We start from the raw sequence: 72,089 nt of genomic DNA, 5'->3' as shown, positions 1-72,089 counted from the left end.
AAAGTGAGAGATGGAGGGTAAGACAAAAAAAAAAGAGCGGGGTTGTGGGCTTGTGGTTTCAACGACAGTCAAGGCCAATGTTTCACAAGATAAAGAGGAAGAAGAGGGGGCATAGAGAGAGAGACACACACACAGAGTGAGAAGGGAAGGGAGAAAGAGAAACACAGTCCAGCACGAAGAGGACAGCAGGCCGAACAGTGCATCCATTGTCCATGTGGCCTGGTTAACATTTTAATGAAGGAGCCACATCCACAGTCCTGCCACAAACTGCACACTGGCTCACACAATGATTAACACTCTGCTAATACACTGAGACAATACCGCGGCTTACTGCAGGCTCATTGACATGAGCACATATGGACATACCGTACTGTGGACCCTGCCAATCAAATGCACACAGAGGGACACTCATTCACAGAAACTCACACATGTGCAAGGGTTCATTTGCATGACTAGACAATATGTTTTCCTAGTTCTGGTCATCACGTAAACTCTTCTTCTTATTTGGCTTCATAAGTAACTCATCATACACAATGTAGATGCCATTTATGATGCTTTGATTTCTGGCTAGCCACATATATTGTGTATGAGCCTTTGTTTTTCTGTGGTACGTGCAAATCAGCATTTGCCCTATATTCAAGTTGCAGAGGTCGGTGGCAATGGACCTGAAGCTAGCTGCCAAAAATACTAAAAGAATACAAGCACTTATGTAATAAGAACAATCAGCTAACAATTGCCCATAAACTCAATACAAACCCATGCCATGACTTGCATGAATGCATCAACAGAGCACACTCGGTACTCTTGTGTTTTTTTTAAATAGCTTGAGCTGCTTATTGCGAAATGGCCCAGAGTGATAGATGCTGTCATTTCGTCAAAACCAGTGGTGTTTCATAATGTGTGACCCATAGTGTTTGTATGAGCCATTGGTTTCACATCCTTTCTGAGGATTCAGGGTTTGAGAGGGAATGTTTTAACCCAGGGGCGTCCAACTCCAGGGCTCAAGGGCCGGTGTCCTGCAGGTTTTAGATATCACCCTGAGTCAACACACAAATCAAATCAAAGGCCTCTGGAGAACTTCAAGACATGTTGAGGAGGTAATTTAGCCATTTAAATCAGCTGTGTTGGATCACGGACACATCAAAAACCTGCAGGACACCGGCCCTCGAGGCCTGGAGTTTGAAACCCCTGTTTTAACCCAATCATGATATTTTTTTGTCATTTTTAGTAAGATCTAGCTTGCAAATGTGTGCTTTACTCCATCACTGACCCTTCAGCACTCACTGTTGGACAGATGTCTGCAACACTGCTGGGATCTGACAGAAGATCAGTACTGGGGACAGTGGGATAGGAGTGTGTTGTTTGTGTCGCATTAAAATGGAGGAGAATGTTATTGTTAAAAAAAAGAAAAAGACATTTCCAACAAATGCTAACTAAGCTACACTCCTGGATACACTGTGCCAGTTACATCATATAGTGGAGGTGATCAGGCTAAGTCAAGAAAAAAGCTAAGCATATTTATAATAATAATAATGGATTGTATTTATATAGTGCTTTTCGAAACCCTCAAAGCGCTTTACAATTCCACTATTCATTCATTCTCACATTCACACACTGGTGGAGGCAGCTACAGTTGTAGCCACAGCTGCCCTGGGGCAGACTGACAGAAGCGAGGCTGCCATATCACGCCATCGGCCCCTCTGACTATCACCAGTAGGCGGCAGGTGAGGTGTCTTGCCCAAGGACACAACGACCAAAACTGTCGAAGCCGGGTCTCGAACCGGCAACCTTCCGATTACAAGACGAACTGCCAACTCTTGAGCCACGATCGCCCCAGACGATAAGCTGGTCTATTTTCTACTGAACCAAAGAGTCAGGAAGTCGGGATCAGGAATATCATCGTCACAGCTGAAGCTGTGTGTGGACAAAACCTGCTGACACACGTCTGGTATGACTCTTGTGTAATGCATACACAGATCAGCTACAACATTATGACCACAGACAGGTGAAGTGAATAACACTGATTATGTCTTCGTCATGGCACCTGTTGGTAGGTGGGATATATTAGGGAGCATGTAAACATTTTTTTCCTTAAAACTGATATGCTACGAGCAGAAAAAATGGTTTCAAAACTACAGTTCTTCTGAGGTGTTCCCTGTCTGCAGTGGTCAGCATCTATCAAGTGTTCCAAGGAAGAACAGTAATGATGCTTTTGGCCAGTTTTCTGCTACTCAACATTGGCATGCATGTTGACGTTACTTTGACACGTACCAGCCACCTAAGCATTCCTGCAGACCATATACACCCTTTGATGGAAACAGTATTCCTCAGCCACAGTTGAGCTAGCGCTGGAGTTTGAGGTGTTGACTTGAGCTCCATATTTCCCAGATCTCAATCCAATTGAACATCTGTGGGACAAAGAAGTCCAATCCATGGTGGCTCAACTCACAACTTACAGGACATAAATGATCTGTTACTAATATCTTGGTGCCAGATACCGCAGAACACCTTCAGGGGTCTAGTGGAGTCTTGATGGGTCACTGCTTTTTTTGAATACAAAGAGAAACAACATGATCAGGCAGGTAGTTATAATGTTATGCCTGATTGGTCTATATGTGCATCCAGAAGAGGTGGATGAATTTATAGCTTTTCAGCACCTAATTAGAATCCGAAGGGGTTGAATCAGGTTTCAAACTCTTCTTTTTCTTGCTTTCAGCGGCACCTAGTCTTTGTGATTTTATTGAACTTTCCAGTATACTTCACAAAGATGAAAAATATTACATTTTATTGTTCAAAGACAGACAGTATATTTAGCCATTCAGAAAGAAGAATCTTTCCCCAAAAACCTTCATCCCACACTACATAATAATTAAAAAAAACTCTGGGTTGTTCATTAGTTGCTTCATGACATGGAAACACTTATATAATGACGCAAATGACACAATGATAGTTTTACTGCAAGCAACACGGGGTTGTGGTCAGAAATTTGCATTTCTGAGAACAAGCAGAGATTATCACCTGACTAAATGCATCAGGACTGATGAAAGCCCCTTCAGAGGGGGCAAAGTCATTGCAGCGCCAAAATCTGCTCGACTGTAAGAACATGTGAGATCATGAAAACATTAACCAACAAACTTTTTCTCAGGGGTTTTTGTCATGAATTAAAACCAAGTTGTCCAGCTTTCCTGACCACAATAATATAGATGATTTGAGGAGAGAGCTTTGATTCTGACAGGGTAGAACTAATACAGCCGACTTCAACGTTTCAAACACAATGACAAGTGAACATGAAAAGATTTATGCTCGTCCAAGAAATGCATGATTTAAATTTGTGGGTGAAATGACCCTTCAGATTTGCGGTGAAATAACCATAAAGACTAGCATTGGGCTTGAATCAGCCCACCACCCGTACTGCTCAATGCACAGGAAGGGAAGGATCGGTCGAATGTTCATATGCATAGGAAGGACTGTCCTTTTGAAGGAGCACAAAAGGAGCCTCCATCCTCTTTATTCTCCCCCATCCCCACAGACACACACACAATTACACATTACCCAAGTGATGTAAATCTGGCGGACATATGTTGAAGAGGCTATATAGGGGTTGTTTTCAAACCAGATCCAAATGTTTTTGAGATCAGACTGCAGCAACACGTTCGTATGTGTCAGCAAAAGTTCAAGGTGCCTTATCCTGCCACTGTGTCGAATGCTGTTTCTCCTTGCCTCTCACACTCTTTCCATTAATTCTTTGTGTCCTCGCGACTTTTTAAAAAACTTTTCTTGCAAACCCCCCAAAACACACACACAATAATGTAATGTGTTCTGCAGCTGTCTCTCTGGGGGAGGCAGCGTAAGGGTGATATGATGAAGAGGGTAAAGAAAGGAAAGAAGAAGAAGAAGAGGCGCATGAGGAGGAGAGGGAGGAGGAGAAAGAGGGAGAGTAAATCTTGGGGGTCACTGCCACTGGAGTTGGATTCCTTCACACCAGCTGCTGATAGCTTCTGCCTGGGAACATGTGAGTGTGACAGCCCTTACTAATGCTTCTGTACTGAAATGGTCTTGACCAGGTCCTCGTTCTGACAACAACTTGACAGGAAAATGTGGAGGTGAGGAGAACTGCAGGAATTTCTTTAATCTGAAAGAGATACAGCAGCAGGGGAATGGTGGGACTTTCCAAAGTGTGCACCTCACTGAAGACAAAGAAGCCACTGGACTTAAATACTCTCCTAATTCCTCCAGTTACATCCCTGGAACCAGGGCGCCTTATTAAGAGTTTGCCCCCATTGCATTTAGCCAATCCCCTTCTGCTATGACTAGTTAAATTAATGATTCTCATAGGTCTTTAAAAGCTCATTTTACCACTAGATAACAGAGGCTACAATTTCAAAACAAGGCGGCAAGGAGGGGTACAGAGGTTAGAAGGTGTAACGCAAGCCTGGAGCCAGTAGCAATCCTATTAGTCCCTGAGAATAACAGGGTGCTCTCATGGACATGGGCATTCTGGTTACAGGGCTTTTTTTAAACCTGGGATATCATGTTTATTCAGAACACAGAGGAATCTGTTGGCATACCCATGTAGACAATGATAAGGTATCATGTAGGTGTCTGTGTGTAGTTTTGTTGTAGTTAATCTGCCACTTCAACTCAGTCTCACTACTAGGTCATCACATATTGACACTTTGTATGTCAATATGTGCTGACCTGGGAGAAACATCCAAAGCAGTCTGTGAGAATGCAGTTAAATGCGCTTTGCTGGTGTCATCACTGCTGTGGGACAATGAAGGCTGTATTTCTGACAGAGCAGAGATGCTTTGGTGTCATTGGTATTTGCTGTTGTATCTTTTGGCTGCTCCCTATAGGAGCTGCCACAGTGGAGCATCTGTGTAGATTCATTTTGTGTCCAGCATTCACTTCTTTCACAACAACCCTCTGCATCTCCTCCTTCACTACATCCATGAATCTTCTCTGTGGTCTTCCACTTTTCCTCTGCATTCACTGTCTTATTCACCCACTCTTGTGTCTGTTGCTTTAGATGGATGATCCCAGGTATTTAAACTTATTATCATCACTTATTACTTCCATGTTTACCATTACACCTGTCTCCATCTCCTTCACACACACACATCCTGTCCTGCTTCTACTGACTTTCATTTTGGTGTGTTTTTTTTTTTATTGTTTTGCTTTTTAATTGAAAGAAAACTTGTGGCTCGACTTCTCCACCTCTGAGCTTAAAATCTGTCATTGTTTTTGGAGCAGTCACATCAGCCCCAACAAGAATTCATGTTGCAACACTGTGCAATATAGACACAATAAAAGTTTACCAACTAACCCACTTAGCAATTATTGGTTACAGGACCACTTTCCTCACATTCCTATTGAGTTATGACGATATTCTTTTTGTTTTTTTGATGATCTACTGTAATATGTTTCATTAATGTTTGTAAAGGGAGAAAATCAGCTAAACTTTGAATTAACCAAGTACCAAGTTTTTAGGTAATACACATATGGTATGATAATCTTATAATATACTGCTTATGACAAAATATATAATGATTAGTTGGGACCGACTGGCATTCCCAGAAGTCAGGTTTCCCAAAAAGTTGACTCTGTTCATCTGGATGTAACGTTTTCAGAGGGAGAAACATTTTGTAACTCATCCAAGTGACGTCTTCAGTGTCTATCAGGTATCAGTTTCACCAAAGAAAAAAATGATGATTTTGAATTCATGAATTCATTTAATGTATTTATGGCCTATAAAGGTGCAACTCATCAAATAGTCTATCCATCTATCTATCTAAGGCAGGGGTGTCCAACTTTTGGAACTCCTTTGGAATAAGCTACCTCCACATCCACAGGCAAAAAATACATTAAGGACATTTGAATTTTTGGAAATTTGAATTTTGTGTTTTCCAATTTGTCTCCTTTATGGCCATTTTTCATTTTCTAAAACAGTTATCCAGTGTATTTAAATATAAAGCCGTGTTGTCCTGTACAAACATCCACGTGCAGTGAGTTACAGTGAGAGGAGTTTCAACACCTTGTTGGGAATGTCACTGACTTCTGCAGTATGTTTGGGGATGATAACGGCAGAAACATTACAATCAGCACAGATTCATTTTCACAATAAGCATTTTCAACACATGCAGTCGTGCCTACGAGGTGAGAAGCTTGTGACTTGGCTGTTTCCTGCAGTTATATGTGTCATCCATGGGTGTGGATAAACCATCGCTTAAAGTCTGCCTGTTTTCTGATTCTTCTTCTGTTTTTTTTTTTTTGTTTGTTTGCTTTTTAAAGTCTTCAGGTCTATAATTACTTACGTTTGTGACTTGACTATAGCACAAGCACAAATTTGTACATACCATGGGAAAACAACAGCACCTACACACTCTGTATGTGGCTAACCATAAATTAAACTGAATCACAGCTGGGTACCTGGGAGGTACTTCAACAAGTGTGAGCCACAATGACCAGAATGCAGCAGCAGATAACATAACATTCATAACATTAAATATCTTGAAGATATTCAGCAACATTATGAGCTTAATGTCCTTTAAATGAGTTATGATGTAATACTGAGAAATGTAATCCTGCATTTGAGTCACTCCCACAGCACTGAGTGTACTCAAAGAACAAAATGTTCTAGCAATCCATAAAGCACACGTTTACCCAACATGTACTCTTATCAGCTGTCACAGTCATGTCCATTAGGCTCCATGCCTATATATTTCTACTCATCTGACACTTATTTGCACTACACATTCCCCAACCTTAACCATCATCACTAAATATCTAACCCCAACACTAACCCTAATCTTATTCTTAACCTTCAGACTACCCTTTGAAGGTCTGTCCCACAGTGCTGGGTCCTGCCTAAACATCCCCACTCTCCAATGCAAATACACTCAGACACACACTGCGTGCATATGTGTGTGTGTGTGACACATTTCCTGCCAGGGAATCGTTGATCACCGGCATACATCTTATCTCAAGCACACACAAATGCATGGCTATACACACATACCGCAAGACCAACACAGGCTCACCTGCATGGAGTTTACACTGCACACCCACACACAGTTGAGTTAGCGCTGACAGGTACAGTACACAGAATACCGGTTGGTGCAAGCACACACACACACACATACACACACACAGTGAGAGAGCATGGCTGGAGGTGCCTGGTGTTGTTTTCTGACTCATATTACAGCTCGCTGAAGCAGCTCCTTCTTCTGCGGCAGCGGCTCTCATTCCACTCAAGCCACATGAAGGAGAGCTGGCTTCCCTGTTAAACAGACGCTTTAGTGCAGCACCACCGCTGGGTCCCACCAACCTAGAGAAAGAGCGAAGAGAGGAGAAGGAGAGAAAGAGAGACCCTCCACCCTGCAGCAGTGCAGCCACACCACAGCCATTATGTGCAGATTCAATGGAATCTAATGTGGAGGATGTGGCTGGCTGTATCTCAGATGCTGTTTATGTAACTGTGGGGAGAAGCCGAGTGTGGAATATTGAACGGAGAATAGCGGAGGCCAAGGACAGAATAAAGCCATCCATTCTCCCCTTCTTTTTTTTTTTGTCTGTCTGGGTGAGCGCTCCTCTGCAGGACTTGTTCCAACAGCTTAATGAGCTCTTAACAGAGCCATCGTAGACAAGAAATACAATTAAAACATGGTCGTGTGTTTCAAGCTATGGCAATTACAAACTGATGATCATCTGTATGAACAAAAAGAGGGTTGTTTGGCACAGATTTCAAAAAGCAACAGGTCTATGTGTGTTCCAGGACCATACATGCAACTGTCAGCTTGACTGGGAGTGAATCACAACCACTGCATGCTCTCCTCATGTTTTGTATTAGACTGCCCCCTAGTGCTGGTATCAGGTGGGGCATAGTCTGTCCTGCAGCTTGCTCTCTCTTTGTCTTCGTGCTAACAGGTATTAGCTCTGGGGGAGTCTCAACTTGAGCGAAACTAGCAGATGTGGAGGTGATAATGACTCTCAAAGTCCTCTTGTCCTTGGCTCGGGGAGTTTTCCCAGACCTCATGTGCTCAGTCAGCTGAATTAGAAGAACAACAAGTGCTCTGGGAGTCGGAACATACAGTATGTGTGGATGGCGATGGAAAGATGATGTGAGCCGTTTGATAAATCCCTCACGTCCAGCCGAAGCGATGACCCAGACACCCCCAAGCACACAGATTCCCATTCAGACCGATTTCTTTCGCTCATTGTTCTCCTTCTGTTTTTGCCAACTTGTAATTGTCTCCTGTGTCAGTGCCTGTTTATGCTGTCAAGTCAGTTAATAAGTTTGACAAAGCGAAAGGAGACGCTGGAAACTGTTCAGTTTCTGTTTAACAGCTCCCCTGCACTGTTTATCCGAGCACAATCCCAGGCACTTCATTTTCAAGATGTTCAAACACTGAGAGCGAATTTTCTGGAGCATTGGAAACAGGTGGAGTTATCTCACCACACCACCTTGAGTAATTCCATTTAGTGCGACTGGATACTTTTTTTCCGCTCCCCAACCAGATTCATCTGACAGCTGCAGTTTTGACTCTGCAGAGTCAAAACATTCACATGAAGGAATTCACACGAAGCGCTCATACACCGTCAGGCTAACACTAATAAATATGATGTGGTGCAGGGGCAGCACATTTTCTCAACTGTCCAGTTTGATTTACATTGCTTATATCTTTTACTTGAGTATCTGAACTCCAGGAGAAAATAATCACAGTTGTTAGTTTTCCGAGGTTATGCAATAAACAGGAGCTTTTTTTCATTAGCTAGTTTACCATTTTTGCTATGACTTCTAATCCTGCTTAAATAACAGTTGTCAGTGTAGCTCTCAGAAGAGGCCTAGTGGGTCCTCAGAATAGTACGGCTCCTTTAATTTTTTAATTAAATGGCACATATTGCACATTTTAAGAGAAAGGGTAGGATAAACTCCAGTGCTAAATATATATATTAAAATATTTATTAGTGACTGAACTCTTTTCTCCTGGCTAAACTCTTATAGTTATATATTAATGGTAAATTACATATTTATAATGTTTGCTGAATACAATTTCACCAGAGAGGCAACAGTGCAGAAGTACCTGCAACTTTATGTTGCCACAAGTCATTATATCCATTTAATGCAGGTTCTGGAGGTCAGTTTAGTTAAATTAAATTCAGTTTTTTTATATAGCACCGCAGCAGTTGCCTCAAGGAGCTTTATATTGTAAGGTTAACCCTACAATATTACAGAGAAAACTCCAACAATCAGACCGACCCCTATGAGCAAGCAGTTGGTGACAGTGGGAAGGAAAAACTCCCTTTTTATAAATAGAAACTTCAGGCAGAACCAGGCTCAGGGAGCGGCAGCCATCTGCTGTGACCGTTTGGGTGTGAGGGCAGGAAGACGTGACAAAAGACACAATGTGGAAGAGAGTCAAAGATTAATAATAACTAATGATTAAATGCAGAGTGGTGTATAAACAAATTCAGTCCACCATGGGAAGCCCCAGCAGCCTAGACCTATTACCACATGAGTAAGGGATCACCTGATCCAGCGCTAACTATGAGATCTGTCTCTGAATCCAAACTGGAAGGTGGTTCCACAGCAGAGTGGCCTGATAGCTGAAGGCTCTGCCTCCCACACAGCTTTAAATATCATAGAAACCACAAGTCTGAGAGGAAATTGCTCTGTTTCTGTTTCTCTCTGATGTTTCCTTAATCATCTTTTCTGTCTGTGCTGTTGCAATCGTAGATGCTCAAATTAAACGATGTGGTCAAAGTTATCTGCAAAGAAACCCCTGTAAGCCAAAAGCTTAAATTTCAGATCTAAAAGGTCAGTATCAGGCAATTTTTTTCTACTCTTTCTTTTATGATGTCAGAACAGATTTGCCTAATATGGTCAGCTCATCCACAGAAGTCTCACCCCAAACCTTCTGTTTACAAGAGGAAAGACAATGAGAAGAACGTTGGGTTCCAAGGTGTGGGAAGCTAAAACTGAACTGAGAGACTCCAGTAAGGCCCACAATAAACACTGTGAACTCTGAATCATACCTAACTACTTAAAGAGAGTCCAAGCATGAAAATACAGAGCTTGGAATGTGCATAACAGCATATCTGTTTTAAAGAATAATGTGTTTGTGGTTGAGGAGTAACATTAGCAACACCCTTACGGGTTGCTAAGTTTGTACTTGATTGAAACCTGACATGTTAGCACAGTGTTGTTATAGTAGCTAACATTAGGCCATGTGTGGATGGTTGGTGTTCAGTGTGGGGTAGAGGTGTGTGTTTCTGTAATGTGAAAGCCTACACCCAGTGCCCGTTTTATCTAGTGTCTCACCTCAAGAAAGCTTGGCTCCAATCCAAGACGTCACATTTAACTACAACCCTGTTTTTATAAAGTCTAGTACTTTAAGCACTGTGAAGTTTGTCCTCTGCATTTTTACAGTGGTGAGGAGAAATGTTTCCAGTGAACAATTACTCTAGAAATACATTAAACACTTGATCATTTGTCTAGTGTGGATCTGAAACAGTGCTAACATGGCCTTGTTCCCTGTCAGAGGGAGTCTAAAGCATTTATTTATTAATTACTGATCATATATTGTGTATTTTTTCACAGATGGGACAGAAATCCTATTTTACCCCTTCAAAAACCCAATTAGACCACCTGCTCCTGTGTGTGTGAGGAAACTGGGTTTTTGGTTGATATCTCCTGATTTGCAATACAGCTTCACAAGACTATATGGCACTTTCCAAAAGTCATTCATCTCCCTGAGCAAGGCAGGTTTCAGTGCATGCCTCAGACACACACACACACACACACACACACACACACACACACACACACACACACACACACACACACAAAGACACGTACAAACACCATGTGTTCAAACTGCAAAAGTATGACTCCGTATGAGCTGGCGATACACTTATTAATAGCAGTGAACAAGCCAATCAAGAGACCAAACAGCAGGCTGATTAGTCGTAGACTTGTGCAAATAAACTGCAAAACATCTGCTAGGAAGAGGAAGGTGTGGACAAGAGAGGCTGGGTGAAACAGAGATGAGAGGTAGATGAGTTTAGCTTGAGGTAAGAGTTGTACAAGTTAGCCACACACTGCCCCCTCTGCATCCACGTCAGAGTCCCCGTGGATACAGACACAAAAAGGGAACACACACACGCACAAAAGCAAGAACGCACATGAATTCACATACTTATTTTTATTTCTTTGCACTCATATTTGTCTCTCAAGTGCACCCACTAATAATAATGGTCCCCGCAAAGAAGATCCATCCAGAGTTGAGCAGTGCTGCAGCTCAGCGGTTGTGATGAATGAAGAAAATCAAAGCTGCAAATTTTATCTGGGGCTCCAATGTGTGTGTGTGTGTTTCCCTTCCAGCTGTGCTCCAGCGGGGAGCACAGCTTCACAGCCCAGTCCCCTCTGATACAACCTCTGTGGTTTATATAAGAGTTGGCAGACACAATTGCAGAGAGTGTGAATAAATTACTACGTATTTTAGTATGTGTAGGGGCAGGTATCTGTGTGCGTGCGCGTGTGTGTGTGTGTGTGTGTGTGTGTGTGTGTGTGTGTGTGTGTGTGCAAGTATACCTCCAGCCTGGCACTGCCCCACGGTGAAACACTGCTGTAGAACAGAGGTTATCGGGAGTGAACATGCAGATGTTCATAGCAGAGATGAAAGAGCCTGCATTTACGCAGACAATCACACGCTCACACACACAGATAGACATTAGCATACAGGACAGCATGCATGTGCAGAGTCAAACACATCCCTGCCACGGTGACACACTCACACCAGTGTGAATGGCATTACACTAGCTAAGGAATCTGGCTGCTGGATGTTTCCGCCATTCCTCTGTCAACCATTCATCTCTCTGCTTCGAGGGAGGAGGGGAATGAGGGGCGAGAGAGGTGCACAGAGAGCCAGATTCAGAAAGAGAGAGAGAGAGAGCCCGTGTCTTCATTCAGCCACTGGCGATATGCCAAGAACATTCTGTACTGGTTTGTTTGGAGAGAATACGTTTCTATTCGTCATGAAGCTGACCTTCCTGTCTGCTTCTCTGCCCAGTTACTGTCTGCAGGAATCCCCTCCTGACTGCTAGCTCATCTGTCTATGCTAAAAGTCTTACGGGCTCATACTCTGGAAGAAAAACGTGATGACTGACAACAATAAATACGTCTGCCTTTATAGCTGTATGCATAAATGTTTGAGGACTGCACAGCTTTATAAAACAGTCATTGAGTTCTGCTTCTCCAAATGCCTGAATTAGGCTAGCTAGCCAAAACCCTTACAGATGCCTGGATCTGGCACAAATTCATAGAGTGACTGGTGTCAAAGACAAAAAGTTTCTAAACAAGCTTTTCTCACAGATCAAAACCCAAACTTAGCAAAATCTGCCAACTAAATACAGCCAATGTTGTATTATGTAGCACATTGTCTATATTCATACAGGCAACATTTCCCCGCTCCACCCCAGCTGTCCCATAATTAGCAGCTTGTAGAACTACCTTTAGCAGCAATAACTTGAAGTTATCACTTTCTGTTTGAGTTTTTCAGTCTCTCTTGCTTCAGTTCATTGAAGGTTCAGTTCTTTGGCTTGTAGGCATTCATTTAGGCTCAGCTCTCACAGCATTTGGTCTCACAGCTCTCAAATCATTTCATAGATTTGTATGTTTGCTGTGTTGGGGATCATTGTCTTGTTTCATGACCCAATGTGGGTGAATCTTTTTGTTGGACCAAAACCTTAACATTTAATTCTAGAAATGTTTGATTCTGCAAGGTACCAAGTCCTGTGTTTGAAGAATAAGCCCAAATAAGCCCTCCACCACCATGCTCAATATCTGATCAGATGCAACTTTGCAAACCTAAGGCGTGCCCTCATGTTGTTTTTACAGAGAAGAACCTTTCACCTGTCTTTTTCTAACTGTACTGTCATGACCTTTAACATGCTAACTGAGGCCTGCGGTGTCTGAGATGTAGCTCTTGGGATTCTTAGGGTGAATTTGGTGGGAAGATAGATGAGTAGCAGCACCAAGCCAGAACTTACCGTCAGAAGTTCAGTGGTTCAAGCTTTGGTTACTCTACATACCAAAGTAGAGTGTGAATGTTAGATATAGAAAAAGTGAAAGGGTGGAAAACACTAAAATTATATTAGTTATGAGCACAGCAGATAAAAATAGCTGTGAAAAGTGGGCAAATAAAGTAGAGTGGTCAAACATTTCCATTGAGGTAGTTAAGTTATGCGTTACTCCTTTCTACCATTAGGGGGCCCCAGACTTGAGAAAGTGTCCTATGTAGTTTAAAATTTAGTTGTACTAAATTGCGTGACATGTTAATGGATATGTTTAAAGTATATTTACCTGCCTGAGTGTCTCTTTGTCTGTAGTTTTTTCCTGAACAGACCACAGTGCTACATATAACCAACAGTCTAAACACAACCAGCTGTGGCCTGGAGTGACTGGACTGCTGGGAGCCCCCATCCCAGCAGCTTTGCTTTCTGTTCACACACACAAGCCCAAATACATTTGGTATAATACGCAATTAAATATTTCTTAATGTGGAGTTAATGTTTTTCTAAAGCAAATGCTATTCTTTCCCTCTTCCTCTACTTCTTTATTTTCTTAAAGGTTCGCTCCAGGGTCTGCGTCTGTGTGAATTTTTATATGACCACGTCCTTTGCGTGTACATTTATGTGAGTACATGGTGCCCAAATGTCCACTTAGTCCAACAATCAATAAAAGCCTCTTTGTTTGAATTATATTAGAAGGAGTAGACCTCTCTATTGGCCTCGCTGCACCATAAACACCACTTATTAAACTGTATAAACTGGCATTATTCAGCACAGATCTGACAGTAAAAAATATATTTTTGGTGTCGCCTCTGGCTGGGGTATATCAGTAACAGCTTCTATAGGTTATTAGTGAGGGTGTGTGGAAAGACTGATGACAGAGGAATATGTGCTGTACAGCACGGCTATAAACAGACCATGACTTGATGTGAATTGAAGAGTATTAGCATGCAGAGAGCAATTAGAGAAAGGAGTGGAGTTCATTTGTTTGCTGTGAGTGGAGGAAAGTCAGCCAGTGCTGACTGACAGTTCACGAGTGTCTGAGCTGGAACTGGGATGCAAATAGCGATACGGGCAGAGGAACCCATGAGACAAAGAAAAAGAGGTGCACAGTTCTTACTTGCAAACTGTCAGTCAGTGTTAGCATATTAGTTTCATGCAGCATGTAAGTTACAAAAAATACTAATCATAACTTGTATCTCCAGAAAAGGAACTCATGGAGACCTAAGCTGAACTTTTAAGAACTTACTAAAGCTTTGATAAAAGGTTCAGCAACAGTATATCACTTTTATTTACTGTTAGGTACACAGTGGTTGTTGGAAAGATGAAAATAGAGTGCTACTGACATTCTGTCATATTTAGGTTGGCTCTCTGACAATGCATTGAAACCCCAACCTCTCATATTAATGCTGGCCAGAATCTGTTTTTAAGGCCAAGAAATGTTCTCGATCGTTCTTTCTCTTTAAATCTGCTGTTCTGCCTGATGCAAGTTGTGGCTTTCGTTGGTGAATTTGTTTTGTCAAAGTTGCCAAGTGATGGCACAGTACTGTTTCAAACCTGTGAAATAATGAGGCCAGAAAGTCCTTAAAATCAGTGCCAAGCACTGAAAACAGAAGCTGAAGCTGTGGCAATGGCTTGTGTTGTGACACATGCACACACACACACACACACACACACACACACACACACACACACACACACACACACACAGTATCCTTTCACACATTCAGTACACATGAATTATTCAATTGTGCTGCATTCAATTTTGTTTTGTTAAATCTCCTTTAGTTCTGTTTTGGTCTCAATCAATTAATGAGAAAAAATATTGTTCTGTTTAATAGCCATATGTGGTGCTAACTGTAAATAACAAATGGACATAGCTTCCTGTTGTCCAGCAGGGGGAGAAGCAGGGGGTTTCTAGATATGTCTAGTGTGGCTCTATGGAAAAACACTGCTTCTGTTCCCTTATCTATGACCACAGGATACCTGATAAGTTTGTGGTCTAAGGTCTTACAGACAAAAAGCAGGAAAAATGCTTCACCATGTGACTGACATAATAGCTAGCCAATGAGCATGTCCCCCAGATTCTCAGTCCGATCTACCTCACACTCCTTACATCAGATTTTGAAATACCACATCAACAACGAAAACTCTCAGTTTAAGGATGTCACTAACCAATAGGTGATGTCCCTATCTGGTCTTTAAGTCTTACATCATTAGCTGTTTCGGGGTCCAAACTCTGCTTCAGGTCCCAAAGTCAAACGAACACCGCGGCATCACTGAGAGTCACAAACTGTCTAAATTCTTTCATCTTTAATAAAATGATTAGTGTGGCTGCTCTACCAGGATGCCTGCGTGTCAAATTAAGTTTAACATCCAGGCATCCATGAAAACAGAATTTTCTGAAGTTGAATGGAGTTCAAAGTTAGCAGGGAGTTAGCTCGCTAGTTTATACTCAAACATAATATACCATGTTTTGACTGAGGGATTTATGAAAAATTAACCTCCGACATAAACAAAGACAGAAAACTAAACAGCAGTGATGTTTGTTGGATTGCTGAAGTTGGGCTGGTGGTGGCTAGCTACACGGCTATGGTTAGCATAATGTAAACACATGAAGCTGGAGGATGAACGCTAAATTCTTTCACTCAATAAAAGCTAACGTGAGGGTTTCCAATGGTTAGAGACAAATACAACTACATGGCAGGATGCTGTAAACGGCCCAAACTTCAGTCAGGAGAACAACTGAGATAATCCATCCACAATATGAGGTTAGTCATTAATATACTGCTGCATGGGCTGGGCTGTAGTTACATCGTAAGGTTTTAAAAACTGAGCTTTAAAATGAACAGCGGTAAAAAAAAACGAGAGAGGCCGACACTGATCACTGACTGTTTTTAGGGGCTTTTTGAGATTAAATAGAACAAGATATAAAGCATTAAAACATGTCAAAAACACAACAGCCTTATTAAACGCAGAATAGTTTGGACCCGGAAGCAGGGTTCATACGTCATCACTTAACAACGGGATACCTGCATCCATGTTTTATATAAAGTCTATAGTTGCCAAGCTGTCTGTCTGCCAAATGTTTCTGGGATTTGTCACAGATTTTTTTTTTACTTAAAATACTCCTTCTTACAGACAGGGAAGTTGTGTAATATAAAACCGAAACAATAAGCTAAAAAACACTAGAAAGCGGGGCAGACTTGGTGGTTCATTTGTCGTTTCACGTGACACAAACATAAATTATCCATGGTTGATATTAAAAAAAAGTACTGATTGGATCATGTTTAACTTGCTGCAGGGCAGAAGGGATGTAAGTGTCAGCAAAACCAAATGTGAATGAGACAACAGTAAAAAACATGTTTGTTTTCCTTTTGGCGGTGCCTCTTCAAACCAGTCTTCAGCAGCCTGGGGCTATCTGCGCTTTCACAGGTAGAGCGCTCATCAAAATGAATGACAGCTGCTTGGTTAGTTGGTGGACCAGCTGATGGGGGAGGAGAGCGTGACTAACAATACACTTTACGCCTGCAGGCATTAAGTTGCATGTTAATCTTTCAAGTTGTGTCTTGCAAAATGCTTTAAGCAGCTGACTTTAAAGCCTTTAGCAATTCAGAAAACGTCCAACTGGTTTTAAAACTTCACAAACAGCCCTGCTTGGCCAAAAAGGTCATAATTATGCCATCAGTCTTGTTTTTATCCAGCACTCAACCTTGGATTTATCCATGTATATACCTTTAAATCACAGCCAATCACACACACATAAGAAGTAAGCTGTAACACTCTGCTGTTGACTTCATGTTGACTTAGCCATTAAAGGCTGTAAGACGTCTGAAATCAAAACCTGCGTAACTGTTTGGATTGGACTGAGCGTGCATTATAAGTGTACACTTGAGCTGTGTTAAACACTTGTACTTCTGACACACGCAGGTCGTCAGTGCAATTCAAAAGAGAAAAACAATTCATAATAGCGCGTTGCTCTCGCATACTCTCGCAAGAAAAAAGAGGTAAACAACAACAATGAACATAAGCAGTGAAAGTGAAACTCATATTTCAGCGAAACAAGAGCAGACTCGGGCTTTGGTTAAAGGAAGATGTTGTGTAGGCCTGTGCAAACGAGTGCAGATGGGTGATTCATTGCTCTGGCTCAGATGAAACAATAAACAGAGCGAGAGCTGGATTGTTCCCGTCAACCTAACTGTCATGTCAGCCTCTAACATCTTGATTTCAACATTCTTCCAGTCTCCACATTTCACTCGTGACTCACATATTTGCTCTTTTTGAGTCAACATTTTGAAAAGTAAAGACATTTGAAAGACAGATCCACATCCTTTTTTCGTCTTTTCTTTTCCAGTCTTGTTAGCGCCCTCTGAAAATCACAGTCTCGCTGTGTAAGAGGTCTTCATGACACACTGACACACCTACAGTAAACGTGCACACAGCTTTAAGCTAAATTCCTGAAAAAAAGCAATCGCTGCACCAAGTGAAACCTCAGACAAGTTGCACGAACCCACTTGTTTTTCCATTTTACGCTTTTTCTCGTTTTCTTCTTCCTCTACTTCTTTGCTTTGACATTATAAAGACATTTCGACAGATTGTTGAAACAACGCTTAAAGTCTTCCAGATGGACTGTCAATAGGTCCCCTTAAATGAAGTCCTTGTTTTATGGAATCAAAGCACAGTCAGACCAAATTACAGCTGAGAGTGACATGAAAGGAAAGGAAAATTCCCTTTTCCTACTGTAATGCAGCAGATAACTTAATATTGCTCTTTTATGATTATTCTGTTGATAAAGTCAATTAGCCATTTGAAAATGTGTGATGGTGGCAAGATGAGAGCTGAAAATACCCCAAAAATCTAAAAGGTTTTTAGAGAAAAAGTAAAAAAACTTCCCCTTTATCAAGTGTTCCTAGTGTAGAGTTAGAGAAATGCTCCCATGGTGTTGTTTTGTGGTGCTATAGTATGACATCAGCAGTTTTCAGATAGATAGTAGTGCTATCTTTCCACGTTGAACTCGTGGGATCCATAAAATGTTCATGAGAGCTGCCACTGGCACATGTGCTGGACTTTCAGGACGCTGGAGACTGAGCATCTGTTGACCCCATTACTCGGTTAAACAGTCCGGTCGGGGTCCTGGGACCTGGAAATACTGAGGGCATGACTAACAGACAAACACGTGGGTGTGTTTATCTGTTTAGCCTGATATCGTGTTCCTTGATGGAGTTATTCAAATGTGCACACACACACAGATACATTTGTCCTGTCTTTACAAAGACATTTGTTGCAACAATATAATGCTCATCTAAATGGTAATCTTAACATTGTTTTCTCCCCTAAAACAAGTGAAACACCCTTTTGCAGTTCAAAATGAGAACTTTGCCCTGTCAAAGATAATACATAAAAACAGGTGTACTGTACCCTGAACAGGTCTACTCCCTAGCTTGGGATATTGGAATTTTTAAAGACTTTATTAAACTGTGACGTGCCTAGGCCCAGTGGGTCACCATGTGTATGCCAAAAACTCTCTGGAATATCCATAAAGATGTTATTAACAGACTTTGCTCTGTGGGTGGCTTAAATGGCCTTAGCCTCATTCAGATGCAATTATCTTCATGTATTCAATGAAAAAACAAAACAGGTCCAGCTCCTCTGGCCATTTGTTCATGAAACTGGCCGGGATGATCTATGTGTACCAATGAGTGCTAGCATCAATTTAGCATCACTTACATGCCTCCCAGTTATGGATCTGGTTTTCTTGGCTAAATCAGAGCTTCATTTGGCTCCAAAGTGAAAGGGACATTTTTTTATGTTTGTTTTTTAAATACAAAGGACCAGGTTTACACATTCCAGCGCAAACTGGGTTTCAGTACTGTCTGTATTTATAAAGAGGGCACAGTGACGAGACTGTGTATAAGAGTGGGGAAATCAAAATGTTTTGCAACTTAGCTTGTGGCGTACATTTCTGTTTCGAGGCGCAAAATATAAGGAAGAGAATCTTTAAATCAAAGCAAATGGGTTTACTTGTGTTTGTGACATGCTGTTTACCGACAACTGCACAGATATTCAACGGCAAAAAAAGGCGGGTCTAATTTTTTACGCTTGTTATGAAGTGAACCGAAAGCACAGCTTAAGCTACTCACTGTTGCTGTTATTTGAACATATAAAAACTGCTTAAAAACGTCAATATAATAAAGAAAATTAGCCCTACTTGCACCAAAAAATGTGCATTTCTACATTTCGGGACAAATTCTTGTATGGAACTGCCACAAATTCTAATGTCAGTGACAAACATTTACACACTGAGTCTTTTTATTTCAGTGAACTTTCTACTTTCTGCACAAAAGACATTTTCTGTGGGTGGCTAACCTTGAGCTAATCCTAAATGTAACACAGCCTGACAGTAATATCACAATAGCTTATTTTCTTCCTGATCCATAGAATAATAAAATATGATTTCCCCAGCCTCTATTATCGTTCCACATGAAACGCCGTTTAGGTCCAGGAGAAACAACCCTGCTGTCATTCTGCTCGCCATTGTGCAGTTATCCACAAAATAATATTTTCTCTCTAAATTAGCATTATGGAGTTTGCACCAGTGCTGAGGGCTTCAACATAACAAGGTTGCAAATCACTGTACACACTCTTGTACTGTAAGCACACACCGTGCGTCAGCTGGCTAGTAATTGTGTAGAGCAGTGTAAACAGGAAACATGTCGCGGGACCTCGAGGTTCGTCATCAGACCTCCCAAAGCTTCGGTACACAGCATAACAATATGAGCATGACACTAAAAATACACACACATTTGTCAGCATATCTGAATTTACCTTCAGTGTGAGAGAGTGCATGTGGGCATTCGTGCATGCCTGCGCATGAACGATTATGTGCGAGTTTATCTACTGTATGCGTCTGTGTGCGTTCATGTGGATGTGTGTGTAGCTGTGTTGTTAAGGAGGCAGCAGTATAAACATACTTGTGGAGAATGGGGCAATTTCCTGGTACACACAGCTGGATAAAACCCTGGACAAGTTAAGACAGTAAAAGAGCGAGAGAGAGAGAGAGAGAGGCGAAGAATAAAAGGCAATGTTTTTCTTTTGCTTCTGCTCAATGCTTTACAGGAAATGGTGGAGGTTTTGTAGATTAAATAGGATCTCTTTCATTTGCAGTTTTGGGAGTTTTGCGTGCATTAACACTTTGCTAGGCCTCACTTCCACTAATCAGAGCCACTGAACTGGACCTGTTTACCATGTTTGAGGTACAGACCAGTCAAAAAGTTTGTGCTTTAGTTTTTTATTAGCCCAATTCTAATATTTTATTGGTCTGTTATTCAACCCTATTAGCAGATGTCTGTGCATTGCACCAGATTAGTTTTTGAAAGCACCTTTTAAATCAAGCTTCCTGTTGCTAGCTGATAACTTGCTATCCCCTCTTCATTAAATATGGCTAAATTCTGGCTCCAAAGAGAAAATAGCATGCTTACACTGAACGGGTGACATCATGGTAACTGCCTCCATATCTATGTATGGGTATGGTAAACTTCTGCAGAAGGAAAGATGTTATTACCTGCTTTATTTTGGACTCTTTTGTTTTGTTTTGTTTTTTTTGTTTTTCAGAAAATTAACTCTTCCTAAAATTAAAGCTGGCAGTTTGCTGTTTGTTTTCTCTGAATGGGATCTGACAAAGTTAAAAGGTTGAACCTGTCTGCACATGCATATGCAGCTCCTACTGATGTAAACTGCATGGCAAAGAACAATGTTATCATTCTGTCATCTGCAGGACTCACACATGCACACACTCGCACACACAGACACACACACAGTGGGAGGATGAAAGCAGCACATTTCATGCATTGCTTTGGTTGTAGTAAACCTGCCATAAATTAATGGTGCGGTTCCTATATTTAGTTTGGAGCCAGGCCAAATGTTCTCACGGCTTGCATGTCTGATTAACTTTCTTCATAACTGTTTAAGCTTTAGGCCCAGGATCAGCCACACATGTCCACACACATACACATGCACATGTCATTAATGTGCGGCCCCCACTAAAACACTTAAACCCTTACAGATTACTTCGGGGGTAAGCCCTGTGATGATTTTCATTTGAAGTGTAAAGAGCCCGTTTCAGCACTGCACATTTAAAATATTTTTAAAGCTTAATTGACCACGAACATGACTTAAAATTTTTTCTCTTTATCTGTGCTCCACTGTGTTTTTCCATACAGAGACAAAGGAGGCCAGTGTGTCTGTAGAGTCTGAGGATTATGATTAACTCGTTGATTACCGAGGAAGCACTGGGGAAAGATGGAGGTGTGAGAATGAGGGAGGGAGCTGGAGAAACAATGCAAAAGATAAGGAGAAGGTGTGGGTGGGAGTCAGGGGAAAAGGTGACAAACATCTCAACAGCTAGTGATATGGTGTGTGTGTGTGTGTGTGAGAGAGAGAGAGAGAGAGAGAGAGAGAGATTGTGGCATAATGCCAAGCTATCTCACCTTCTTAGCAACCTGACACCCTTTTCTAATGTTATCTTTGTTTTCCATCAACTTTCAGCAATACAATATGTATGTGACTGCGAGTGTGTGTGCATTACTCATGTTGTGGGGACATAAATCTATTTACACTAGCACACTGTGGGGACTTCACTTCCTTATGGAGCCAAACAAACAAGTCCTCATGACATTACTCAATTTCATTCATCCTGAAATAATTGAGTCATTCAGATAAGCTCCACATTTTGAAGTGTGTGTTAGTATTTTGGCTGCCTGCTTGCCCAAAGTTCACTTATTTGGATGAGAGGGTGGAGCACTAAGTTATTAACTAACAGCAGTAAAAACTTTACAGATGCATAAAATGCATGTCTGCTAATGAGTGCTAAGTAGCAGACCAAAATTCTATAAAATCTAGACACAGGCAATATTATGCGTCATGTAACTCAATTAAAAATGCTCCAAAAGCCACCAACAGCACAAATACTGTCTAAAGGTCCCATTAGCCCCTTTTCTGTTAGGACCTTTTTGGATTCAGGGTTTTACATTAGGCCATAGAACCTGGTACCAGGTACTTTTTTAGTACCTGCTCACCCAGGGTTCTTAGCGATCCAAGCAGGTACTAAAATTTCACCAGCCAATCAGGTATCAGCCAAAGTCCCTAACTGGCTGGTCAGTAGCGTCACTTGATGAGTCATGAGAGCGTCTTGTTCATGAAAATTAAAACTGTCATTTTTGAAACCCAGCAATGAGAGAAATGGCTACAAAAAACACAAGTCTGACAAAAAGCCAAAAACCAAGCAGCAGGTATATTTTTCTTTCGACATCTAACTTTGTTGTAGCGTTCGTGACGCATATTAATGATGTTGCGGGATGCGTCGCTATGATGTTAGGTAGTGCCGGATTGTAGTGGAAAACCAGTTGGTCCAAGTCGAGTCGTGGTGATCCGTGGTGAATTGATCTGAGTAGGTACTAATGGAAAAGGGGCTGTTCTGTGACCCGAGTTTAACTGAGGTGAGTCCTAACTATACTAAGACAACTACTGGCTATAGTTACCTTCAATGGAGCACAATGACCTTCACAGAAATGCAAGCAGAAAACATGAATCTATAATAATGTATCAAAAGAAAATTTTAAAAAATAATTCAAATTGTTTGTAGCATGGCTGTTTTATGAAGATCACATATGTCTAACTGTGGCCACATAAAGGCAGTAATGCAAAATATGGTTGCAAATATGCAAACAGTTCTGTTCTGTGATACAGAAAGAGAAGTTGTTTTCCTTTTGGTACATTTTAGTTCGTATCTATTTTTTGATATTACTGGGCAAGCACTGCTTGCCTTGCTTGTCCTGAGTGAATGCCCATTGTTGCCTGTATTGGAACACCTGTCAGGTGAAGCAGTTATACTCCTGATGTTAAGCCTTGCGAATAAATGAAATAAGGGAAGTAATATCCAAACCCACGTTTGTACCTGACTGTAAACATGTTTATTTGCAAAGTTGGATATTAAACTGTAGCAGTCTATGTAGCCTTGCTTTTGGAGCTGGTCTCAGGTTCGAGTTTAATGTTACAGTTGAGTCCAAGATTACATTTAAGTTTAGAACATTTTAGGATAAGCCTTTAAGATGGGAATATAATGTGTGTCTGTATGTAGCTTCTCAAGTTAACCCCGTTGTAACTGCTGAGGGTAGAACTGCACAAAGCATGCACACTTACTGTAAACCAGTACAGACGGCATTGTACAAAGCACATGGCAACTCCCTACACCATTAATAATTTTACTATAAGCATATGTCACAGTGCTTCTAGTGTTTGCAGGTACTAACGACAACATGCTAACACTATAATGTAGGGAAAATGTTTTTACACCTCACATCGCTGCCTGCTGCATCACTTTGAGTGATCTGACCTTCTGGAGTCAATCATGAGTCCAGCAAAACAGATATTGAAGTGAGTACAATCATTAATCCTGAATGTCAGTGTTCATGTGTGTTTGACTGATGAATAAATTCAAATTTCAAATATAGAATTTTCCTTTCTGTACAATTTGACATCATACTGCAAGAACTATAAGAATCTACACACTGTTAAAACAGGTGAATCTGGCTTAAAAGCAAACTAAGATGGATGAAGAGTAAAAATAAGCAACTGAAAGTATGTGCAAATACAGAAAGGATATCATACACAGAGAGATGTGATCCCAGTCTACTACTGCCAGCCAAAGATCTGTTCATCCAGAGTGTTATCAGTGTAGTACCAAATTGATCACAGTCTTTCGTGGTTGTTTTTGCTTCACTGATGAGGTGTTATTTCATTTTTCTTTTCACATGCACCCTGTCCAGAGATTTGACTGCCTCACTCCCGCTGTAATGGAAGCAGCAGTCGGGAAACTACCTCAGCCATGGGGCTGACACATATGTGTAAAGTGAAAGTTTATTCTCTCATGCACTGATGGACCCACAGGATGTTATCGCATGGTTGTAGGTTACATCAACTGAATGGAGTATTTTAGCTTCTTGCAGCTCATTGTTGTGGTTTTCTGGACCCAAATGCTACTGTTTCACTCACCATTGTCATCACTCTTGTTTACAGACAGAAAGCAGATCAAGTTAGTAACTCCCTGAAGCATTTAAAGGCTAAAGTGTCAAAAAGAGTTTTATCAGATGGCTGTCTGACTGTAAACCAGGATCTGGAGCAGGTTGCTTCCTGTTAAAAGAGAGTTCTTCTTCCCCACAGTCACCACGGGGTCAAAAGTTTTCTCTCTAATATTACGGCGCATTTACCTGCTCTGAGACCACACTTGTTGTGTACTGGTGTTAGAAAAACTTGACTTCATATACAGTTGTCCTATTACGCGGTTCACCTTTCGCGGCCTTGCTGCTTTGCAGATTTTTTTTGTGCAATTTTGCATGATTTCTTTTTGTTTGTTTTTTTACAGCGCATTGTGTTCTGCGTCCTGATTGGCTGTAGACCATTGTCAATCAATCTCCTCCATGCCGTGTCTCCTGTCCAACAAACAACAATGTCGACGAAACGTTTTGCACCGTCAAAGTCACCTGCGGTATCACCCAAAAGGCAGAGGAAGATGCTAACCATCGCACAAAAAGTTGGACTTCCTGACATGCTAAAGGAAGGTAGAAATTACCATATTTTCTTAGACCATAAGGCACACCAGATTATAGCGCATTAAGCGAAACAAAACAGTCAGATAAATCAAACTTTACTGAACTTATTTTTCTTGCTTCCTCCACTTCCATACCATTGATTCATTAATGCTGAATTCTCTGGCAGCTGCTCTATTCCCATGTTGTGGACCTGAAAACAAGGTTTGATCTTTGGTTTCGTTCTATGATACTGGACTTATTTTTCTACAAAGGTTTGAACTTTGAGAGTGTTTAAACAAGAGAGAAAAGTGTGAAAATGTTCATGCCTGTCTGAGAAAAGTGTACAAAGTGTGTAGTGAGGGGTTTTACAGCCTTAAAACATCTATAAAAATTGTAAAAAGTAAAGCTGGCTACTTTGCGGATTTCACCTATCAGGGGTTAATTTTAGAACGTAACCTCCGTTATAAACGAGGGACCACTGTACAGCAACTGTTATTTATCAGTCTGTACAGGTTAACCCTACTTATTATTTCACTCCAAACAAAAATGAGGTGAAGTGAATTTGCTAGAAAAAGTAGCATGTACTGGGGTAGAAACTAATATTTTAAAACTCAAACCAGAATTATCCACTATATCCGTCCCCATATATGCTTATGTGATTTACAATTGGAACCAACCCTTTAACACTGTGCTTCATGGGTCACAACCAAGCAAAGAAACTTTCAGGCTTTTGCAGCAAAATGAGCCAAGCTCCCCCAATCCTGAGACAGACTTATGATTTATGAGTTCATATTGCCACCGAAACTCAGTGGTATTAGAGTACTCAGAGCAGGAGTGATGTATGCTGTGAGATGGATTCGACTCTCATAAACGTACAGATTTGTCTGATTCTTTTCTTGGCTCTGCCTTTGAACTGCGACTCGTGTAATAAACTCTGAATTCCAGCACAATTTCCTGTCCCACTGGAAGATGCTTTGATGAGATGAGATCAGAGTTAAACACGTACAGAAAGGCACATACAGGTCCACGGTACACAGCGTTTATCTCACACACATGCCTATGATTGCACACACAGCTAGGCACACTTAGCTATACAGACTGATTATATGCATCGTGGGCCCCGAGGGGAATCCAGATAAAGTTTAAGGGTGGAGGCAGAGGAGAGGATGAATAAAGCTCAAAGGCAGCCTGACACACCGGCTTACAGGACAAAAGGCTCCATAAATACAGGATGTGAAAAGCAGACAGTAAATACCATCCTTGTAACAATACTCCTGAACCTTATTTACTCTGTTTCATGACCGAATGTCTCTTCTCTTCTAATGTACAATAAGAAATAGCCCTTTAATGTAGGAAAATCTGTTCCATATTTTATAGTATCACCCCATTACAAAAATTAGGAATTAGAAATGAGCCTGAGCATCTATATTTCTATTCTCTGTAATTTAAAGTGGTGTCTTGTCTTAATCAGCAGGTCTTACAACCTGGTATGAATCCTCTAAGCTACCGAACAAGACTCAACTGAAATCCCAAAGCATTCCTTGGCAGCAGAGTGCCTCTCTTTGTCTTGTGCATCTTAAAGAGCACACTGATTTACATCAGAGTGGGTCTGGATCAGATGTGCCCGTTCTTCTCATTCTCACGTCATGCTACCGTGGCACCGTCACACTACGCCCACCTCGCAAACGTATCTCCCATCTTTTTTCCACAAAGCATAACAAAATCAGCTTCGTATTTTTTTCTCTCCTGTATGTTTTTCTAAAACTTGCTGACTCTGCAGATTCCTTTTCCTTGAAAGTCTGAAGAATCGGTCACATCTGTTTAACACTTTTTCACTTCTTATAAGGTGCCAGAATTTATAATTTTGCATTTGTGATTATTTTTGAACAAACCCATTTGAATGAAAAGCAGATGGACATTTTCTTGCTGTACTTCAAATCGTTTAACCCTTTAAAGCCTGAACCATGAAATAATTCCTAAAAATGTTGAATGTTTTGAAAATGGAGGATTTATTGAACCATCTGAACCTGCACTGTTGTGTTTCACTGTGGCAGGTCATAACGTGAATTTCTTTTTGATGATAGGTTAACAAAGTAGTTTTTTCTTTGCTCACTGACTGCCAGGATTGAGAGTACGATCAAGTCAAAATAAATTACACATTTTGATTTGTTAGGTTTAGAATTGTGATCATGACCAATGACAACTTACATGCGAATCATGAATACAGGACTGTGGTCGAGTATTTTACTCCAAGTACATTTAGTAAAGCAAATTTGGCATTGCTGCTACTTCCAAAGAGGAATCAGAAAAAAGAGAAACCACATATGGGTGAATCCACTGATTTACAAGTGGACTGTCACATAACTCTGCAAAAAAAAAAAAAAAGCTAAACGACGGCCTCAGAGTTTCACTCTTCCAGTTTTGTCTCCCCTCTCACACACTCTTTGTCTCTTGTACTCTTTGGCCCCGGGACATTGATAAACACAGTTGATCCTGGGCCTATGCACTGAGCACAGAGTGTTTGAAGGGCAGCCTTTCTACTCAGGACCTTGTTTATTCTGCCCGCTCCCTGTCAACTGTGTTTAATGTCACCAGCCTTTTCTCTCCCCTGAACACACACACACACACACACACACACACACACACACACACACACACACACACACACACACACACACACACACACACACACACACACAGTCTTTACACAAGTTACCAGATAAAGGAAAGAGAGAGGAGGAAGAAATAGATAGCAGCTCCATGTGCATCTGTGTGTGTGATAGGAACATGGAGGTAATGCATGAAATTCAGAGCTGCTGATTATATCTCTGTTGAATGTGTGTTTAAGTTTGTGTGTGTGTGTGTGTGTGTGTGTGTGTGTGTGTGTGTGTGTGTGTGTGTGTGTGTGTGTGTGTGTGTAGAAATATGGAGGGTAGTTTGCTGAGCAGGAACAGGCGTACGTCTTGGCACACGGGCAGGGGTTTGGCATTTTGTTGTTCCCATCCTGCATGTGTTTGTGTATGTGTGCATTATTAGACCTGTTGGAACAGTGAGGTATGTGTGCTGTCACATTCAGGTTAAGGTGTGTGAGAGTGTGTGTGTAGTTAAGGTTAAAAGTGAACCCGCAGCGTAATCTCTGTGCTGACAGTCTAAATCCCCTGAGTGAAGTGGCTTTTGTGCAGTGAAAAAAAAGGCGTGCTACCTGTAAAGTTTGATTTCAGTCCTATTGCAACAGGAGAATACAGTGTTGCCAGCTTTATTTTTTACAATTACTGTAGATGTTTTAAGGCTGTAAAACCCCTCACTACACATTTTAGACAGTTTTCCCAGACAGGCATGAACATTTTCACACTTTTCTCTCTTGTTTAAACACTCTCAGAGCTCAAACCTCAGGTCCAGTATTATAGAATGAAACCAAAGATCAAACCCTGTTTTCAGGTCCAGAACATGGGAATAGAGCAGCTGCAAGAGAATCAATGGTACAGAAGTAGAGGAAGCAAGAAGAATGAGTTGAGTAAAGTTTGACTTATCTGACTGTTTTGTTTAGTTTAATGCGCCTCATAATGCGGTGTGCCTTATGGTCTGAAAAAACTTGATAGATTTATGTAAATTTGACAAGCTGAACGCATTCTGTACTGGGCAGGAGAGACGGCATGGAGGACATTGATTGACCATGGTCTACAGCTGATCAGGATGCAGAACACAATGCGATGTAGAAAGAAAAAAAAGCATCCAAAATTGCACAAAAAAAATCAGCGAAACAGCGAGGCTGCGAAAAGTGAACCGCGTTATAGCGAGGGACAACTGTACATTCATGCACCTTTTCATGAAGTTTGCCTTTACAAACATTTGTGAGAGAATGGTTCGTTCCAAAGAGCTCACTGAATTTTAGCATGGTCCTGTAATAGGATAGCACAGTTTCTGTCTTTTCAGGTCAGTTCTTGACATTTCTTCCCTTCTAGATATTCCGTGATTAACTGTTGGTGGTATTTTTGCAAAGCAGAGTTCAGGAGCCACAGCAACTCATCCATAACGTGGCAGGCCGTGTCATGTTAGAGTGAAGTGCACAATGCGTAAAAGTCACCATTGCTCTGCTGACTCAGTAACTGCACAGTTCCAAACGTGCTTTTAACATCAGCAGGAAAACTGTGTGCCAGGAGCTTCATGCCATCATGGAAGCCATGACTGAGCAGCTCCTGTAGGTGTCATGTCTAAGTGAGCCGGTACTTTTGTCCACATAGTGGATGTAGAGCTTCTGTTGTTTCCTACACAAATAGCAAATGCCATTGCCAGTATTTATAATTGTGCGTAATGTGCCTCTTTTGCCTTGGAATATCTAGTTGGTGGTTGAGATTCTTTCTTTGAGGTGATCATTTCTCTTTCGGTAGATTCAGAAAATGCCAGAAGAAGCCGCTTTAAATACGTAGGAGGACACAACAATAATGAATACACTTTTGAGCTGTTCCGAAACCACATGGAGTTACATTTCAAGGGAGGTGCACTTCAGGTTACAGCATTGGTTACTATCTAGATTACAGGATAAAGTTTCAGAAAGGTTTGAGATTACAACATAGATTTAATGCATAGATGTAATGCAGAGTTACTCATAACAGGAGTTGCTCAACTATGACATGAAGAGCCAGTTTTTGTGCTCATGTTAATGCCAGAGGAGATTTGGCAAAGCACTGGTGACTTTTACGCACTGTGCACATCAGTATGTAGAGACACATTTACTGCTATTTAAATCTTACAATACCCATTACTTTGGTCTTGAAGTCACCATTGTAGCAAGTTATGATCTCATGATACAGATTTGGGAAGATGGTTTGAGATAATCCTCACTTCAGTATGCCACCCACTGCACTCGTTGTGTCACGATGACACCATGCAGCAGCAGCAGGTAAGGCTGAGCAAAAGTCTGCTTTATTGCGTGAGAACTGAGAATAAGATTTCTTCACATAAAAGTTACACTAACTTGCTTTTGCACTCAGCCCACCAACATACTTGTCCCTTCCAAATAAATTTCGGGTTGTAACAGTAGCCAGTAGACAGGCTTTTATGTTTTTCCCCCATTTTTTCTTTCCAGGTCTACTTCATATATTTGTATAAATCAAGCAGCAGCGAGAGACATTTATATGTTAGGTCTCATATTTGTGAGTTCTGGGGTGAGGACACACACACACAAGCACGAACACACATACAAACACAACAGATGCATGCATATGCATAAAATCTCTCTATAAGTTTGGTCAAGATCATGGAAGCAAGGCTGCTACACAAATACGTCTGTACTCTTTTCCAAACTCAAACATGCAACAGCTCCCTAGGTCCAGGCTGCTCTACAGCCCTCCCCTACAAAACTGCCCCCCCCCACACACACACACATCTGCTGAGTTCAGTTCACAAAGAATTTAATAGCCAAGCAGAGGCACATCTGCAAGCCATTTCAAATGTTGCTGTTGAGTTGGACCAGGTCATGCAGAAGGACTGGACACTGCATCGACTGCGCAACCCCCCCTCCAAGGTCAGGACATCTGAAGGAGATCCAGGGAAGCAGAGTGGAGGATGGTATGTGGGTGTATGTGAGAAGAGAACAGCAGGAAACCCATCCTCCCTTTTCATGCTCAGGTGGACTTTATTGTCCAGGTTCAGTGTTAAAGCCTTCAAGTTCATTACCATGTTTAAACTCTTTCAAGATTTTCTTTTTCACTGACACACCCCAGGCCCGCTACCCCCATCTACCGCAAATGCAAAACAATAGTTCTTTTGTCAAGCATCATCATTCAAATGGTGCATACAGTAAAGGCCCTTTGACATTCATATTAATGGACCTATTTCATGTGAATGAGACACAGCAGGGGGGACAGATCTGGATATTTGCATGTTTCATTAATCAGCAAACATTTGTCGCTGGGTGGGCTGCGTAAGTGTGTGTGTGAGCTTATAAATTTCCACAATTTCAGGCAGTCGATCTCTGCTGAATAGAGATGGTCTGTGAAACCGCACAAAAAGAAGTAGAAGGAGCACACAGAAAGTTTGGGTGGCCTCATCATATACAGTTATGTGTGGATGGTTGTGTAAGTGTGTGTGTCTGTGAGCGTATGTGAGGCGAGGATCTACTGTAAGCCACATGCACACACACTATCACTGGTGATGAATGGCCTAACCTGGTGAGGTAGTCCCTCATGAACTAACACACACATACGCAGCCAGCTTGCAAATGGATTACACTGTGCTGAGACTAGTCATCTTGTGTTTCATCTCCTTTATCCCACACACACACACACACACACTGAGTCTAATCCACTGTGTATGTTTATATTGCCCGTGGTCCCCAGGATTACGGTGGCAAGTGGGGAATGCTGGGAACAGCAGGTGACGTGTCGTCAGGTGGCTTCAGGCTGCTTTCCATGACGTTAAGGCCTGAAACAGAAGACGTGTGGTGACTACACAGACCTGTGGAGAGAGAGAGAGAAAAAGAGGCATATAGGCACAAAAAACAAACTTAATATGTGAATCAATTCCATTTGAGTTCAATCTGATTTTATTTATATAGGGCAAAAATCACATCAACTGTTGCCTCAAGGCACTTTACGTTGAAAGTTAAAAACCTTACAATAATACAAAGAAAGCAGAGAAAACAGTCATATGACTCCCACCCCTCCCCCCACGAGCTAGCACTTTGGCAACAGTGGGAAGGAAAAAGTTCCTTTAAACAGGAAGAAACCTCCATCAGAACATGGCTCAGGGAGGGGTGGCCATCTGCTGCAACCGGTTGGGGTGAGAGATGATGTTATTTTTTATGTAAAGCAGCTTGATAGCAGCTACATGTACTGCAGGAGATCCCACATTATTAATAGATTTTGACCTCTCAGCTCTACAGAGCTGTTTAGCATCTCTCGGGCTGGTTTGGCTTTAGGGCTCAGATGTTTTGTTTTTTCGCCCTCATCGCTCTCTTCATCGAATGTATCAAAACTACCAAAACCTCTACAGTTACACAAAGTCACAAATATCAAGTTGTACTACAAAGTCAGAGGTGAAACATCGTGACTAATGCGAGAGATGTTTTCACACGATGTCCCATCATTATAGGTACGCTCACCTGGAGGCCCTCTGCTGCCTGCCGCTAACATTTACCAAGTTTGTGTAACCAAAATGCTGTGAAATCAGAAATACCGACAATCCACTACTACATGCATGTGAACACATAGGAACATAGTTGTCACTGGTGAGTAATTTAAACTGATATTGGACATAAGTTTGAATTACATTTATGTAATATAAGCTATCTAAAATATTACTTCCTTGTTCCTACTGCTCTACTTTTACCCTTAATGTTGCTACGTTGCTAACTTTTCTATTTTGTTAGGTCCTGTTTTTGGTTTAATTGTTAGTTGTATTTCTCTACAAACTACAGTTAGTAGTTTTTCTCATACAAACAATTATGGTTAAGCTAATAATGAATCCATGTGAAGAAATATCTAATCTGCTAAGTGCATCAAACAGGCACCAAAGAGAATCATGCAAAGACACAAATATCCTTTGCGGATCACCGGGGCCAGCAGCAGTTAACCTGCCTGTCACTCGCTTTACAACTGAGGAAACCACTGTCCAAACAAGATATGCTGCCACTCTGACACTCGGCTCTGACTCATCTTCCTCGCTTTTATCACCTGCAACTCTTTCCCACTGCTAGAACCAAAGCCACTACAGAGAATCTTCCAGGTCAAAGGTCATATAGAAAGCTTGAAGTGTGAAGATGGATTATGAGATTCATTGAAATTCTTTATTTCTAAACTGCACGTAGTGACAGGTTACAGTCATGCCAGGGATTTACAAAGGCTTTCAAGTAATGCTGTGTGATGCAGATTTTGGTATTGGTCCAACACCAGGAAACTACAGCGCCTGTATGGCCGATACCAATACTGATGCTTTTACCCTATAAGGGCAGTTTTTGTAGAGGAGAGCAGTGTGTCGTGACTTATGAGGTGAATCATCATCATTTTGCACATTCTGAACACATTTTAATGACCTCTAAATCACTGTGATTTTTACTTTCCACAATAATTAGTTAACTCAACAAAAAATTCATTTCAGCTTTTAATGCATTTTAAAACTGGGTGTTTTTGGAGATCTGGAATGTAAATATGCCGTCTCTTAAGGACTTTAAATGTATTATATAAATAAATCAGACTTCACAGTCAACACAGAAAGGTTCAGACAGTGGAAGTTTGATGTATATATTCTCATTCCCCCACAAAAAGAATTAATTTCCCATAATTCAGTGGGCTACATGCTGAACTTAGAGAATAGAACCAAACTATTGATCCTCTCTGATATCTGTACTATTGGTATCAATACTATTGATATCTGGATTGATCCCCCTACCTCTACTTTCAATCCAGTCGTTAAGTGATGACGTGACGAATCCTACTTCCGGGCCTAAAGTAGTCTGCGTTTAATATGGCTTTTGTGTTGTTAACATGTTTAATGTTTTGTATTTTCTTCTATTTAATCCCAAAAAGCTCCTAAAACAGTCAGTGATCACTGTTGACCTCCCTCGGCTTTTATTACCGCTAATCATTTATTTAAGCTCAGTTTTTAAAACCTTAGGATGTAACTACAGCCCAGCCCATGCAGCAGTATATGAATGACTAACCTTGTATTGTGGATGGATTATCTCAGTTGTTCTCCTGACTGAAGTTTGTTCCTTTTACAGCATCCTGCCATGCGATTACATTTGTTCCTGACCACCGAGAACACTCACGTTAACTTTTATCGAGTGGAAAAAAAGTTAGCTTGTTTATATTATGCTAACATAGCTGTGTCGCTAGCGGTCACGTAGCACATCATTATATACCAGCTAGCCAAACTTCAGTAACCCTACAAACGTCACTGCTGTTTAGTTTTCTGTCTTCATTTATGTTGGAAGTGATAACAGAGCTGTACATTTTAATTTGTTTCCAAAACCCCGCAGTCAGGACATGCTATATTGTATTTAGATAGAAGCTAGCGAGCTAACTTCCTGCTAACTTCTAACTCTGTTAAATGTCATAAATTCTGTTTTCATGGATGCCTGGATGTTAAACTCAATTGTTACACCTGGTAGAGCAGAACGCTGATCAGTTTATTAAAGATGAAAGACTTTAGACAGTTTTTCAACTCTCAGTAATGCCATAGTGATCGTTTGATATATGGACCTGCAGCAGAATTTAGGCCCAGACACGGCTAGTGACGTCAGACTTAACGACCGGATAACATAATGTGCATGTAAACTGCTGCCGGTGTAACACTACGTTTGTGTCTTTTACAGATGTTCTACTATCTTACAGTGTATATATAGCCTACTGGTGCCAGGCTGCATTATTACTGTAAAATTTCCCAGAATTTCATGTGAGACGATACTGACAGTCATCTTGTCCATAACGTCTGTTTTGCATGCAGACAGGCCTTGAAAAATTGTTAACAGGCACAATAATGCAGTGTTTTGAGAACTGGTTACCGAGCTCGCCAAGGGAAAATTTATGATGGAAGGATGTTTCTGGTTCCCAGGGCTATTCAAAGCATTAAACCCTGAATCCACGTGCCAACACAGAAACAGAAATACGTATCAAAGGAAGAATGGCTGCTAAACATAAGAACTAATGTCCAGTGGAGCAGAGATGCTTTGGAAGGATTTGAAAGAAGCAGACAGAATGGTGTATCTGCGGGTTTTATGGACAGCACAGATCAACATTAGGCTGAAAGGTGCCTCCATCAGACTCCACACATTTCTATGAATGTTCTACCGCATGGGAAGGCCAAGTCACTGATGGCTGTTTTGAATTTTAGGATCAAAATGGCTTTTCAACATAACTGCCCATCTCTATGCAAAACCACCATTGGCTGATTGTTAATCTCATGCGAAGGAAAGGCAGCTGTAATTATCTCTTCCTTTCAAATGACAGCTGCTTGGACTTCTCTTCAGCCCGCACGAGTCCTCTGGACAACTTCTGTTAAAGCATCTGGAAAGATTTACCCCACAGAAATGCTTTTTTTGGTCAAATGTTTTTCTAATAGGTATTTTGTGATTTCATCTCGCTTGGTAGCTACAGTTTTGCAAAGATTTTCCTCATGCCAAACTACAGGTTTGTTCTCAAATGACCTGTGGACCCACGTTTAATTATGAGAGACAGAACAACAGAACAAATACAGACTGGTGGGGGAGAGAGAGATGAGGAGACATGCATGTGGTGAGGACGCCAAGAGCTGTAGGCCTGAGTTTGAAAAAAAGAAAGATTGGAGAAGAAAGAAAGAAAGTGAAGTAGGGGGCGGACGTGAACAGAAAGCAGGAGGGCGGCAGTCAGTTATATAAGCCAGCTCAATGAATCACTGCAGAAATCAGAGCTATCAGACCGCTGACACAGACAGACTTGGCCGAGGAATTGGAACAATATGAGGAGTAGCACAAATGATAGGGCCTCTTGGTTGTTGAGTCATGTTGTTTCTTACCAGATCAAAGGTCGATCATCTAGGTCCAACGCTGCATTCATTCCTGTTTCCTTGTAACTCCTTTTGTCACATGCAAGTCCCGGCACAGGAGCTGTTGATTTGCACATTTACAAGTAATTGGACTTAAACTTCTGGCAAGCCAGTTCTGTTGCTCATTTGCCAAAAAAGCCATTAACATAGTTTTGTATTTTACCCTAAGCAAACTGAAATAAAACAAACCCGTGTGTGTGCGTGTGTGTGCGTGAGCTTGTGTTTGATTTAGGTGTAGATAGGGATTACAGATACACGTATAGGATTTCATCCCCTTAAACCTAACTTGGGGAATGTGTGTTTATACCCTTGTATTCCCTGTTTTTGTGCCTGTGCGTGTGTGTGTGTGTGCGTGTGTGTGTGTGTGTGTTGCGACGCCGTAGAGGAGCCTGGCTGTAATGATCCAGCACAGCTTGTTTGCACAGCCACCCAAAGATCCAACAGGTCCACAGATTCAATCAAGGAGGATGTGGTTTCACTTCTAATTTTACACAAACCGTCTCGGCTATGCTCTGGATGACTGTAGAGTTGAGAAAGAATGAACATAGAGAATGATTGAGTGGCAGGAGATATGAGTCTGTAAGCCTTTCTTCCTGCACTTGCATTCATGTCTGCATGTGGGGCATGAAGGAAAAGGATATTCTGTTTGTGCAGAGGCATGGAGAAAGTGCAGAAATCAGCGTGTGCAGTTGTGTGTGTGTGTGTTTCAGATGTATGCTCAGTATTAGTGCATAATTTTAGTCTGCGTGCAGAACTCCTGACCCACTGCTCTAACAGCAGAGCAGTAATGAGCTTATTAGTCTAGTGATGTATTTAAGGCAGGTCACAGCAGTCGGGATTATTAGCAGCAGACTGTACACACATGGACATGTGATTTAGGGTAGTGGCAGTAATTGCAGTCAAGTACCAGTAGTACCAGCAGTGCTGGAGCTAGTTGTTAGTGCTGAGGCGGTATAGTTTTGTTAATAAAGGGGATGTGTTTTTGCCAGTTTTTTTAAATTATAACCATCTGGTGTTGACTAAATAACATTAAGCAGAAAAAAACATATTTCCTCCAAATCGAAAGTCTAAAAGCTTGTAAAGTGTCCTTTTACACTATTATGAAAACGTCCTGAGCCTCGCCTCATGTCTTTAATCCGAAATGGGGCAGTTAATTATTGTACCATGTGCAAACACGGAAACACAGTGTATAATACAACAACAGACTTTGTACAGTTCAAAGATTAAAGGTCAATATTTAGTATGAACACCTTTATTCTCCAACACAGCCTCTCTTAGGCAAGCTTTCTTGTTACATCTTTAAATAGTCTTCAGGAAAAGTTCTCCAGGGTCTCAAAGGACGTTCTTTGGATGTTGGCCTCCTTTTGTTCTGTTCGCCACCAAGAAGATGCGGCACTTTGTATATTATGTAGCGGTCCGGGCTCTGGGGAGGCCAATCCATGGCTGATAATGTTCCATTGTGTATTGTTGTGTTCTTTTACTGCACTACTGCATGTTTGGGATCATTGTCATGCTGAAAAATGAAACAGTCTGATGCTAATGGTGGATCAAAATCTGCGTGTGTTTATAATTTGATCAATTTTAATAAGATCTCCAGCACCACCAGCTAAAATTCAGCTCCAAACCATGACAGAACCCTTAAACCAAGACCATTTCTGATGAGGCTTTGTGTAATTAGCCTGCTACTTCTGGTTTTGTTCTCCCCCCTTTTCCAGTTTCCTCAAAATTTGTAAGAACACATTGCACACCATGCTGTGATATGCCACGTTTATGGCTAATAGCTCTTTGGGAATCACCTTGCTGGTACAAAAACAATATCTTATGCCTGTCAGACTGTGTTCTCTATGGCATTTTGTTAGATTTCGATTCTAATAAAGAAATGAGAATAAGTTTTGTATTTTGCCTCAGGCTGCTAGTAACAAAGTGCCTATAGATACAATTTATTTATTTTTTTCACCCCTCCCTGAGCCTGGTACTGCTGGAGGTATCTTCCTGTTAAAAGAGAGTTTTTCCTTCCCATTGTCGCCAAAGTGCTTGCTCTGAAAAAAGTCAGAATTCTGACTTTTTTCTCAGAATTCTGGAAAAGAAGAAAAAAAGACATGCCTACTTTTTTTTCCGGTGGCCCTAATCCTGTTCCGTAGCGAAAAGCCAGAGAGATGTGTTTTGTTTTGTTTTTAATGTTATTTTGTGATGTATCATGATTTATAGGCTTGAACTTAATATAGAAAAAAATAACACTGAACATATTAATGCACCTTTCTAGAAATGAACCTGAGGCACGCTGCATAGTTTCTTTTAAAGAAAAGAGGAACAAGGTGCTTCTCTGTCATCTAGGCCAGTTTTTGCGCCAATTCTGACTTTTATCTCAGAATTGTGACTTTTTTTTCAGAATTCTGGAAAAGAAGAAAAGAAAAAGACGTCCCCACTTTTTTTTTTCCAGTGGCCCTAATCCTCTTGCGTATTTCACTGTCACACAAGTTTGCAGTTTTCTCTAAGCTTGACACCAGTGACAGCAGTAATTGAGTACAAAGAAGAGTAAACACGCAGGTCAAAAGTTAAAAGCAAATATTGACCCAATGACTTGACACCGTGCAGCAATGAGCAAGGTGGGCACAACTTTTGGGAATTTGTTACTGCTGGTTCCCAGAACTGCTGTTCATTTTCAGAGGCAAAGAGAGCTACACCAGAGATCCAACTCTCCATTTGTACATGGGCCTTAAGCTTCCAGCAATAAGACAGCTATTTTAAGTGTAAGTTCCAGTTTAACCATGGGAATTGGTTTCAGCTCAAACGAAAATCGTCCTGACATTTACAGCACCTAGCAGTGCCGTTCACGACATAAACACCCCCATCAGATCGTGCTGGCAGAATAAAGTGCGGACGAAGAAAACAACATGGGCTCTTTGTGTTTAACTGCTTCCTCTGACTTTCACAGGCGTCTTTCTAATAATGTCTCAAACTTAACGACTTCTTCATCCTCCAGTTCCATCTCAGGTTACAGCTGTCTATCTCTAACAAAATTATACCTTTGAAAAGATTTCCAATCTCCAAAACTGGACAAAGGACCTTAGTGCCTTTCATTGTTAATTACCTTTATCAGCGCATATATATCTTAGCTATATCTTCAACTGCTTGCTTTTGCTTCCAGCTTTCATTATGGACACTCTTGAGTTTCAGCTGAACTGCTATCATGATAAAGACTCAGGGCTGGAAATCTAGAGCAGAGGCCATTTTGATTCTTCAGTGACACGTAATGGAGGCCATTGAGTAGTCCCTGGACAGGAAACCAGGGGCCATTGGGGGTCGTTGACAGGCGTCACTGACCCCTTTCTCCACTCATCTGGGGAGAAACCAGAGCCATCCAGCTGACAACACAACATCTCTTCACATTCAGAGCCGGCCAAAGATTTGGTGCTAATAGCCGAGGAATGATGATTGTCCCCGCGGTCAGGTTTCACAGAGGAGACGTTTGCTGACAAAGGAAGGGAAGGGGGAACGTGAGCTCAGTGTCAAACACCGTGTGCATGAAAGCTCTGAGAAGTATTAGTCACATGCTTTCATTATTTTATCTTTTTGTGACATACATAATCCATGAAAGTTATAAAACTCGCAGACACTTGCATTATATCAGATAATTAAAAGTGACACTAATTATTTCCTATGGGGCTTAGGCTGGTCACACAGTGTGAAGACAACCAGCTGCAACCTGAGCTGTACTGGTCTCAGAATCTCTGCTCAGCGCTTAGTGGAACTCATAGTTCTGAAGAAATTCAACCATACTGTTAAGTGTCCAGACCAAGGTTTATGCTAAATAATAACCATAATCTTTCTTTAACCTTAAATGATTTTGCTCAAATGCACACACACCATACAGGTTGTTTCAGGTTGTATCTATCTGAATACTGTGCGTTTACATCTGCATGTACATAAATCTGGAGCAAGCATAATAGATATTCCTTCGTTTAAAAAAAGATGTCTAAGAGGTCTTCAATGAACCATCAAAAGGCTTTGGACAAGCTACCTGAATGCATCATTTTAGCCTTTCCATAGTTCATCATCTATGCCTGCTGACTGTCTTGCATGTCACCTTTTTTTTTTCAGGGTTACTGCTTCACTGAGAGATTTGTCCACAATCTTAGACAACTTTAAGCAGCAGAGTCATTTTTACTCCAACGCTGCTCACAAACCAATTTTCATGTGTAAAAAAGTGCTTAACATTTAAAAGTATACACTATAGGGCACAACATCAGGACTAAAAGTGTCTCTCGGTGAAATCTGAATATCTTCCTTGAATATGTTTGAATCAGAAGAATAACTACACACAGGAGGAATTGAGCTTTGAATGAAGCAACCAAGTCCCTGATATTAAACTACATAATGTGGATATATAGTGTCAAATAATAGGATTATATGTGTGCATCATTAAATCATTCAAATGGGCCTCTTATGCCTTTTCATATTTTCTATCACTTTGTCACAACAGTGGATACTCATATTACACACGGCCCATTTTGAAACCATGAAGTCAACATAATACTTTGTAATGTGATTTAGATTTTTTTTTCCACTCTCTGCTCTATGGTTTCACTGGGAAGAGGTATGCTTGTCACATCACACATCACAGGACCCCACCCACACTTGTTTAAACCATCTGTTTGTGAGCTGCAGCCAATTATAAGAAAGCTAGCTTAAAAGGAGGGTGGAAAAATAGCTAAAACTGCTTGTTTCAGGCAGGATAAACTGAGGGACGGCATCGATGCCTAAGTAAATTAGAACTGTGAATTAGGCAAAGTTACTCTAGTAGAGTACAAAAAATGCAGAGCTGGAACAACCCAATATCCAGTGATGGGAATAACGGCATTACAAGTAACGGCGTTACTAACGGCGTTACTTTTTTCAGTAATGAGTAATCTAACTAATTACTATTCCTATCGTTACAACACCGTTACAGTTACTAACAAGAAAATGCAGTGCGTTAGTATTTTTCAACACACACACGGTTGAAGCTGTCTTCAGCTTAGTGGGAGGTAGGAGGGCAAAACAATCGCACAAGTGGTTCTGATTGGCTGAGTAAGAGTAAGGTAGTAAACCAATCAGAGGTACACTTGGGCGGATGTTCACATACAAACAGATAGCACAGTAACAAAAGTCATGGAGAGCCCGGATGATTCGAAGGTAGCATTTTTTAAGTGGAGGTACAGACATTATTTTTCACTCAAAGAGATAAAAGGCAAGAATCTGTATGTGAAATGTAACCTATGCCCTGGAACAAAGTGCCTTTCAACATCAGCTACAAGCAATTCAATCTTACGAAGCACCTCTCAACGTCACATGCTTCAACAAAACTGGTCGCCAAGAACAACGGTGTTGATGCTAGCAGGCGCAGCTCAAACCCAGGTGAGGCTAACATGAGCTCAGCGAGCGATGGAGATGTAGCGACGCAATCCAACCTGTCTAAGCTTGATTTCTCTTCTCCACAAACATTTGTGACTGTGACACAGACTGACTTAAACAAATTGACAGCAAATTGACAGGTATGTCGTTGAGAACATGCTGCCTTTATCAACAGTCGAGTCAGATTCCTTCAAGTCTCTTCTTGCCAAGATACCAACAAGAGGAGGGGTCGGCCCACCATGCAGAAAGGCTTTTTCCAAATACATCGACACCGAGTAAATGAATGTCGAGCTCAAAAAGACATTTAATGAGTTAGAATACGTCTCTACTACAGCAGACATCTGGACTGCATTTAATAAAAGCTATCTTGGTGTAACAGTACATTGGATAAATCCACACAGCATGCAGAGAGAGAAAGCAGAAGATTCAAGGGTCGCCATACGCAACATTGCTGTTGAGTTGGACATCATTCCCTCACACTATGGCATATCCCACAAAATAACATCAACTGCGACGGACAATGTCTCTAATTTTGTCAAGGCCTTCAAAAAGTACCAGCCAGTTGAGGAGGATGACTCTGAGAATGATGAGGACGAGGTAACTTTTACAAACATGAATGATGCCTTAAAAAACAGTGTTGGTGATGATAATGACAACGATGAAAATGTAGGTGTGACGATCACTCTGCCGCCACACCAGAGATGTGCATCACATACATTAAGTCATGTTTCTTGTAATGATGTTGACAAGTGGCTACTTTCACAATCAGAAACAAAGGCAGTATATAGAAGCGCTACCACAAAGTGCACAGGGTTATGGAACAAGGCCAGTCGTTCAACAGTGGCTGCAGAGACAATGGATGGCATTATTGGAAAGAAACTGCTAGTTCCTTGCACTTCCTTTTATGATTCCCTGGCTCGAATCTGTGAGATTTCTCTTGTTGAGCTGAACACCATCTTCTCCAAGTTTGGGTTGACAGCCATGACAGAGCGGGAACATCAGTTCATCAGGGAGTACTGCACTGTCATAAGGCCACTTACAGTGGCACTGGACATTCTTCAGGGAGAGGACAACACTTTTTATGGGATACTCCTACCCACACTGGAGACATTGATGTTTAAGACCCTGGAGTTGAGCAGTGGCCTGCAAATTCTTGAAAATCTTCCAGAGGCATTTGTCACAGTAAGAACTTGTATTTTTAATCAATTGCATTTTATACATATGGATGGAAAATGCATATTGTTAGTTTATACATCTTATTCTACGCTTTAGAGTTGTATGACTAGAGATCAAGTGGCAAGGGTGCTGAAATTGAGGCACAAGAAAACGGACATCTGCTGCAAGTAGTTTTATTTTCGAAACACTCACCAGTGGGATGTAAAATAGAAATGAATAAATGGAAGTTTTCACTTCGGAAGACAGTCTTTACTCGCTGGAAAACCTACACACACAAATACTCGTGTCTTGGATAATGACGTGCAGTAAATCAAGTGACACACAGATCACTTTCAAACACACTCGAACCACCACAGGGGAGGACAGACCACCGCAAAAAGCCAAACTCCATATGAGAACCAAACAAACATGAAAATTTACTCAAGACGAGCAAGACCAGACGAGGATTACGGTCGACTGCATAAACGCAAACACGAAGGACGTACAGGAGTGACTTGGATGTCGCAGACCACACTAGGCTTTAGGTTTCTGACCACAGTTTGCAGTCTCGAGATTTGGATGTAGGTTAGCGGGGCTAATCTCGTTCTGTCTGCGTTTAAAAAGCATCCAGACCTTTCGTCCTTCGTCCAACCGCAGATATCCTACAGTTTCTGCCAAGTCTTCCTTTGGCCTCCGTCCAGCAGGCAAATGCAAACCTCCCCTCCCTCATTTCCCTCCACCGTCTCACCACCCCCCTCTCTCTCCATCTTCTTTTTCTTCTTCTCTAACTGTTGTGTAAACCTCATAATTACAACCATGGGGAATTTTCATGTTTGTACAAGAAATGAAGTTTGACATGGCCCTTAAAGGTACAGCGAGCTGAGTGACCCCGAGCTCCCCTGAAAGTATTCAAACCCCACCAGAGCAAATTAAAAACGCATCGTCATTAATCTCGAGTGCCATCTTTTTTTCTTTAGAAAAGTTTTTTTTGGTTTATTTTTTTAGAACTTACAAGGTTTCCATTCCACCCGTCCGTCTTAACGGTAAAGCACTATTACCACTAATCCTGCTGTCTGACTCGGGGCTGGGACCCTCTTCACACGGACAGCCAAGAGAGAGAAACCCCATCTGGGCCCAGCCAACCAAAACCACACGGCTTTATGAAGGACGTGTGAAAACTCTGCAAATATCTGGGTTTGGAGTAATAAGAGGGAATCTGATGTATAGCACGGAAACATAAGCGCGCCTTCTTTGTTTTTGTTCTCTTGCCCGCTCCTTCTTCATGCGCTTTTCCCTCATGTATCACCGGATTTCTGTTTGCACTGCTGATACATTCTTCGTGGCTGATAGTTGTATCAAACTTAATTTTAACTGGCACAAGTCAAAAGCAAATACCAGTGTTCCAGCAGTGAAGCGTGACACACACAATTTTCTTTGTTTAAAGATACGACAGTGTGCCGGGGGTGTAAAATTAATCAACAAAAGACTGCCTTTTTTGTTTCCAGTCGTATATAATTGTCCACAGATCCTCATCCAGTATTTGAGTAGCAAGCAGTGCTTAATGGGCCTGCATTCTTAAAATAAGTATGTTTAAGGTTGAGCACCATTTTCATGCCAACACCCTTCAGTCACTATGACCTGATCTCTTGCAACTTTGCAAAATGTGGCTCACATCTATTTTTATTAGTGCTGGGAACAACAACTCAGGACACATAAAACTGTTGTCATTTTCCCATAACTGCAAGAAGACAGAGTTATGGGAAGATTGATTTCAAAATGTCTTTAGTCACAATGAACACATGCAAATGTCCCAGCAGAAGAAACAAAAGTCATGCTGGAGCCATCCTTTCATAGCTTTTCTGAGAGCAGCTAATAACAATTCATTGTTACTACTTCAAAAAAAAAAAAAGATACCATGATACTCCCTACTAGAAAGTCTAACAAGTCAAAACCCTTAAGCTGTAGAATAGTAGATAACAAATCAGAAGTGTCCTGGCTTTGTCAGTATAGAGCTACAAAGGAGCTGAATATTTTGACTTTGCTTTGCTAAAATTAAGACACATATAGTCTTAAGTCTCAGCATCCCACAGAAACTCATGCAAATAAGGCCAGATTTAAATCCCAGTGCTGGGACGCGTATCAGCAGGACTGGAAGGGCCACTCTGGGAGAGGGCTGGTCTAAGTGAGTATACTTCATACGGTATTTCCTTCCCTGTTTTTCAGACTGACTATTGTCAATACAAACCAGAGCCTGTCAAATATGTGTTTTTTTGCATTGTGCTTCACTTTCATAATAACCAATTATGATCTTGCGGATGGATAATAAAACAAAGGGACCCCACGCTGCGAGAAGTGACTAAACACTCCCTGTAGTAATTTTGACTCCTTTGGGATCATTTTGGGTGTTATCTGGGTTGCTTTGTTTCCCTTTGGTCTCTTTTGTATGTCTTTGTGGTTGTTTCCTGTTTCTCACTGGAGTTATTTTGTGTGTCATTAGGTTTGTATCAAGTCTCTTTATGTTGGCATGTGTCTCCCTGTGGTCTTGAGGGGTAGGTTTTGTGTCTCTTTGTGGCGCGGTTGCGTTTCCTTTGGGATCCGAATAGAAAGGTGCGTTTAACAGCGCTGAGCAGCAGATTATGTCATATTTAAATATAATGATTAGTTATGTGGTCAGCAAAAGCAGCTCAACATATGTGGCTGAAAAATGACAGCGAGAGATACAATAACTTCCAGTGTGGTTTGACTATTTTAGACACGGAGGCTATGTTTTGTAGTCTGTGGCCAGAGATTCAAAGAGCATCCACACAGGAAGGCCCACGCACCAATAGGGTGACCAGAGAACATAGAATTTAGTGACCTAGTGAGTCAAGCAACTAAAGTGACAACCAGTGCTGGTAAAGGATACCACTGATTATCATATGAAACTGTAATAAATACTTTAAAGGCAACAGGAGCCTGGAATATGCACTATTATCCAAAAGAAAGTGCCATGAAAGCACTTTCCGGCTGGTGTTTCTGGCTGCACTTTCTGGCTGGTGCACTTATGTGGCTGGTGTTTCAGGCTGATATTAGCTAAGAGCGAAGGTTATATTTATATACTTGAAATGAAAGAAAACTTGACAGAGTTAAAGTGGCAACAAACTTGAGGTAGCCTTAATAAACAGTTCACACAGTATGATTGAACTGCTTATCTTTCGCATTGGCATTTTAAGTCAAATTTACCAGTATCAAATGGATTACAAGGTGTGATTCAAAAGGCTTAGGAATTAGCCTATAAGTATAACTAATTTAAATCTAGTCACTCCCCTCCACACCGTCTTCGACAGTGTTCAGTGTAACGCTCTACAAGGTAACAAACATGTAGCAGCAAGCTAACACAAAGCTCCACACAAAATTCCTGTAAACACATTATATTTTTAAATTCACTGATTACATATACATACATTACATATAGAAATATGGACATTACTTTAATTTTTATTGCATAAAAGAGGACAGACCACCGCAAAAAGCCAAACTCCATATAAACAACCACATTATGCTGCTAACACAAGTTCGGCTCTGCACTGACAGAATGCTAACGCAAAGGTAGCAGAGAAGTTATTATAAAGCTGTGTAAGCTGACCCCCAGCTCAGCAGCCAGAGCCTGAACTTTGTTGCCTGAACAGCAGGTAGCAAAAACAGTGATGAGCAGTCAGGTTTGTGGCCTCCATTTCTACCTGGTCATGTTTCTAAAGTAAAATCACGGTGACGATCACTTTGAAGTCTCTTTGGGCTAGTTTTCAACTTTGCTTTGTGTTCATACATAAAAACTAAAAGAAAGGTTGTATGTGTGTCTTCATGTGTTCTTCTATGGAACTGGAGCTAAGCTTTATATTGTTAAAACTAGTAATGAGACAATGCCTTTCAGGTCATTTTACTGAGCATTGAGAAAGTAATGCAAGAACTGATTTTAAGGTATGTACTGCATTACTTTTAAGAAAAGTAACAAGAAATGTGTAATACATTACCTTCTTTAAGTAATGACCCCAACACTGCATCTTTCAGACAGACAGCTGTTTCAATCCACAGAAGTCCTCTTGAACTTCTTTTCTTTAATTTGACCATAGTTCATAAACTTGTATGAAAAGCAAACACAGACTTCTTTTTAAAGCAAACCCAACTTTTGTGTGGAACATCATTGGATCTAATGAGACACAGTTCCATCACAAAAAAGAGGGCTCTGCAAAGATCATAGTTGTTTAGTGGTAAAATTTTACATGTACTAGCCTGAGCCTCATATGCGGTGAAACCTTTAAAACTGCTTTCCTGTAACACTGAAATTGAGAATGGCTCTCAAGGACTCTGTATTTTCCTCTTAACACCCTACAACACTGCTTACTGCGGCATTTTTTAAGTGCCATTATTAGGTGGTATTATGAGGTGAATTACAGTATATCTTCGAACACACATGCTTACTTCAATAATACTATAAATGTACATAAAGGCTCGCCTCCACACACATAGCACTTGGTACACCCTCTCTTTACATCTCAGATACTGATAGACCCCCATTACTTTAATATGAAAATTACAACCACATGGAATTTCTCCCATGGTTCAAACATACAGCGGCTGGTGACCACACTGTATGGCAGCCTGTCGCTCCACTTCTGTGTTTTTTTTCACCCTCCTCCCCTCCACTGATCAGGCACTTCAAGCTTTGCCAACCATAACACAGTTGGCACAGGACTTGGCCTCCCATCACTGCAGTGCACGCAAATGCTGTTTCACTTCTTTCTTCTCTTTTTTCCTCATCATCTGTTTATTTTTTTTTTCCTTACCTAATGGAAATTTTGAGGTCGACTGGTGTTGCCTGTTCCGGGCGAACAGTTCCAAGCACAAAGGGTAGGATGAAGAATGGACGGAGGGTTGAAAAAAGACAGTAAGAAGTCGCTGGGCAAATTCAGTTTTTTAACCAGCATTGAGGGAGCTTCAAAACAGCTCCCATGTGTTCTTTATTTCAGCTGGGGTTCGATTGCAAATGGAGTGAGGCGAGAGCTGGCTAGACCCTCTAGCCGACACACAAGTACTACACACACACACACACTGAGAGACGTACATACTCTGCCCACTGTCCCCATCCGCCAACCACATCCACTGACTACAAACCGATACAGAGCAGGGGGACTGTACTTTCCCAGACCCTGCTGCCAGTTTGGACTTATTACATTACCTAGATTTACTTTATGACAGTACAACAAGACATTGTGGTTTACAAGAATGCAGGACTGTCTTACAAAGCCATGAATATACACATAGTGAAGATTACAGCCATCCAGGGGAGGCAATTGAGAACACTTTCTCTTTTCCAGGAGCAACAGTCTGGTTCATATTCAGCCACTCTCAGGCCTGAGAGATGCCGGGGGGCTGTTTGCTGCTGAGCACAACTTCCTGGCTTGCAAAAAGGTAAACAAGCTTGTTGATGAAGGGGAAAGAAATTATTGTTCATTTAACATCTTTTCATCATCTCGGATGGTCAAAAAGATTGAAAAGATCATGTAGCACAAACTCCACAGTTCATGTTTATATTATGAAGTTTTCTGGCCAAAGCTACTTTTAACATCCACCAAGTTACTGGCGACTTGAGGGGTACGAATAGGGCTTGGGTGAGAGTGATGTACATCAATTTTTATAGATTTTTTTTTACATATTTGGAACATACAAATGGAAAAGCTTTTAAAAGAAAAACTGTAATGCCAAAATCAGTGTGTGAAACTTCAACTGAAAAGCAATATCTTCTAGTTTAGAAAATTTCCATATCTTGCAGGTCAAACTGGAGGGATTCAGTTATTTAAACTTCTGACACACGTGAAAGAATGAAGGATAAAGCCAGGGTATGTATGTGATATGCACCGTAGGCATTAAAATAACACTCTGGCTTTGAGCCTTCTACAATTTCTTTTCATTTTGCCATCTTTATGACATTATGACCTGTTCCTGCCTGTTAGATTTCTTGGCTTATTGCAAAGGCTGTCAGCTCTTCCGTCTATTCTTAGTTCTCATTCCCAAGGTGTCAGATACTGATGTTTTTACCAAAGTCCCTTGAATCTCACCGACACACATAAGTTGTCTCTCTTGCTGTCAGACTGCAGCAATAGACAGACTTGTTCTATCCAGTCTTTAGGTCTGACATCATTAGCTGTGTCTGGGCCCAAACTCTGCTGCAGGTCCGAAAGTCAAACAAACACTGCAGCATCACTGAGAGTTTAAAACTGTCTAAAGTCTTTCATCTGTAATAAAATGATCAGCGTTGCTGCTCTACCAGGTGTAACAATTACATTTAACATCAAGGCATCCACCAAAACAGAATTTATTAAATTTAACGTTAGAAGTTAGCAGGAAGTTAGCTCGCTAGTTTCCATCTAAATATAGTATACCATGTTCTGACTGAGACATTTCTGAAACAAATTCAAACGTACAGCTCTGCTATCACTTCCGACATAAATGAAGACAGGAAAGTAAACAGCAGTGACGTTTGTAGGGTTACTGAAGTTGGGCTAGCTGGTATATAATGATGTGGTACGTGATCGCTAGCGGCACAGCTATGTTAGCATAATATAAACAGTGAAGCTGGAGCATGAACGCTAACTTTTTTCCACTCGATAAAAGTTACCATGAGGGTTCACAACGGTTAGAGACAAATACAGTTGCATGGCAGAACTTGGTGTTCGCTCGCTCTGCGGTAGAGTATCACTTCCTGTTCCTGCTCAAACACAGTGGTGTTTCTGAGTAGCTTATTTGCTTAGCAATTTAATTAACAACTTTTAAATACATTCTTCTTTCATAGTATAATCTTCACGTGCTTCATCCGAAGCACACTTTCTGTGTACTCACTACCTAATTTATAGCCAAAGTATTCACTCACTGTCTCTGTACTGTTTCGCTAGCTTAGCTTAGCTCGTAGCCGACTCGTTAGCACCATGGCTACTTCACCTGTCCCTCCTGCACTTTCTTGCTCATTGTGTCAGATGTTTAGTTACTCCTCGGCCTCCTTTAGCAGTAATGATATCTGTAACAAATGTAGCATATTTGCAGCTCTGGAGGCCAGGATTACTGAATTGGAGACTCGGCTTCGCACCCTTCATTCACCCGTAGCTAGCCAGGCCCCTGTAGCTGGTGCAGCCGAAGATAGCGTAGGCCCCGCTAGCTGTTCCCCGGCAGACCCCAAGCAGCTGGGGAAAGAGGGCGGCTGGGTCACGGTGAGGAGGAAGCATAGTCCTAAACAGAAGCCCCAGGTACACCACCAACCCGTTCATGTGTCTAACCGTTTTTCCCCACTCGGTGACACACCCGCCGGGGGTCAAACTCTGGTAATTGGTGATTCTGTTCTCAGACATGTGAAGCTAGAGACACCGGCAACCATAGTCAATTGTCTTCCAGGGGCCAGAGCAGGCGACATTGAAGGAAATTTAAAACTGCTGGCTAAGGGTAAACGTAAATTCAGTAAAATCATAATTCACGTCGGCAGTAATGACACCCGGTTACGCCAATCGGAGGTCACTAAAATCAATATTGAATCGGTGTGCAACTTTGCTAAAACAATGTCGGACTCTGTAGTTTTCTCTGGTCCCCTCCCCAATCAGACCAGGAGTGACATGTTTAGCCGCATGTTCTCCTTAAATTGCTGGCTGTCTGAGTGGTGTCCCAGAAACGATGTGGGCTTCATAGATAATTGGCAAACCTTCTGGAGGAAACCTGGTCTTGTTAGGAGAGACGGCATCCATCCCACTTTGGATGGAGCAGCTCTCATTTCTAGAAATATGGACAAATTTATTAAACCCCCCAAAATATGACTATCCAGAGTTGGGACCAGGAAGCAGAGTTGCAGTCTTACACGCCTCTCTGCAGCTTCTCTCCTCCTGCTACCCCCCCAAAAACCCATCTCCATAGAGACTGTGTCAGCTTCCAAAAAGACAAAAAACAAACTAAAAACCAGCAACAAACAACTTGAACATAAAGAATCAAAAAGAAAGAACAGTACAGTATCCACATCTGAACCAAAGAGTAAAACAGTGAAATGTGGATTATTAAATATTAGGTCTCTCTCCTCCAAGTCTCTGTTAGTACATGACTTAATAATTGATCAACAAATTGATTTACTCTGCCTTACAGAAACCTGGTTGCAGCAGGATGATTATGTTAGTTTAAATGAATCAACACCCCCGAGTCATTCTAACTACCAGAAACCTCGAAGCACAGGCCGAGGGGGCGGTGTGGCAGCAATTTTTCACACCAGCCTATTAATTAATGAAAGACCAAGACAGACTTTTAATTCATTTGAAAGCCCGATGCTTAACATTGTCCACCCCAGCTGTGAAACTCAGAAACCAGTCTTACTTGTTATCATCTATCGTCCACCTGGGCCTTACACAGAGTTTCTGTCTGATTTCTCAGACTTTATATCTAATTTAGTTCTGAGCTCAAATAAAATAATTATTGTGGGTGACTTTAACATCCATGTAGATGCTAAAAATGACAGCCTCAACATGGCATTTAGTCTGTTATTAGACTCAATTGGCTTCTCTCAAAATGTAAAAGAACCCACCCACCACTTTAATCACACTCTAGATCTTGTTTTAACATATGGCATAGAAACTGAACATTTAACAGTGTTTCCTGAAAACCCTCTCCTGTCTGATCATTTCCTGATAACATTTACATTTACAATAATTGATTACACAGCGGTGGAGAGTAGATTTTATCAAAGTAGATGTCTTTCTGAAAGCGCTGTAACTAAGTTTAAGAATATAATCCACCCACTGTTATCATCTTCAATGCCCTGTACCAACACAGAGCAGAGCAGCTATCTGAACGCTACCCCAACAGAGGTTGATTATCTTGTTAATAATTTCACCTCCTCACTACGTACGACTCTGGATACTGTAGCTCCAGTGAAAACTAAGGTCTCTAATCAGAAGTACCTGACTCCGTGGTATAATTCTCAAACACGTACCCTAAAGCAGATGACTCGTAATCTGGAGAGGAAATGGCGTGTCACAAATTTAGAGGATCATCATTTAGCCTGGAGAAATAGTTTGCTGCTTTATAAGAAAGCCCTCCGCAAAGCCAGAACATCTTACTATTCATCACTGATTGAAGAAAATAAGAACAACCCCAGGTTTCTCTTCAGCACTGTAGCCAGGCTGACAAAGAGTCAGAGCTCTGTTGAGCCAACCATCCCTTTAACGTTAACTAGTAATGACTTCATGAACTTCTTCACAAATAAAATTTTTATCATTAGAGAAAAAATTACCAGTAATCATCCCACAGATGTAATATTATCTACAGCTACTCTTAGTACCATTGATGTTAAGTTAGACTCTTTTTCTCCAATTGATCTTTCTGAGTTAACTTCAATAATTACTTCCTCCAAACCATCAACGTGTCTTTTAGACCCCATTCCTACAAAACTGCTCAAAGAAGTCCTGCCATTGATTAATTCTTCAATCTTAAATATGATCAACCTATCTCTAATGGTCGGCTATGTACCACAGGCCTTCAAGCTGGCTGTGGTTAAACCTTTACTCAAAAAGCCATCTCTAGACCCAGCAGTCTTAGCTAATTATAGGCCAATCTCCAACCTTCCTTTCATATCAAAAATCCTTGAAAGAGTAGTTGTCAAATAGCTAACAGATCATCTGCAGAGGAATGGTTTATTTGAAGAGTTTCAGTCAGGTTTCAGAGCTCATCACAGCACAGAAACAGCTTTAGTGAAGGTTACAAATGATCTTCTTATGGCCTCTGACAGTGGACTCATCTCTGTGCTTGTCCTGCTAGACCTCAGTGCAGCGTTCGATACTGTCGACCATAATATCCTATTAGAGCGATTAGAACATGCTGTAGGTATTACAGGTACTGCACTGCAGTGGTTTGTATCATATCTATCTAATAGACTCCAATTTGTGCATGTAAATGGAGAGTCCTCTTCACACACTGAGGTTAATTATGGAGTTCCACAGGGTTCAGTGCTAGGACCAATTCTGTTTACATTATACATGCTTCCCTTAGGCAGCATCATTAGAAGACATAGCATACATTTTCACTGCTATGCAGATGACACCCAGCTCTATCTGTCCATGAAGCCAGATAACACACACCAATTAGTTAAACTGCAGGAATGTCTTAAAGACATAAAGACCTGGATGGCCGCTAACTTTCTGCTTCTTAATTCAGATAAAACTGAGGTTATTGTACTCGGCCCTGAAAATCTTAGAAATATGGTATCTAACCAGATTCATACTCTGGATGGCATTACCTTGGCCTCCAGTAACGCTGTGAGGAACCTTGGAGTCATTTTTGACCAGGACATGTCCTTCAACGCACATATTAAACAAATATGTAAGACTGCTTTCTTCCATTTGCGCAACATCTCTAAAATTAGAAATATCCTGTCTCAGAGTGACGCTGAAAAACTAGTTCATGCATTTATTACTTCCAGGCTGGACTACTGTAATTCATTATTATCAGGATGTCCAAAAAACTCACTGAAAAGCCTTCAGCTAATCCAAAATGCTGCAGCAAGAGTCCTGACAGGGACTAGAAGGAGAGAGCATATTTCTCCTGTTTTGGCTTCCCTTCATTGGCTTCCTGTTAAATCCAGAATTGAATTCAAAATCCTGCTCCTCACATACGAGGTCTTAAATAATCAGGCCCCATCTTATCTTAATGACCTTGTAGTACCATATCACCCTATTAGAGCACTTCGCTCTCGCTCTGCAGGCCTACTTGTTGTTCCTAGAGTATTTAAAAGTAGAATGGGAGGCAGAGCCTTCAGTTTTCAGGCCCCTCTTCTGTGGAACCAGCTTCCAGTTTGGATTCGGGAGACAGAAACTATCTCTACTTTTAAGATTAGGCTTAAAACTTTCCTTTTTGCTAAAGCATATAGTTAGGGCTGGACCAGGTGACCCTGAATCCTCCCTTAGTTATGCTGCAATAGACGTAGGCTGCCGGGGGATTCCCATGATGCATTGAGTTTTTCCTTTCCAGTCACCTTTCTCACTCACTATGTATTAATAGACCTCTCTGCATTGAATCATATCTGTTATTAACCTCTGTCTCTCTTCCACAGCATGTCTTTTATCCTGTCTTCCTTCTCTCACCCCAACCGGTCGCAGCAGATGGCCGCCCCTCCCTGAGCCTGGTTCTGCCGGAGGTTTCTTCCTGTTAAAAGGGAGTTTTTCCTTCCCACTGTCGCCAAAGTGCTTGCTCATAGGGGGTCATATGATTGTTGGGTTTTTCTCTGTATCTATGAAGCGCCTTGAGGCGACTTTTGTTGTGATTTGGCGCTATATAAATAAAATTGAATTGAATTGAATTGAATTGAACAAACTTCAGTCAAAAGAACAACTGAGATAATGCATCCACAATACAAGGTTAGTCATTAATATACTGCTGCATTGCCTGGGCTGTAGTTACATTGTAAGGTTTTAAAAACTGAGCTTTAAAATGAATAGCAGCAATAAAAACCGAGAGAGGCCGACAGTGATCACTGACTGTTTTTAGGGGCTTGCTGAGATTAAACAGAACAAGATACAAAGCATTAGAACATGTTAAAAACACAACAGCCTTATTAAACGCAGTAGTTTGGGCCCAGAAGCAGGATTCATCAGGTCATCACTTAAAGACGGGATTATTTGCCTTATGGGCACAAGCCGTATGGACCCTTTGAGTAAGTGTCACTTTTTTGACATGCACAGTTAATGTTGTGAAGATATCTACTGTAACCTTTCGGTGACTAACTCTATCCAGCGAATAAATGCATATAGAAATGTGTTTTTCTACTTTACCTGAGCACTCGAAGCACTTTACACAAGTAGGATTTACACACATTCATACAAGCAACATGGAGTTAGTATCTTGTCCAAGGACACTTGGCATGCAGACTGGAGAAGAACCACCAACCTTCCAGTTAGCAGACGACCTGCTCTACCACCTGAGCTACAGCCACCCCAGTAAAAATAGACATAAAAAAATAAGACAAAACTAAGACATAAACTGAAGACTCCTGGCTGCGAAACATGTGAGTTACTCCACTATCAAACCGCAGTGGCCTCAGCTATCTGTGTTTTATATTGCCACGGCTCGCACATTGACATCTTTCTTGGGTGATTTCTTGGTCACGATGTCGTGCATGGCTGACCATCAATGCATCTGCTTCCCATTTAAAAAGCCACTTTTGAATGTAATAATACTGACGGGTGCAGATTTAAAATAAGAAGCTTGCCGTAATGAACCAGAATCTTTCCTAAACAGCATGAATGGATTGGCTGCCAGTTTGTGACTTAACTAAAGATTTGTTCCCATCTATGACATAACCTGTGCTCACAAGCAACAGTCCTGAGTTTGTAAGCAAATGACTATTACAAATTACAACGAACACGTCTCAGTTTCTCTTTCATGCTCGCTGCTTGTCAGCCTCTAATCCTTCCAAGCAAATGTTTTGTTTCTTACTGCTAGGAGGGAAGGCAGTCATGGAAACTAGCATATTCCAGATAAACACAGGAGGTGAAGCCCTTCTCTGTTTGCTCTGCTGTAAACATGAAAGCACTTTCATGCTGGTGGAATGCAAGAGGCCTGCGTGCTCCAGAGCGCATATGTGCACTTTCATGCATGAACGTATACGTCTGCTTATCCTCACCCTTTAACGTGTCAGCACAGTTGCTCAAGCCTCTGCATATCTACAATATGAATGCAATTTGTGAAGAAAGCAAGCTCGCTGGATGCCATATGTAGCGCCAATGTTGCATCAGCAGGCAGGGCATATAGCTATTACAGTCTTGGCTTCTGGTGTGAGGTGTTGCTTCAAAGTTCAGCTGCAGCCAAACTCTCGGGCCGAACAAATAAAGAAACAAAATGTCCGTGGTTAACATCAGCCAGCCAAAGTTTTGCTTGTCATTTAAAATAAATGGATTTCTTTAGGCTTTCGTTTGTTGTGGTGAACACATATCCAGCTTTTAAGGTATGTGGTTGTCATGAGGGTATACATAGAAACAAAAGGCAATAAATCCAGTTTGCAAATGTGAGAGAGTGGTTAAAAGTGCATTTTTAACATTATTGCAGTATTTACTTGTCAAAGAACTTCTGACATTGTTTGAGGCCCCACTAACTACAAGGATACTTAGTTCCAAATCACAACAACAGTAAACTTCAAGACACTTTGTATTGCAATTCATAGACCCTACAATAATAGAGAGACTCTAGAAGCTCTCCCAATCAGACCATCTCCTATGAGCAAGTACTTGGCGACAGTCTGAAGGAATAACTCCTTTTTCACAGGAAGAAGCTTCCAGCAGAACCAAACTCAGGGAGGGGCAGCTATCTGCCATGACCAGTTGGGGGTGAGGGGAGGGAGACAGGATAAAAGACGCACTGTGGAAGAAAGCCAGAGATGAATTATAACTAATGATTTAATACAGAGTGGTGTATAAACAGATGAAATTAGGTGAATGTAGGTGAAGAACTCAGTTCATCATGGGAAGGGTTCAGGGTCACCTGATCCAGCCCGAACTATAAGCTTTATCAAAAAGGAAATGGTGCCTCTCTCCCATATCCAAACTGGAAGCTGGTCCCACAGAAGAGCTGCTTGAAAGCCCTTCTACTCTTCATAGGGACCACAAGTAAGCCAGGAGTCTCAGAGTGAAGGGCTATATTGGGGTCATATGGTACTATGAGGTACGTAAGATAAGATGGGACCTGATTATTCAAGACCTTGTATGTGAGGAGAACGTTATTAAATTTGATTTTGGACAGGGCGCGAATGAAAACAAGCCAATGTGGGAGAATCTTGTTCTCTCTTTCAAGTCCCTTTCTAGTTAGTACTCTCACTACAGACACGGATGCTTTAAAAAATTACAGACTCGAATATTTTTTCATTTTTGAACTTCATAGGAGGTGAAGCTATGAGAAAAGTCTGCCTTTAAAACTGCACCAGATCTTCAAGGTATGAATAAACATAACTTTTCACAGTACTTGGCTAGCAGACTGTTACGAGCACTATGGAGAACTTGTCACATGCCTTCAGTGGGTTTTGGCACTTTCAGGACTTTCTAGACTCACTTTCTAGAGTAACTTTTAAAAAAGTAATCATTTTTTACAACGTGTAACCATCCATCTTCTTCCACTTATCTGGGGCCGGGTCGCAGGAGCAGCAGCTTAAGCAGCGAAGCCCAGCCCTCCCTCTCCCCAGCCACCTCCTCCAGCTTGTCCGAGGGAAGACCAAGGTGATCCCAGGCCTGTCAAGAGATATAATCTCTCCAGCGTGTCCTGGGTCTGGCCCAGGGCCTTCTCCTGGCGACACATGCCCGGGACACCTCACCCAGAAGGCATCCTTGTCAGATGCCCGAACCACATCAACTGGCTCCTTTCGATGTGGAGGAGCGTCAGAGATTAATAACAATTGAGATTTTTTTCCAATGTGTAACAAAAACCGCAAAAGGTTCTGAAAGAAATCAAAGCCATCTGCCAGCTCTATGGCATTTTACTACAAATATACAAATGCAAAAATGGTTGCACAATAAAACTGCGCTCAAGTGACCAAAACCCACTGACTATGTTCATTGCAATGAATGAACACAGCATATTGCCCTTTTATTTTGTAATATGACCAGTTGAACTGCCTTTAAAAAACACTGGGTCCCTCCAGCTTTTAAACTTTGTTCTTCAGCTGTAACAATGAGCAGCCTATGATCTTTTAATCTAGACTTATTATAACAAGTTCCCTTGTGACTCTGATTATGCTTTTTAATCTCACAGAAAACATTAATGATCTGTTAAATATCTTGACCTACAGCCTTAAAACACACACCCACACACCCAACTGCAGACTGGCCAGTTGGTTTCCCTTAGGACACAAGAGTATGATTACAAAGTTTCAGGTACTCACATGCTGTTGAACACACACACTGGCACACACACAGTGCAAATGCAGAAGTGTCATATCCCTCACGGGGTTACCTAACGGTAGAAGAGTTGTGGTTACAGCGCTGTTTTAATTTTGGACTCGTACAACGACTTCTATAGCAGTAACTCACTTAACTCAGAGGGCAGTTAACACGTCAGCAGCAGCAGCAGAGCCACTGAAGCGAAGCAGTTAAATCCCTTGGAGGATTCATTTAAAGCTTCACTGCAGCAAGTGTAGGTGGTTTGATATCATTTGGATGCTTTATCTTTTTTAGTGTTTGGCAGTTCTGCTGTCTGGTGATGATGTTTGTTAACATCGCTATGGTAATGTTGGACATAACAATTATCATCATAACAGGAGTCATGATGAGGGAATTTCCACTGGAGGAGAGCATATGTGTTTATGTGTGTGTGTGTGTGTATCTGTGAAGGGGGACGTGAGCAGAGATTGGCGCGATATCTGTGTGATGATATCACGCAGATATTGTGGTGGTTTGGGCTGAATCATGGAGCAGGTTAGCCAAGTCTCTCTGTCTCTACCTCCTTTTTTTTCTCGCTCCCTTTTCCCCTCAGTTCTCTCTTTTATCCACAAATCTCTGACTCTTTCTATGACCCCTTCTCTCTTTCTTTGCACATAGTTTAATTTTATGGGCTCCTGCTCCTCCTTTCATGCCATACCAGATACTTTTTCTTCACCCTGTGTAAAAATGAAGACTCACAAGGCTGGTTAACTGATTCAGAAACTGAAAAATAAAAAATGGTGGGAGTTTCAGGCTAGCATAAGAATCTGTGTGTACTGAAGGTATTGGTTTCTGCATGTACATATCAGGTATTAATATGGATATGTAAGTATATGAGCACAGAAAAGCAGGCAAACCCATGGTGTGCTCTTCCACAGCATGTCCTGTCTGATGCCAGAAGGCCCCGCGCCTCCCTGAGCCTGGTTCTGCTGGAGGTTTCTTCCTGTTAAAAGGGAGTTTTTCCTTCCCACTGTTGCCAAAGTGCTTGCTCATAGGGGGTCTGTTGGGTTTTTTCTCTGTATGTATTATTGTAGGGTCTACCTTACCATATAAAGCGCCTTGAGGCGACTGTTGTTGTGATTTAGTGCTATATAAATAAAATTGAATTGAATGGAATTGAATATACTTTGTCACAATTCTGGAGGCTCTAATCCTTGTTCTTCCTTGCAGGCTTGGTGCATAGTGGCCCATGAATAAGTTCTCTACAGGTTCTGGCTGGAGTGTCCCATTGGCTGCAACCCACGAAAGCACCTTTGCATACCCACAAGGTGTCTTATGCTGGTGGAATTTATTTTAAAGCACAGACAGGGGAAAACATGGACGTCGCTTCAAGGTTGGAAAGAAATTATGCTAATGTGGAAGTGTCTTAAACTTGTTTTCTCTCTGACGGCCATGAGATGGCAATAGCTGCAGCAATAGAGTGGCAAAAGCTCAGATGTAGAGCAAGTCATCTGCTAATCAGAAGGTTGGTGGTTTTTTCCTGACTGCTCCAGTCTGCATGCCCAATATCCTTGGGCATCATACTAACCCCAAGTTGCTCACACATACTCCGTTGCGTCCCTTGGAGTATGAATGTGTGTGAATGTTACATAGAAAGCACTTCTGCATAGAAATAGTGCTTGCATGAATGGGCGAATGAGGCATGTTGTATGAAGTGCTTCGAGTGTTCCAGGAGAGTAGACAACCAGTCCATTTACCATTTAGCTGTGCAAACAGACTTCTGGTCCCATAGAGGACAACAGCTTTGTGTTTGGACCTCTGTAAATACTTTCCTGATTTTATGGGCTCAATGAGTCATTTTTGGCCATATTAAATAACAGATTTTCTAATTTTTGAACATACTATTGACAATTTGTCAACGTCATTAGCCAATGAGCATGTGGTTTTACAGTCAAACCCGCTCCTCCTTGTTACTTGGTTGTTTTTGAACCCGTGATGGAGATGGCAGAAACACTAATCTTGAGGCTTCAAAGACTGCACAAACCAATGACTGATGTGCAGTCTTTTATGCTGTCTGCGTTTGAAAGTATCGGGTACCCGTAAGTGTCATTGTTCAGCATGCAAGTTATGGGAAAACTGGACTTCTTTAGGTTTATGAAAATGTTTCATCTCTCATCCAAGAGGCTTCGTCAGTTGTAAAAATATTTAACCTCTTGTAGGGCTGTCCCCTTTACAGAAAGTCCAGAGGTTCTTTGACCCGTTATTGATCAAGTAAGTCACATAATCCAAGGTGTGAAAAAAGGCACGGGTCATTACCATCACTGGGGGTTAAGGGTGAAACCACTGCAAAATCTTGCCCCATCATGTGACCTGTTGAGGTCACTGGATATAAGGCGTAAATGGGAGGTGAAGCACCTGGGAAAGGATCTCAGGACTGCATTGTAAGTGGCTGATAGCTGGTGCCATAAGTCGTCAGTCGTAGCTACACAGTAGCTAAACCATTAGCTGTTAACTAACGTCAGTTAATTTCAAGTGTGACCTATTTGGTTTGTTAATGCTACATCACAGCTCCGAGTCATCTAATTATATTTAGAATTAAATGGAGTGAGAGCTGTGCACTTTACAGCTGTTAGAAGTAAAGGTAAGCTGGATAATGAACCACAATCTGTTGTTTTCTCTCTCTACATTTAATTAAATGAAGATATGTAAAGCCACCTAACTGAGGTGTGTTAAGTACTGCAAGTAATTATTAATAGAACCCATTACTCTTAGTGGTGAGCTACCTGATTAAAGCACATTTTCAATCTGCTAATAGATTTGGGTTTTGTTTTTTTTTTAAATAAAAATATATATTACATTTGCACATGGTTTTGAAACATTCAAGTACAAAATGTGGAATATGTGATGTGTTTGACCTCCGATTTGCTCAAGCCCCAGGGCGGCTGCAGCTGCAAACTCGCACACGCTTGCAAACAATCAGTGGTACACATACATAGATGCATTCCACACATGTGCTAAAAAAACATGACAGAGGCCTCCTGACAGCAACCTTTGTTATTGGCTGAACAACAAGAAAATGTCACAAAGGAAATCAAGAACAGGACCAAGGATATGAAATACTGTACATACATAAAAATATACTCTTCTACCACATGTGCAGCTGGCATGCTTGCAGCGCAGACAGCACAGAATTTTCTCAAAGTTCAAAAAAAGATCTATAAGGAGTGAGGACAGTCAGGTACTATAAACGAACACATAAAACAAACAGAAATGTCATAGTTTTCTACACAGTTTTCCATCATTACCTTGTTGTGCCATCATCTTCTGCTAAAGGGAACGGCCTGCTTAGTGAGGCTATCCAGCCTGCAAGGTGGTGCAACTTTAATGTAACTTTAGATTATAATCTTATGTTTGCGACTGTTAAATCGTGATAGATAAGAAAAACACTCAAGTTAAAACAAATTTCAGTGAATGGAGTGACGGTAGATCGGCCCCTCCTCAACCCCAGCATCCACATTTAATTTCACTCATGATTCTCAGATTTTTACGTGAAATATTTTGTGGCAGTGATGTGCTTGGACCCTGAACACCAAACTCCTAACTATATTCTCATGCTGCAATAAATCAGTCATGGCAAGCAGAAGTCGTCTAACAGTTGTGGATACGGTCTGTGTATTCAACCCCACCTCTGGCGCCGGTGCCCACCTCTCAATTTTAAATCCATGTAGACATTGAGGGTTCTCGGGAGGGGCCGTGCTAACACCTGCTGCTCTCTGGCAGCAGCACCATGCTCTCCCATGTTTTAAATGCACCTTAGAACAACACGCAGCAACACTACACATGAGCGAGAGGAGGGAGGTTTGGGGTCTTCACACACCCCTGTTCTCTGCTGGCCATCGGGGCGTGGGGGCTGAGAGGAGGTGTTGGCCGTCCTATTGGGATCTGGGATGCGGGGCCTCCCTGCTGCTGCGGAGCCTGGGGCGGTCTGCTTGCCTCCACCCCGGGGAAAAGGGTAACATTTCCTGGGTCTAGGTGCCGTTTCCCCCTCCAGGGACGAGGGTACCTGGACCCGGGGTATAGAGTTTGTTTGGGGAGTGTGATTGTGTGTACAGTGTCCATGTTTGTCTATCCCTACGTTGGGTGAGTGCTGAGTATTTGTATATGTGTGCATGAGGGTGGGAATGCATGTTTGTGTCTGTGTGTGCCTGTTTGTCTGTGTCTATGTGTCAGGTCGGGTCTTACACTCCACCTCTCTGGGAACTCCCAGGCCCTCCAAAGGCCTATCTCCCCTCACCACACTCCCTGCTGGTAACTGATGCCCTTGGTCGTTGGTGGTTCTTGGTGTCTGGGGCTGGGCGCTCAGGTATGTACCAGCTCACTCCCGGTGACTACTTGGCGGGGCCTGGTGCCTGTTGCTCGGTCAGGCCTCTTCCGGGGCAAAGGGGGCCCTCGGGCCTCCGGCCTCTGGGCCTGCGGTTCGGTTCACTCTGGCACAGCTGGCTGCTGGCAGAGCCGGCGGGCACGCCACTGCAGCCCCTCTGGCTTCTGCTCCGTGACTACTGGGTGACCCCTCATCTGGAGCTCTCCTCAGCTCTTCCCAGGAGGGTGGCACGTATGCCCGTCCGGTGGTCCTCCTTGGGCTCTCGCACTCTGGGGCCTCTGGATGTCTGGGGCCTGGATCTCCTCCATGCCTGCTTCATGCCCTGGGGGACAGGGCTATGGCTCTCTACACCCTCTAGCAGACCACGGGTGTTCACTGTTCATAGACATAAACTACACCTCTATTGGCTGCTATTTCCAAGCACATTGTGCGCTGTCGGTCCTGCTTGCTACACAACAACATTCAATATTTAGTATTTACTGCTGTTTACACTTAGCTAGATTAACGTGATGGTGTTGTGTTTAGTATGTTGCTCTGTTTTTTTTTTTGCTTGTTTTCTCTTCTTTTTCTCTCAGGAGATTTTTTTTCTTCTTTCTCATTTTAAGTGCCCTTTCTCACTGTCCCTCTTCCCTTCTGTTTTTCTTTTCCTTTATCTTTCTTTCTCCCTTTCCTATCCCTCAGTCATGTCTGTGCCGTCTGTAACAACTGAAAATAAAATAAAATAAATAATAACAACAAAAGTCGATCAAATGGACCAATACGGCAAGGCTGTGATGATCCATTTGGCAAAGTAAATCCATTGGGTATCCTTGTTGGTCTTCAGACAACAATTCTGACGGCTAAAGAACCAAATGGGACCAAAAAAAAAAAAAAACAGTTGTGGATACCACTGTGAGAAATCGAATGACTTCTTGGTGATTATCCCAAACACCTTTCAGCAAAGTCTTTGGGTTTTTAGCACAGCCTCAGTGTTGCCCAATGAAGCCAAAACCTCATTGGTGACACGACAATTCAAGATATTTACCATTGTTGCTTTTGGCCGTCTTGGCTGTTTTTACTGGAATGTAGTTCTTTAGTCCTCGTCCAGCTTTCGTTGCTGGCAATTATTCATGCTGAATAAATTGTATCCTTCCATATTATTAAGGGCACATGAGATTTTCTTTCTCATGCAGTATGCCAGGACTCTGTGTATCCGACTGTGAAGAGCTATTTGCCAATATGCCGCTATCGATGTAACAACGTGAAAATCCTCAATTTTTATTACTCTCAGTGATATAAAGTGGCTGATCTAATGAGTCAGAGCTGTGGACAGCTTTTGCCAAACAGAGCCAGATCCAAAACAAACCCATGCAGACGTCGGCATGAGAGTCTTTCATTCTTGTGAAATCAAACCCATTAACCTCCCATTATTTCCCCTCCTCGTCCTAATGCTTTGCAGTAATAGCTTGAAGAGAAAAATACAACGACACAGAAAAGGAGAAAATGCAAACACAGAGCCTGAACTCTGGTCTGTTCATTACCTCCTTCATTCACAGTTACTTCCTGATGTTTTCCCCCTTCAATACTAGCCTTACTTTCCCCTTCGGCGGCCGATACAGGACCACTGGAGGGGTCCTGTATTGACAGGCGCTAAGATTTTCCTCGTGTTATGGAGGATCATTGTTTGTAGCTGTTGTGACGCATCCTGCTGGATGTTTGGGGTGGGATGCATTAACTTTATGGTGGAGACCACTGCAGTTGTGGGGGTCATTGTGACTATGGTAATGGTAGGTGGACTAGTTCTTATAATGGGCTTTTTACTCTACTGGAGCACTCAAAAAGCGTTATACAAAGTGCCTCATTCACCCATTTATATAAGCATTTACTATCAAAAATTTATATACATTCACACTTCAGTGAAGACCAACTTGGACGTCTTATCTTGCCCAAAGACCGCTTTCTGAGCTACAGATAAGGGACACTAGGTGATGTTTAGCTGGACAGTACATGTGACAGGACTGCTGAGGTTTCCCAGTAAAGCATTGTAGGTTTAACTGGAAACAAAGCACACGCAATTAAACAGTAATGTGAACACACTAAAATTTAACTTACACACAGACACAGGGATGGCAGCCAAGCAGGTGCACACACACACACACATTCACTCTCCTCTCCTATTTTCCTCCCACTTTATTTTTCTACCTGATTACACACTAAATTTGGCTTTGGCGCACACTCAAACCCTGCTACACATCCTGGGAAAAATCATCATGTGTGGGACTTACACAGTTTCCATGTAGAAATCCAGTGGAACAATATTGATGTAAAAAGTCTGTGTTATCCTCCCCCACCTCCCTCACACACACACGTACATATAAACTCTGGGACAAGGAGTTCATTGAGGGAAGAAAATACAGCTAAGCCCTCTTGATTGCTGGCGCGGCCTTTTCTTCCAATTCCCTTGAGTCACCTGCTGCTTCGCCACAACCTCCACCACCAACACCACCACCAGTTCCTCCCTCTCCTCCCTGCTCAGCCATTCCTCTTCTTTTCTTTCTTTACATTGTTTGCCAACAGTGTGCCAAGAATGTGCTAATCCAGCGAGCACGCCAGCAGATTAATTGAGGGCGTTTTTCTTTGATCAGGCTGGCGGTATCTAACACTTGAAATATTTAAACCCAATCAGTTAGGAGGAACAATAGCTCCAGGGTCGGGGTTAAGGAGAAGCGAACGGGCCCCTCCACCCCTACTCCTCGTCTTTTTCACCTCCTCCTGCTTCTTCTGCTCCCTCGCCTCCTTCTTTTTCTGTCTGCTGATGATGACCCCCTGGCCAGCAATCAGTTGAGTGCAGGAAGGATTAGATGGACATTAACTATGATTAATGGGAAAAATAACATGGCAGCCAAACAAAGACCCCGCTTCCATGGCATCTCGGAGCTGCTTTGAAGAGGGCTTCACTTTCTTGATCTCGTCGCACGCACCACACGCAAACACGCTCATGTGCGCTCTGCAAGCAAACTGATGCACACACTGATTCATGCGCACGCAAACATATGCACCCAGACAGAAACGCACACTTCTCCATCCATGGCCCGCCTTTTGCTCTCTCTAAGGGATTATAAATCAAACCCTTTAGAAAGAGGAGTCCTATTTAAAGGAACTGTGTGCGCATATGTGTATGTGTGTCTGTGAGAAAGAGAGAGAGAGAGATTTAAGTGTTACTGTAGGGCCATAAACCCCCCTACACTGCAAGAGAACAAAGGGCAGACATTCATTAATCTCTGTGCAGGCCTCTGTTCTCTGCACTCTACTGAAGTACAGTCAGCCACACGCACACACATAGCTGCACTACTTCTTCCTACTGTGACAACCTGCCTCTTCAGTGTGTGTGTGTGTGTGTATACATGCATGTGTGATCTCAAATCAGCCCCATATGGAAACACTGCTCCTTGAAAAATGTGTCTTTACTGTTTATCTTGCATTGATGTGGACACAAATAAATGATTTGTGCATGCCTGTGTGTGTGTACTAGCTGGTGTGTGCACTGCTTCAGAGGGCGCTGCTACAGCAGTGAGTCAGGCCAGGGAGGCAGGATGTTCCCATGCTATGGAGTGTCAGGGCCGGCTGGCCCAGAGCCAAGCCAAACCATGGCGGCTGGAAGGAGAGCAGCCCAGCACCGAGATCCAGTTACTGTTTCCTCAATCACTGCGCAAGAGAGAAAGAAAGACCTGATGAGCCATCTTTCCTGTCTACACACAGAGATGATAAAATGATAGATCTGGGTGAGCGGGCTCGGCTGTGGGCAAACACCGCGTGCCAGCTGAAGATGAAAGCTCCATTTCGGATTTCAGTCAGAAAGATAAACTGCCAGTTCTCCTGTTTCTTGTTCTTGTCCTTCCATCGCGCTCGTCAATCCCTGTGGAAAAAGAGGGAGAGGTAAAAGAGTTTGGTGTGCGTGTGTGTGTGTGTGTGTGTGTGTGTGTGTGTGAGAGAGAGAGAGAGAGAGCCCCATATGGAAGCCATTCTCCCATCTCTCCTGTATTCGCTGCTGGGAATGTTTCAGTGTTTTCTGGAGATGAGCGCTTGTGATGTCACCCACTGGCACAGGACTGCTGCGTCAGGAAAGAGGAGGGGAAGGACAGGAGTGGGGGTGTGGGGTGCCAATGGCAGTCGATGGGAAGGGTTGGGGGGTGTGGGACTGCTGAACTGCCAGTTTTTTCTCACCACACTGTAAATTAGTCCGCCGGTCTCTTGATGGAAAACATTCGAGGGGCAACACCGAGGGGCCTTGAAATGTGACAGCCGTGCTTTGCTTTAGCGTGTGTGAAGGTATCTTTTCAATTTAGAAAAGGCCTTGAAGAAAACATCTTGAGCCACATCAAAGGAGACTTGTTGCTCCCTGTAGATGGTCTATGTAGTGCTCGCTTTGCGGAAAAGTCAGAAGCAGTTCAGTTGGCTTGGTCTCACACTCCACTGAAGATAATTAGATAAAAATAGAAGTTCAATTTCCACTGGTTAATATTCCAGCGCTGTGGTGTAAACCATAGCACAGTTTCTTGAAGTGTGACTCGCCACATGTCTTCAGTCACTCCCAGAGATTTATTTAGTCCTAAAGATGCTCTGTTGTACTAAAGGCCATTTAACTAATAACTACCATTCAACACGTGATAGTGATTTAGGAACATCAAACACATCTGTTCAAGCGTAAGAAGAAGTAAATTCAATCTCTGGACCAACTTGGCGAGTTAAGCATTTTTTTTAAACCTTTCACAACCTGATCTGTTCCGTTACTGAACATACATCAACAAGGCGTAACATTATGACCCCCTGCCTAATATTGTGTTGGTCTTCCTCTTGCTGCTAAAACAGCCCTGACCCACTGAGGCCATGTCCACAATAATACGTTTTCGTTTGAAAACGCATCTTTTTCTCTCCGCTTTGGCCTTCCGTTCACACTGAGACGGCGTTTTCGGTCAAGGAAAATGCAGCGTTTTAAAAAACGCTCTCCAAAGCGGATACATTTGAAAACGCCGTTTTCGCGTCGCAGTGTGGACATCGAACCCGGAGCCTTTTCGAAAATGCTGACACATTTTAGTCATGTGATGCAGTCATGTGATCAATTAAACTAAGATATAGGGCATTATACAGCAGTTGTTTTGATTGCTCTCAATTTTGACAGCCCTATTAAATGTTAATATCAATTTATTCATGCTCCAGATAGCTTTTCTCCAAATTATTTAATTCTCACTCGCTTTTGCAACTTTGTACTTTTGTGGTACTCACAGCAACAACTCCACCTCATTGTTAGTCCATTTAAAAAGCTCGGTGCTTTTTCTCGACATTTTGCCGCGACGTTTCAAAGAGCCAGAAAGTAAATAAACAGCAGACAGAAATGAGGCAGTTCGAATCGTCTTGCGTTTCACGCATGCGCAGTACTGGAACGTAAGCGTTTTCAGCCGTTTCAATGTGGACGCACAACTCTGTGAAAACGAATAAAAACAATGTGTGGACGCGGAGCGTTTTCAGACGTATACGCCGTTTTCAAATTTATTCGGGCTAGTGTAGACGTAGCCTGAGGCATAGACTCCACTAAACCCCTGAAGGTTTGCTGCGGTACCAAAATTTTAGCAACAGATCCTTTAAGTCCTGTAAGTTGTGAGGTGGGCTTCCTCCTCACAGACTTGTTTGTCCAGTACGTCACACAGATGCTCGACTGGATTGAGATCTGGGGAATTTGGAGGCCAAGTCAACACCTCACACTCGTTGTTGTGCTCATGAATCCATTCCTGATCCATTTTTGCTTCATGGTAGGGCACATTATCCTGCTGACAGAGGTCACAGCCATCAGATGACTGCTTCCATCATAGGGGGTAAACAGTGTGCAACAATGCGTAGGTAGGTGGTATGAGTCAAAGTAACATCCATATGGATGGCAGGACCAAGGTTTCCCAGCAGAACATTGACTAAAGTCTTACATTGCCTTTATGCAGCCCCATACACAACAAACTGTGCCCTGTGTACTCTGACAGCTTAATATAAGACAACATAACATCCCCACTGTTTATCTCAGTTATCTATTTGTACCACTTTATGAATGTTATAAAACTGCAATTCCTATGTGGAGCAGTCCAAACTCTTCAAAATACTTTTGAATTTATTTTGCCTTAGGTGATGAATCTGATAACATTGTTTTCCCCCATGAATTATTGATACTATTGTGATACTATTAACAGCAGAGCTTTTATGGCCATATCACAGTGTTTAGTCTCTTAGCTCATCTGTGTTTGATCAAGAGAGTGTTCAGGTAGATGACTATAAATTGTCTCCTTTCAAAGAGAATGTGATATATACTTAACGCTCTGGAAACATTAGTAATTGTATCTTCAGTTTATAAAATCAATCAGTAATGGTCAAGGATGAACTTTAAGGCCCCACTGTTGTATGTTGATAAACACTTTCAGCTGTCTCATAATAGTGTGTAAACAGCCTACTAAACTGTATCAACTGTGAATTATCGGATATGAATTAAGTATAAACGTCAATAAACTGTAAACACTCCTGTAAATTCTCCCATCATCTGTAGAGCTGTTTAGATATCTGATCTAGATGAAAGGTAATTAAAAAACAGCTGAAAAAGATGTGAGACCTCACCACAGTCTAATGTATTGGTTGTGGCTTATGATCAGCACGGTAGGGGCATTTTGTTGCACATACCTATATTTAAGCCAGTCCCAGAGGTCAGGCCAAACAAAGCGTCAGGAAAAGGCCCCTGCTCTTGTGCGGTAGGCTGGCGCAGCACTCCTAGACTGAAAAACAACAGGAAACACATGTGGATGGCTCAATACATGGAGGAGGAACGGCTTGCTCACCAAACAGCCAGGAACCTGGGATCCCAGGACTGAGACCCGACCTGACCGGGCCCTTTCCCACTGACACTTCCTCATCCGCTAGACCAGGGCAAAGGTCGGGGGGAGTGGAAAGGGCTGGGCACATATCTGTGCTGAGCTCAGCTTCAGGAAGCAGGCACAGGGTGAGGAATGGAGGGAGTGAGGGGAGCGGATGATGAATGTTTTTGTCTTATCTAAGGGCACTGTCATGCTTACATAACAGATAAACACTGCCACGGTGCTTAAAGCCTCTGCAAAGCTATCCTTGCATTATAGATCAGAAGAGCGCATTAATATATCTTGGTATTTATATACAAAGATAACAGTTATAGCAGCCAGCTGGGCGGAAAAGCAGCACATACGTCTTGTACTCGAAGCTGAAGCGGACAAGCAGGATCACAGAGCAACTTGAACAGAGGCTGGAACGGGCGGCTGTCATCTGATGTACATCAACTTTTTTTCAGAATCATGCACAAGTTATCATCCTACTCGTCTGTCTTTCATCTGCCTATTTTCTCTCGGGTGCCATTCATTTTCAAGTCAAATGGAAAACAGGGCAGAGTTTAGTCTGAGTTTGGGAAAACGGTAATCTCCTTTTCCAGTCTGTTCCAGCGACTCGCAGCGTAGCCAATGTCAATGTTTAGCCACGGCGCAGCAAGCGGGCCAATTGCTTAGCAGAAAGGGAACGATATCATTTTCTAAATCTGACAAACATACATCCCTCTTTTGTTTTCATCACACCTATGTCGTAACATCGCACGTCCATTTATTTTTCCTTTGTTATTTTTTTGGTTTGTTTGTTTTTCATGTCCATGTTTTCAGTTTTTCCTGTTGGTAAGTATGTCATGTATTGTACTTTTGGAGATGCTTTCCTGGCTCTAAACTTCAGCACCCATTCTGGAGGTGCAACTCTATTTGAGTTCCAGAGCGGGAGAAGGAACGCAACAGCTCATTTGCAACACAGCAAACACATAAATTCATAACGCACGACATGAGTAAATGTGTTTCACATGCGCCGCGTCTGCATTTTGTTCAAATGTTCGACATGCACATTTTTTTATTCATCTTTTGAAACTGTTTTAAGCAAAATAGGGAATAAACTATGAGTCTGGTGAGCTGAGCCCTTGTAATGTGGAAAAAATGTATTAATAGTACAACACACAGAACTGTTTCCTGTTATTATTCTTTGTTAACTTCTACGGTGGTAATTATCTCTACTGTACCTTTTTGGAACTGCTGCCCCCATGATGCTTTGGAGGATGTAAACAGGAAGCGTATTGTTGTTATGGATACAGTACGCAGTAGTCTCCTTGTGTTCCTTTGCAGTCCATGTTCATTGGCGAACTGGCGCTATCAGATTATTATGGAGAATTAGCTATTAGTCTGTGTTTGCGAGTAGGGTCACTGCTTGCTTTGATGCTTTAAAAAGTTTTAAAGTAACTGATGTGCTTCAAAGCTGCAGCTGCAGATTTTGTGTTAATACTGTAAGTGGGCCAAATGAGTGGCCAAACTACACAAAATTGACTTTTTGTTGTTTCTAGGACACCTGTGGCTTTCACCTCACAGACTATCTTTCTGTCACACAAAACCTTGGGGAGGCACCTCGTAGTTAGAAAGCATTTGCTGTAGATTGTTTTTACAGTGTCAGGTTATATAAGTTGAGCTTAATTATTTCCTCCAAGTAGCCTAACATAATTTTAAAATAAAGAAACTAATGGGGGGGGGAAGCTTTTAGGGCAGCTGACCTGTCAGGGCACGATTTGGTCGTCTTTTTTCAGGCTTATGTGTTCTGTATCCTAGAGTAACTTTTAAAAAAGTAATGATTTTTTTAAATGTGTAACCATCCATCCATCCTCTTCCACTTATCCGGGGCCGGGTCGCAGGAACAGCAACCTAAGCAGAGAAGCCCAGACCTCCCTCTCCCCAGCCACCTCCTCCAGCTTGTCCGGGGGAACACCAAGGCATTCCCAGGCCAGTCGAGAGATATATTCTCTCCAGCGTGTCCTGGGCCTGCCCCGGGGCCTCCGCCCGGTGGGACGTGCCCAGAAAACCTCACCCAGGAGGTGCCCAGGAGGCATCCTTGTCAGATGCCAGAACCACCTCAAATGGCTCGTTTCGGTGTAGAGGAGCAGCGGCTCTACTCGGCCCCTCCAGGATGGCTGAACTTCTCCCCTCCAGGATGGCTGAACTTCTCACCCTAGCTCGTGACCGGGAACTAGTCCGACTTATTGCCGGCTATGCGGACCAAGCTCTTGCAACGGTTTTATAGGGATCGAATGGCCCGTCGCAATGGGCCAGACATCCCATACTCCCACAGGACCTCCCACAGGAAACCCCGAAGGACACAGTCCTGTGGGAGGGGGGACTTGGAGAAGCCAAGTCCACAAAACACATATAGACTGGTTGGGCAAACTCCCATGCGCCCTCAAGTATCCTTGAGAGGATAAAGAGCTGGTTCAGTGTTCTGGGACCAGAACGAAAACTGCATTGTTCCTTCAGTAACCGAGGTTCGACTAACGGATGGACTCTCCTTTCCAGCACCCTGGCATAGACTTTCCCAGGGAGTCTGAGGAGTGTGATCCCCCTATAGTTGGAACACACCCTCCGGTCCCTCCTTGTATGTAGACCAAGACTGGCAAATGCTTGACGAAAAAAATATTTCATTGATATTTTCGTTCTATCCACCCAGATAACTGAGCAGATGACTGTAACTGTAATGTAATTACTGGATTTAATACAGTAATACGTTACATTACTGCGTTACTAAAAAATGTAATGGGGTTACAGTAATACATGACTTTGGAACGTGTTACATCCAACCTTGGTGCAAAGTGCTTGTACAGTTTATAGCTGTAGCTTAGTAGCTTGCTAGCCTAATTCAGCACTTCACTCTTTCATTCAGATGTGTCCAGTTCCAGCTCCACAAACCAACATGGTGTTGCTAAAATGTAGTGTCCAGAGACCAATCATTGAGTGTCACCATGGCTACAGCCACCTGTTATATACTTTTAGCATGGGAAGTTGAAGGCATTTCTGGTAAAGAAAAGATGCTAACAGAGGCTAATTTAGCTTTCTGGTTGCTGATACTTACATTTGATATGCTGAAAGTTCCTCGAGCACTACACAGAGGTTAAAAATCTTACTTTCTTCTGCATTTTTCAAATTTCAATCTGTCTAAAAATAAATCTATAATTTTCAAAGTTAGTTATCTAATAGTAAATTAATTATAGCCACATAATCTTACATGGAATGATGATGAGTTCCTACCAAACTTGCAAAATTATGATTGACTGATATATACATATATAAATAAAACAGAGTTGAGTTCTTCTTGGGGTGATCGTGGTCGTCTTGTAATCAGAAGGTTGCCAGTTCGAGCCCCGGCTCCGACAGTCTCGGTCATTGTGTCCTTGGGCAAGACACTTTACCTGTTGCCTACTGATGGTGGTCAGAGGGCCCGGTGGCGCCAGTGTCGGCAGCCTCACCTCTGTCCGTGCACCCCAGGGCAGCTGTGGCTACAATGTAGCTTGCCATCACCAGTGTGTGAATGGGTGGGATGACTGAATGCAGTGTAAAGCGCTTTGGGGTCCTTAGGGACTAAGTAAAGCGCTATACAAATACAGGCCATTTACCATATTCATCTATTCATAACACCAGCACCGTGGTACCACTTCATGCCACCCACATTCAGCAGTGAGTTTTTAAACTTTCTTTCATATTTCAAGTATTTTGGCATCATTTTTGAGTCCCACACACTGACAGACTTGTGCGTCAAAACCTCGTGTAAAAACCCATTCCACGTCATCCAAAACCATGTAGCACTACTCATATCTACAAGTTATATGTCTTGGGGATTATCAGCATTGTCTCCTGTCAGAACATGATGGTGTGTTTCTGCAACCCTATCCAAAGTCAACATCAGAGACTGAGCAGACTTAAGCCGGAGATTCCCAGGTGTGCTCCTGACATGCCAGGACGTACCAGCAAAAAAAAAAACTAACAATGTGTTCCAGTAACACACAGATGAACCGACACAGACGTAAAACTAGCACATGTACTTACACGCTTTAAATAGCTGTCAGCTAATCGACATGGGAAACTGTTGATTTAGTGAAACCTGAAAAAAGAATCAATCACTTTCTTGCATGTTTAAACTGTGGTGACTCTGCAAGATTAAATGAGTTTAGATGAATTTCTTTCTCATTTGCTTTTCATC

The 72,089-nt window shown here is 42.0% G+C and overlaps 1 long non-coding RNA gene across 1 annotated transcript; it reads right to left on the bottom strand.

Moving 5' to 3' along the window:
- Positions 1-27,626: 27,626 nt before the first annotated feature.
- Positions 27,627-48,033, bottom strand: LOC146374535 (uncharacterized). The gene is made up of 3 exons (XR_014802011.1): positions 46,550-48,033; positions 35,148-35,238; positions 27,627-31,112 (listed from the first exon to the last, which is right to left on the bottom strand). It is a non-coding gene; the product is annotated as an uncharacterized LOC146374535 (long non-coding RNA).
- Between the last annotated feature and the right edge of the window lie 24,056 nt (positions 48,034-72,089).

The sequence above is a fragment of the Perissodus microlepis genome, chromosome 13 (assembly GCF_051167445.1).
Source record: "Perissodus microlepis isolate ML-2025 ecotype Zambia chromosome 13, ASM5116744v1, whole genome shotgun sequence".
NCBI classification, from domain to species: Eukaryota; Metazoa; Chordata; class Actinopteri; order Cichliformes; family Cichlidae; genus Perissodus; species Perissodus microlepis.
The sequence above is the reverse complement of the archived record's forward strand: the minus strand, read 5'-3'. Positions and strand labels throughout refer to the sequence as shown.